This window comes from Bidens hawaiensis, unplaced genomic scaffold (assembly GCF_021521415.1).
Source record: "Bidens hawaiensis isolate Kalapana, Puna unplaced genomic scaffold, B.hawaiensis_p1.1 tig00001269_1, whole genome shotgun sequence".
Classification (NCBI taxonomy): domain Eukaryota; kingdom Viridiplantae; phylum Streptophyta; class Magnoliopsida; order Asterales; family Asteraceae; genus Bidens; species Bidens hawaiensis.
Window position 1 is genome coordinate 3,139,121 of NW_027491072.1, and position 60,948 is coordinate 3,200,068.

The 60,948-nt window shown below is 37.8% G+C and overlaps 2 protein-coding genes across 2 annotated transcripts; both read left to right on the forward strand.

The window, feature by feature from the left end:
- Positions 1 to 18,218: 18,218 nt before the first annotated feature.
- On the forward strand, positions 18,219 to 19,509 carry LOC143570224 (peroxidase 7-like). The gene is made up of 3 exons (XM_077055928.1): positions 18,219 to 18,550; positions 18,632 to 18,974; positions 19,076 to 19,509. The coding sequence occupies exons 1-3, from the start codon at positions 18,263 to 18,265 to the stop codon at positions 19,477 to 19,479; spliced, it is 1,035 nt and encodes a 344-aa protein (XP_076912043.1). The 5' UTR covers positions 18,219 to 18,262; the 3' UTR covers positions 19,480 to 19,509.
- Positions 19,510 to 39,955: 20,446 nt separating this feature from the next.
- LOC143569813 (uncharacterized) lies at positions 39,956 to 41,278 on the forward strand. The gene is made up of 2 exons (XM_077055634.1): positions 39,956 to 40,402; positions 41,075 to 41,278. Exons 1-2 carry the CDS (start codon positions 39,956 to 39,958, stop codon positions 41,276 to 41,278), a joined length of 651 nt encoding a protein of 216 aa, XP_076911749.1.
- Positions 41,279 to 60,948: the final 19,670 nt, after the last annotated feature.

Genomic DNA, 60,948 nt, shown 5'->3' on the forward strand with positions numbered 1-60,948 from the left:
TTGTTTTATTTGTTAATAGAGGTTTCTCATGCATTTGACCCGAATTCACGGGTATGGGTCTCACCAAACCTAGATAGCTCTTAAACGGGTTATAACATCTCATTAAATTAAAATTTAATCTTACCAAATATTTGATATGAAAATCCATAAAATAGGTATATACTAAAATTTAATATCCGATTTTTTTTAAATATATTATTTATAATTAAGAAACAATTTTATAGTAAGAAAATAAGCGGGTCACAGGTCACCGAATCCATATCGCTTTTCAACGGATTATAACATATCATTTATTTGTGAAACTTTTTCATCATCAAACCGTAATTACATTATTAAATTTCTTACAATAAAATAAAATAAAATTCAAAAATAAATATTAAAAAACTAAAAATGTAAAACATCTCCCATAATATGGAGGATAAAACCTAGTAATAACAATAATAATAACAATTCCACATTACAAGATTCAGCGAAACGTGAATTCAAAAATTAAGTTAGAATGAAAAATATCTTTTTAGCTTAAGTTTTTTTCCTATTTTTCTTAAAACAAAAAAAAATTTGGATTTTAATAATCCTAATATTTTTTTTTTGCAGTTTATCAATTATGATATTCTTTTATAAAAAAAAAATTGCCACAAATCCCATGTTTTACCCTATTTTTTTCTCATTCAACACCCGTTAAAAAAAACTTAACTCTGTTATATGTATGTTTTCCTAATTTTCAAACTAATGTTTTAGGCCTTTAGATCGTAAAATGATATGAATTAATTAATGTAAAACTTCCTTGAAACGATAAGAAAAGGTGGGAGTGGTGGCAAGAAATTTCTTTTAGATGAGATTATTATTGGTTAACTGTAAAAAATTATTGAATTATTAAAAATCAAATTTTCTATTTTTTTGACGGACTGTTTTATTCCTTTTATCCAACTTCTGTTCATTTTTGTTCCTCATTTCGAACCTACAGAGAAGATGGAAACAATTCAAACTAGAGTTTGCTCCATCAAAACAAGTGTTTCATAAAATCATGAAATATAGATGCCTTATATGGTGAAAATTAAATGTTGAAAATTCTATAAATGTGCCCAGGGATGCAACTAGCAACCAGATTATGATTAAGCATGTAACCGAATGTCATGGAGCTAATAATTATGTAGCTACACCAAAGTATGTCATGCCATGTTCTTCGACATCATGGGGCGTATTATCGGGTAGCTACACCAAATATGTCATATTCTTGGATGTCATGGGACGATATTTAAGGTAACTCAAACAAAGTATCACAAAAGCATGTTCCCATTTATCACAAAGCGTTTTATATGATAGCTCAACAAAAGTATAGCATGTCGTGTTGCCGATCTTCATATACTGAATTTTAGGGGAACTCAACCAAAAGAATTTCATAACCTATTGTGAGGTGCCTAGTGATTTGAAGAACACTACTCAGGTATGCTGAAACATTTGGGTTTACTAGCTACTAGTGCATCTTATCTGGTAGAGCCTCAGCGATTAAGGAATTTAATGCAGTGAAGGTACTTACACCTCTTTATGTACCCCTACCTAAGAGTTGCAGCCACTAACAGATAAGCACATGACATGTACTAACGAATTAAAGACCAGAGACAATCCTCGACCGAAACCACTTCTGGCCCATTACACCTAAATAAGCCCGACTTTGCCCATATGAAATCCAGTCTTCAATACTTGGCCATTAAGGAGTTCCTCCTCTCCTATAAAAGGAAGCATCCACCTCTAATACATGCATCTGATCCATCCCCATCGCTAACATCTTCTTGGATTTCTCTCTACCTTGATAGTCTTACCATGCCTACTTGTTTAGGACCCTTTATCGAACGAGGGAAGGTCGAGCTCTATTCCACCTTCATCCCTAAACTCCGTCCTTAACCCTTTACTTTACTAAACTAGGGATGATTGGACTCGGGTTCCACCTTCATCCTTAAGCTTTGTCCTTAACCTTTTACCTTACCGAACTAGGGGAGGTTGGACACTCGGACCCTATTCCATCTTCATCCCTAAGCTTCATCCTTAACCCTTTACCCTGTGGAACCAAGGAAGGTCGGATCATATTCCACCTTTGTCCATAAGTTTCATCCTTAACCATTTACCTTACCAGACTAGGGAAAGTCAGACACTATTCCACCTTAACCTTCTCCAGTTTAGGAGCCCTTTACATAGCCTAACCTTCTTCGGGTTAGAAGTTCTATTTACATCATCTTAACCTTCCTGATACTGGGGGTTCCATTTACATCATCTTAACCTTTCCCAGATTGAGAATTCCTTTTACATCATTTTAACCTTCCCCGGATTAGGGATTCCCTTTACATCATCTTATCCTTCTCCAAGTAGGGGTTCCCATCACTACATAAGCCACACCATCTTCCCCGACTTCTCTATTGCTCATACGTATTGTTATATATATATATATATGGGGACTCAAAGATAAGCTCGTATCATCGACTTTGGTTTAACTAGATGGGGACTCAAATTAGATATGGGAAACCTTGGCGACAAAGATTACGCAAGTGATGAAGGAGACTTTTGGGGTCACAACAGGAAAGGCAAGTTGTCATAAGGAGTTTTGGCGGTGGAATAAGATAGTGCAAGACAAGATCAGGGATAAACAAGGAAGTTTTAGGGAGCTTATGAGGTGCACAGATGAGAGGGAACGAGTCGGATTGAGGGAGATGTACAAAAGGGCCAAGAAATAGACGAAAAAGGTAGTGTTAAAAGCAAAGAACACAGCCTATAAACGGATGTATGAACGTTTGGAAACAAAGGAGGGGGAACACGATACGTTTAAGATTGCAAAGCTAGGGAGCACAGAAGGCAAGATCTAGGCGGCGTGAAGTTTATAAAAGGTGAGGATGGGCGTGTATTAGTCAAGGATCATGACATCAGGTTGAGATGGCAAACCTACTTTTACAACCTTTTCAACAGTGGCAGTGCTCACCAACAACAAAATGGCAACACAATTGTATATCTACGGAATAATTGCTATGATCGACGTATCACTCAAGAAGAGGTGAGGAATGCATTTAAGAAGATGGGAAAGGCTAAGGAAGTTGGCCCAGACAACATACCAATCGAGGTGTGGAAGTGTTTGGGAGAGGAAGGAGTTATATGGTTAACTACTTTGTTTAACGCTATTTTAAAAACCGTTAACATGCCGGATCAAGGGAGACGTAGTGTCGTAGTCCGTATTTATAAGAAGAAAGGAGACGCACAATGTTGTGGTAATTACAGAGGTATCACGCTACTAAGCCACACTATGAAGCTATGGGAAAGAGTTATTGAGGCTAGACTTAGATGGGAAACTCAGGTATCAGTGAATCAATTTGGTTTTATGCCCGGACGGTCAACTACAGAGGCGATACACATCCTAAGAAGATTAACTGAAAAGTATAGAGAGAGAAAGCGTAACCTACATATGGTGTTCATTGACCTAGAAAAGGTGTACGATAGTGTTCCACGCCGATTTCTCTGGGATAGCCTTGAGGGTAGAGGGGTTTCTGGGAAATACATAGAGATAATTAAGGATATGCATTCCAAGTCTGAAACAAGTGTTTGTGCGCCTGTGGGTGATACTGACTTCTTCCCCATGGAGGTAGGCCTTCATCAGGGTTCATCGTTAAGCCCGTTTCTTTTCGCAGTAGTCCTAGACGAGTTGTCAAAGTCAATCCAGGAGCCTATTCCTTGGTGCATGCTCTTCGTAGATGATATTGTTTTGATTGCCGAGAGTAAACAAGATCTCAACATGAGACTAGAGGAGTGGCGAGCTGCTTTAGAGAGTAAAGGTTTAAAGATTAGTCGGTCAAAGACCGAGTATCTTTATTGTGACTTTGGTGGGGTAAACGATGATGAGGACGTCCAAATCACCATTGAAGGCCAAGAGGTTCCGCTGTCAACCAAGTTCCAATACTTAGGATCGTTTGTACAAAATGATAGGGGCATAGATAGTGATGTAGTCCATCGTGTCCAGAAAGGATGGTGTAGATGGAGAGCTGCCACAGGGGTATTGTGTGACAGGAGGTTCCCAATTAAATTAAAGGGAAAGTTTTATAAGGTTGCGGTTAGACCTGCGATGCTATACGGAACAGATTGTTGGGCCATCAAAAAGACACATGCGCGTAAGTTTGAGGTAGTAGAGATGAGGATGCTAAGGTGGATGTGTGGCCACACAAGGTTAGACCGAATAAGAAACGAGGTGTTTTGAGATAGACTAGAGGTAGCTAGTATATCAGATAAAAAAAGAGAGGGCAGATTGAGATGGCTTGGACATGTAAAAAGAAGACAACAAACGACTCCCGTTAGATCAGTGGAAACTATCTTTGTAGAAGGGAGAAGGAGTAGAGGTAGACCCAAACTGACTTGGGATGAGAGAATTAGGTATGATTTGCTAGATTAGCACCTCTCTGAGGACATGGTTCAGGATAGGACTTCCTGGAGACGTAGAATTAAGGTTAGGAACTTGTAGGAGGAGGGGTTATCTCTTGTTATAACTTGTATTATATTATTTTCATTATTAGTATTTTCATTTTCTATTTATTTTTATTATTTTTATCATCATTACTATTATTATTAATATTAATATTATTATTATTATTATTATTATTGTTGTTGTTGTTGTTATTATTATTATTATTATTATTATTATTTAGTCTATCTATTATAGAGGTTGTCTAAATATACCACTAGTTTATTGTCTCTAGTATAGTATTTATATACTACTATTTTCTTTTATTTTATATCATTGTAACATTTGAGCCAAAACAAGATACACCTCAGTACGTATTTACCGATTAAGCAAATAAACGCCTTTTGCGTAACAAACGAACGATTAACCGAACGGGTCGGGTTATGACCCAGATATCTCGGGGGGCCATCTATAAGTGATATACGTTTAATACAAGCTAAAACATTAGAAATATGACCTTAGTTTGATAGCAAACAAGTTAAACGAAAATATGCTCGTTTAACTACCCGCTATAGATTTAAACGCGAATGATAGTTACAAACCAAGCATTGTATCATCCGATAAGCCGAAAAAGACTTACCAAACACTTATTTGAATTGTTTTAAGCGATCCGTGAAAATATTTTTGATTTTTACAAATATATAGTATGTTTTTATAATTTTACACAAAACTAGCCGAAAAACACTTGTTTTCGCGCTGTTAACGCACCCGATAAGTTTTTCGCGCCAAAAACCAAACCCGAACTAAATTTGGACCGGGCTTCTTGTATTTGGGCTTGAGAAACCAGATTAATGGGTCAAAACAGCCCAGAGGGGAGGCCCATGGACTTTCGATCGGACAGCCCACCCCCACCCCCCATTCTTTTATAAAACTTGTTTGGGAAGCTTGTTTATCCAATTTGGTTTATAAAAACTGAGGTCCAAGAAGTTGCAAGCTGAAATTCAAGAAAACCTTCAAACCCTAAGGTAAAGAGCTTAAATAAGTAGCTTTTGAACTTGTTTAAACTTGTTTAATACCATAAAAACATGTCTTGGTTACTAAAAATCATTCCTAACCGTGTAAAAATCCTAAAAATGGTCCATAAACATGTTTTGATCATACACATGGTAAGGAACCTGTTTTGATAGTTTTTTTGGCCATAAACACGGATTAAAGGGTTGAAACGGCGTTTTTACGCTTCAAAAGTTCGTTTTTGTGCACTAGCCGAAACCCTAAGTTAAGGGCTGTTATGTTGATGAAATATTTATTGGTTTGTGATATAGGACTTGTACCTAGCTTGCTTTGAAGCACAAGAACCTGAAAACTTCATTAAAAAGTCGGAAACGAGCCAAACCCGCTAAGGTAATGCCGAAACACTCGCTTACGGGCTATTTAGGTTAAGGTTGTGATGTGCACATTGTTAGGCCTTGAAATTTTTCTGGGACATCAGGGATCATGTCAATGAGTCCCTGTTTATATTTTGTAATTTTTCGACCATCCGAGAATATTTGGCGAATTTATTACCGAATTGGGACGTTTATTTGGGAAAAATAGCTAAAGTACTTCAAAAATTATGAAAATTTTCTGGGAACCCAGATTTGATGTATTTTGATCACATATGATATTTGGGATCATTTGGAGAAGTTTAAAGGTGTTTTGTTTATTTGCGTTCGTGTGAATTTTTATAGCCGAATTTTGGCTGAAAAGAATATCGCACTACCTTTTTACATTCTGGAATTGATACAGGTTGATTTGGGACATGATTTGAGCATTTAGGAATTTTTGTGGAATTTTTGGAAATTGTTTGGGGTAAACGAACGATTTTCAGGCAAAATATAGCTGATAAAATGAATTTTTATAAATTAATAAATCAGTAAATAAATTCTAGAAATATTTTTATTAAAATCTACATATTTTAATTGATAAGTGGTTAAATTTTCATAATTTAATGATTAACGTTTAATTAATTATGCTAATTTGAATATTAGCGGACGTTTTTCATTTTTCATTCGGTCCTTACTTCCCAAAGCAAAGGTTTTTTTAGGTTTACTTTGGAAAGGCGCTAAACAGGCCTATAGGTTCGCCTTTCTATTTATAATAGAAGAAGTCTAATAGAATGTCCTTTCTTCCTAGATGCTTTTCATAGCTATCCGATGATCCTGTAACTACCGCTGCCGATGCCGAAGTGCTTCCTTCATCGTCTCAAGTAGGGGATTAGGCCCTGCTTCCAAGGCTGATAGGATTCCACTCAACTCATCAGTCTTAGGCCATAATTTGTAGTTTATGTTTTTTTTTACCTTTGGTAGTCACGGGAGACATTCTGCATCCTGTCATAGCCTGGTGTGACGCGGGGAACCCCTCCCCCCCGCTTAGTCCACCAGGGCGGCCCCTTCCTCTTCCTCAAGAAGAGACGCTGCCAATCCCGGAGCCTGCCCCCATCATTATCCCACAATTGCCGCACATTCAACATAGCGTTCGGACTCATGTGCCTTCCAGAACCAGGGGTCTTCGAGCCTGCTGCGTACGATTAGCCAGCCTTGCGGCGGCAAAAGGATTCTAAGCATAACCAAATGATTGTTTAGCCAATGATGGATTCCGAGCCACGGAATGAATCGAGGAACTAAGGACGTTTCCAATACCGATAGCAGCTCCCGCTGAAGCAATTGTAGCAGCTCCGGCCCCTATTAGTTTTGCACCTTCTAACATCTCGAGTTGATCACAGTTTTTATAAAAAACGACAAGTTCGCGACTAATGAACCTGCGAAAATATCAAAGTACCAAGAGTGATCAAAAATCATATTTTTGAACTAATTAAGTAAAAACGAACTTTTCTATGAAAAACCTGGACAATCCGGATGGATTGTGCGCGTTCCTTCTTAAATCAAACTGAATAAACGGAAACGGGCCCCGTGGCTAATCCGGGACCCCAGTATGTGATCTTTCTTTATACCTTAATCATGTTATTAACCAATACATTTACCCAAGCTTATTTTCCCATAACTGTTTTCTGAGCGCTGTGAACGAGCAACTTGGCCCCGCTGGGAAAACGGGAATCTGAGCCAAGTTCGGTTTTAAGTATTAAATATTGAACAACATCACAACCTAAGCCTGTTGCCACTTTCTGGGCGTTCCAGCTACACCCAGATTAGTTATACAGCCCAGATTAGTATTGAGATTATAATAATATTAAAATATTAATATTATTATAATATTGATTATAGGAACTACTGATAGCGGACCGAACAAACCACTAGCTGATACAGTACTGAATATCTACTAAACTGTGAGTTTCATGACCCCACTTTTAAACTGTTTTACGAACTTTTTGAGTGAAAAGCATGTTTGCTTATATCTATATACTTATCTGAAACATGTGATGATGTGAATTATCTAAGTGCTAACACACGAAAGTCCCCACGATCACAGTGATTAACTTAGAGCCGGTGGCTTGTGAATGGTACTATTGGTTTGACAAACCCAGGCGGGGACAACACGGTTGCTGAGACATTATCCAGTTTGCACATGTCCATATATATATTTTTTTTACGAACCAGCTATGTAGTGTTAGACATAGCTACCGGGGCATGTTATGGGCGGAAAGGGGCCACAGTGGTTGATTGAGCGTGGGAAATGGAGGCACGCAGCACGAACAGTCTAGGCTTCACTGTAGCTTAGCATAATTACATCACATACATCATTTACATGCATACATACTTATTTCATCATTACAAGTGTTAACTTGTGAATACTCATTACTGTTTTCTTGAAACTCGTGAAACTCACCAACTCTAGTAGTTGACCCGTTTTAAACTGATTTTCAGGTGTACCTAAATCGCAATGATTGGGTGATCTGTCACTTGCCTGATGTGTGTGGTTGATGCTATGTGAATAGAAGTAAAGGCGTTAGTAGTAAGAACGTTTAGTTAACGAACTAGTTTTGTTTGTACCACCTAGACTGTAAAACAATGATAGAACGAAGAAATGTAATATAATGTAAATTAGTTTGTAATGTTTCTTTATAAACAATGTGTTGATACCAGAGGTGTATGTTACATTCCCGTGTTACGCTTCCGCATTGTGCTAGTCGGGGTATGACAATCATTTTTTTTATCCACTTATTTTTGAGCTGGGGGTCTCACTGGAAGTAAACTCTCTATCCTTAGGGACAGAGGTAAGGGGTGTCTACATCCGACCCTCCCCATATGTCACACCCCGACTAGCACAATGCGGAAGCGTAAAACGGGAATGTAACAGTTGATTGTATAGTGTATACACGTAAATATACAACACAAAAAAATGGGCGGTTATTCAGCTCTGATACCAACTTCTGTCACACCCCGACTAGCACAATGCGGAAGCGTAAAATGGGAATGTAACAGACACATTTGGTATCAACACATTGTTTGTAAAGAAACATCACAAATTAATTTACAATATTTTACAATTCATTGTTCTATCATTGTTTTACAGACTAGGCGATACAAACAAAACTAGTTCGTTAACTATACGGTCTTACTACTATCGCCCTTGCTTCTATTCACATAGCATCAACCACACATCTTGGGCAAGTAACAGATCACCAAATCATTCCGATTTAGGTACACCTCTAAAGAAGTTTAAAACGGGTCAACTACTAGAGTTGGTGAGTTTCACGAGTTTCAAGAAAACAATAATGAGTATTCACAAGTTAACACTTGTAATCATGAAATAAGTATGTATGTATGTATGTATGTATGTAAATGATGTAATTATGCTAAGCTATAGTGAAGCCTTGACTATATGTGCTGCGTTCATCCATTTCCCACGCTTAATCAACCACTGTGGCCCCTTTCCGCGCACAACATGCCCCAAGTAGCTATGTCTAACACTACATAGCGTGTTGTATAATTATGGTTATGTGCAAACGGGGTAAAGTCTCAGCAATACATGCCGGCTCCGTTTGGGTTTGTCAAACCAATAGTACTATTCACAAGCCACCGGCTCGAAGTTAATCACTGTGTTAGTGGGGACTTTCGTGTGTTAGCACTTAGATAATTCACATCAATACATGTTTCAGGTATGTATATGTAATCAAACATGCTTTTCACCCCAAAAGTTCGTAAAACTGTTTAAAGAGTGGGGTCATGAAACTCACGGTTTAGTAGATAATCAGTACTGTATCAGCTCGTGGTTTGTTCGGTCTGCTATCAGTAGTTCCTATAATCAATATTATAATAATATTAATATTTTAATATTATTATAATCTCAATACTAAACTGGGCTGTATAACTAATCAGAGTGTAGCTGGAATGCCCAGAGATTGGCAATAGGCTTAGGTTGTGATGTTGTTTAATGTCTAATACTTAAAACTGAACTTGGCTCAGATTCCCGTTTTCCCGGCCGGGCCAAGTTGTTCGTTTACGCGTTCAGAAAATAGTTATGGAAAAAAATCTTGGGTAAATGTATTGGTTAATAAAATGATTAAGTTATAAAGAAGGATCACATACTGGGGTCCTGGATTAGCCACGGGGCCCGTTTCCGTTTATTCAGTTTGATTTGAGAAGAAACGCGCACAATCCACCCTGATTGTCCAGGTTTCTCATAGAAAAGTTCGTTTTTACCTAATTAGTCCAAAAATATGATTTTTGATCACTCTTTGTGTCTTGACATTCCCGCAGATTCGTTAATCGCGAACTTGCCGGTTTTTATAGAAACTGAATTTGTTTAATATTCAAATTAGCATAATTAATTAACCATTAATCATTAAATTATGAAAATTTAGCCACTTATCAATTAAAATATGCAGATTTTTATAAAAATTGTTCTGGAATTATTTACTAATTTATAAAAATTCATTTTATCAGCTATATTTCGCCTGAAAATCGTCCGTTTACCCCAAACAATTTCCAAAAATTCCACAAAAATTCCTGAATACTTAAATCATGTCCCGAAACAACCTGTATCAATTCCAGAATGTAAAAAGTTCGTGCAATATTTTTTTCGGCCCAAATTCGGCTATAAAAATTCACACGAACGCATATACACAAAACACCTTTAGACTTATCCAAATGATCCTAAAATTCATATGTGATCAAAATACATCAAATATGAGTTTCCAGAAAAAATTCATAATTTTTGAAGTATTTTAGCTATTTTTCTCAAATAAACGTCCCAATTCGGTAATAAATTCGCCAAATATTCTCGGATGGTAGAAAAATTACCAAATTTAAACAGGGACTCAATGACATGGTCCCTGATATCTCTGAAAAATTTAAAGGCCTAATAATATGTACATCACAAGCTTAACCTAAACAGCCCGTAAGCGAGTGTTTCGGCATTACCTTAGCGGTTTTGGTTCGTTTCCGCCTTTCTAATCAACTTTTCAAGCTCTTGTGCTCCTATGTAGGATAGGTATAGGTCCTATATCACAAACCAAGCAGGTTTCATCAATAGAAAAACCCTTTAACTTAGGGTTTCGGCTAGTGCACAAAAACGAACTTTTGAACCGTAAAAACGCCGTTTCAACCATTTAATCCGTGTTTATGGCCAAAAAAATTATCAAAACAGGTTCCTTACCATGTGTATGATCAAAACATATTTATGGACCATTTTTAGGATTTTTACATGGTTAGGAATGATTTTTAGCAATTAAGACATGATTTTATGGTATTAATCAAGGTTAGACAAGTTTAAAAGCTACTTATTTAAGTTGTTACCTTAGGGTTTAGGAAGATTTTTGGAAAAGTGACTTGCAGCTACTTGGACTCCAGTTTTTTATCAAGTGAAATGAATGAAAAGCTTAGGTAACAAGTTTTATAAAAAAAATGGGGGTGGGTTTACTAGGCCGATCGGAATTCCTTATGGGCCCATTTTGGGCTGTTTTGGCCAAATTTTTTGATTTCTCAAGCCCAAATACGAAAATCCCAGTCCAAATTTAGTTCGGGTTCAGTTTTTGGCGCGAAAAACTTATCGGGTGCGTTAAACAGTGCGAAAACGTGTGTTTTTCGGCTAGTTTTGAGTAAAATTATAAAACATACTATATGTTTGTAAAAATCAAAAATATTTTCACTGATCGCTTAAAACATTTCAAATAAGTGTTTAGTAAGTCTTTTTCGGCTTATCGGATGATACAATGCTTGGTTTGTAACTATCTTTCGCGTTTAAATCTATAGCGGGTAGTTAAACGAGCATATTTTCGTTTAATTTGTTTGCTATCAAACTAAGACCATATTTCTAATATTTTAGCATATATAGATCGTATATCACTTATAGATGGCCCCCGGAGATATCTGGGTCATAACCCGACCCGTTCGATTAATCGTTCGTTTGTTACGCAAAAGGCGTTTATTTGCTTAATCGGTAAATACGTACTGAGGTGTACCTTGTTTTGGCTCAAATGTCACACTAGACCTTACAGATAGCTTTAGTTATTTGTGGGATATGCTGGGTATGATTGTTGTTGTTGTTTACAACCATACTAATGTTGAGCATCGGAGGGTGGTTACCGAGGCACTCCTCGGGACTCCCTCTAATGAGTTTCTTTCTATGGCAGGTTCATCCAGAGCTTGGGAATGGGTTGACCAGCTCATACATTTGGAAGGTCCAAACCCGAATGATGGGTACCTCTACACGAATCTTATTAATAAGTGGGATATAATGACCAGTAAACAGTCACTCCCCTAAGGGGTACTCGAAGGTACCTTTGTGGACAACCTGGTGATAGTATGAAATTTTCTATGTTTTCTTGTTCATACCTTAAAGTATCAACACTTGCTGAACTAATATATTATTTCTTTATGTAAGATTTCCGCTCCGTAATAATCATAGGCGGTTGTACTACTATATTGGCAATTGCTAGACCATCTGTCGTTGCACACCCATCTTATATTATATTAAACTACACTATGTATTTGAAGATACTATTTTTATAGGGAAAATCTCATATAATAGTAACCTACTTTTAAAAGTGTTTTAATTAGGTCACTGATGCATATTTTCTTCAAATCGAGTCACTAAATCTTCAGATCAAGTCTCACTGATTTTTTGTGCGTCAAGAAAGAAATGGAAGATAAGTCGTGGGGGCCGGAATTTGCAATATATGTATCTAAATTTAAAAAATTTTAAAAAATGTTAATTATATTAAAATTTAAAAATAAAAAATATTTGAACTTAAATGGAGCTACCGAACCCACTTTTAGATCAATTTATGGTAGTGGACAGCAATCTTTTGGACTGCTTTGTTCAAAACTTTTAAATCGATGCACATCCGCCAACTGCCTTTAGTTTTGGCAATCATGGCGGGATTTGCAACCCAAGTCTGGTACTAAATTTGGTGGAGTAATCACTCAGCGTAGTAGGGAAAGTGATTACTCCCAGCGGGTGCATGACTTCATAACCAAATCCTGAAACTAGGGCGTGTATTGGTTGTAACAAAGCTTTGTCCTCATTGTCTAGTTGATCAAAACATCGTTCATACATGATGACTGATGTGCTCCCTGTGTCAAAATACACATATTGGGATCGGTAATAACCGATTAACACCGTAATCACCAACGTATTTTTAATGCAAGGGCCTCCCTTTAACCTTAGAAAAACGACTGGCTCCGCCTTCCAATCCTCGTTATCAGTTTCAGACCTCTTGTACCCTCGATTCTTACCACCTTGGATCATGTGCACATTCAAATCCTTGATTTGCCTCTTCGGTGGACCATTATCAACGTGGGTGGGTTGATTACACGTTCTTTGCCTAACATTTCAGCAAATGTTTCAATTTCCATGACTTTATCGCCTCTTTAATTTCATGTTTCAAACTAATACAATCGTCTGTGTAATGACCAATGTCATCATGAAACATACAATGCTTGTTAGGATTTAAATTCTTTCTCCCAGTCATGGGTTAAGGTTTTTCGAAGTCGACATTCTCGGTAGTCAAAATCACAGATGGAGTTTTTGTCAGAGGAGTCCATTTATGGTCATCACGTCCACGACCTTGATCTTTATTTTTGTGTCCAACCAACGCGCGCGCGACAGGCCTGCGAGAAGGTTCTGCGGGAGGCTGATTCGTGACCAAATGGAGGAATGTTCTTGTTTGCCAGCTTGAGCATTCTTAAATTCTGTCTTAGATGTTTGTTTTGGACTATTCGCACTAGAACTTTTTTTGTTGTAGCAAACACCTTGGCTGCAGTCATTATAGCATCCCATGACTTGGGCATTCCATCATGGCCACTCAAACATCTTATAAGGTCTTTACATCGGACGTTTTGTCTAAAAGCGCCCCTTATCATATCTTCGCTAATCCCGATAATATTTAACCCTTCTTTGTTAAATCATGCGATAAAATCTTCACTCGACTCGTAATCGCACTTGAAAAACACTTAAATTTTCTTAGGGGATCTCATGTGTGTTTCTTTTGTTGACTAAAATGTGGTGAGAATTTCGCCACAAGATCATTCCAACTCTGAATTTATCCATCTGGCAACTTCTCGAACCACTTGCGGATGGCTCCTGTCAACGTGAGGGCAAACTTGTGGGATCAGTAAGGTTAAGTCCATCCACTTACTCCTCCAACCGCTGTGAAATTAAGGAGATGATTGCTAGGATCTCTCGTCCCATCATACTTGCCCAAATTACTGGAAATTTTCTCATTTATTGGGAAGGGAGCGGTAGCAATCCGACGGGATAAATTTAGATTTCTCAGCAAACGCCGTGGGTCGATATGGTTTCGTGAAATCTACTTTAGCATCATTGCAATATTCAGTGTGTTTGACCACCACCACCCGCTGGCGGCTTGTTCCTTCCTTACCATAATTTCGGCTATCGTCACTTGGATAACCGTCATTCTCATCTCGATATGTGTCATCATGGTATACGCGAGAGGCATGACTCAAGTCAAACGTGTGTTTGATGGAAAAACTCTGCTCGACACGACGACCTCTGTCACGACCCCTACCTTCCAAATGTTCCCCCGAGTTTGTCGCGGTCCTAACACTAACGCCAAGTTGACTATGACATATTGTCGGCGGGGGAGACGGAAATGGAGAAAGTGATTCTTCGTATGATAACGTCCTTGGTGGTATTCGTCCACTATTCAGCATACATTCGTACTCTTCAGCGATTTGTCCCTGCTCTCGACGTAACCATTCCTCAGGAGTTTGCGTCCTCCTTCCAGATTTGAACTGACGACGGCGAGCCATCGTTTCTTCTCCCCTGCGACAGGGAGATTCTCCAAATCTGACTTCCAGATCTGAAGTTCGTTGATGTCAATGAGTTTCTACCTTTACTTGCCTATCGTCATTAGGAGTGGGACCTCAAAAATGGTCGTTCGTTTCGTCATATTCAGATATTGCTGGATTTGACTCATTTCAACCAAAAACAACCAATGAAAATTGTTCTAGTCAAAACACGGATGGAGACAATGAAGAAACGCTGGTCCCTCCGTAGTAGGATTAGATCTATATTTCCATTGGGTGAAGAACAAAGGATAAAATTAGGTTTAAACAAGTCAGGAATCGAGCTAGATCCTAGTTTTTTTCCTACAAAACAAATCACCGTGAGCTCGTTATGAGAAGGACAATCTCGTAACCACCCTTTGGCGTGAGAATCAGTAACTTTTCTTTTATAGAGAGAAAGTCTTAGAATAATAATGTGATTGATGTATTATCGGAGTTATGAATGAATACCTCATGATGATTGAGGGGGTATTTATAGCCGGGGGTGAGAGAAGGTGATTGACTAAGTTGTTACTATCTAAGAGATGCTTCCATTCTCCTGAAGAAACACGTGGGCCATTCTGATAGGAAGTAACAGCCTGGCCATATGCTAGGCCGTTGGGGAATGTCAAGTTTTCTCCTCTTAATTGATTAGACCATCACATGCCTTGTGTCAAGGAGGTAAATGCCATTGCCAAGGAATCTTTTGGTTATCAACTGTTTCGCCTTGTAAATGTGAAGTCACCCTTCCTTTTGCCATCGGCATCTTCAGCGAGCTTCTAGAAGGATTACCTTGTAAATGTATGATTTTTCGCCTTCAGATGTGTCCTGCAGCCTGCCAAGACCTATGTCCTTTTTCTCGCGGATGGCTTCCGCGGTTTCTAAAAAATGTTTGGACTTTCTATTTCTTGACAGATGACTCCCGCGGGTAGTATATGAGTGACCTGTGAAAACGTTAATTGGGCTAAGGGTTCGTTTGAACCTTTTTCCTAACCCTAAGTCTATATCTTTCCACTGATTTACTGGAAAGGGAAAATCTATAGCTAAAGCATGCAACACTCCTAAAGAAGATTATCCACCGGATTATTTGGATCCAAAACAGGAACAACTGGACGATATTGTGATATGCCACATATATAAAAAAATTTATTAAGTATTTAATAATATTAATTTGAAATATCTGAACTAGGAACATCTTTCTTAAGTTCGATTGATAAACTAACATAAATGTATACCAGCTTTGCAAATTATCTTTGTTGTCACAGCATCGTATGGGTGTTTTCTACTAGTTATAATAAAAAAAATGCAGCGTAAAAATTTGAGAGAGAGAGAGAGAGGACGGACAAAAATGTATATGCCTTAACGTTGAAAAATAGACAGTGTTAAAAATTTTGACGGCATTGATAAGACGGGTGAAACATGAAGGACCCAATTACATTAAAAAAGTGTAAATAAATAAAATAATGAAAAAAGAAAAATTAAATAAAAAAAGTAATTTTGAATGTAATTAGCAAAAGTAACTCAACCTCATTAACTAATTTTAGTGGTTTACTCAATTTTCTATATACTAAAAGAACGAAAAATGTAATTTACTTGAAATATACACATGCCTATAAAATATATTTTTTATATTACTACGTTCAACCAATTAAGTTATTGGAATGATCAAATGAATTTCGAACTTTAACATTAAAAACCATGTTTTAAGATCAAATACATTTTATTATTAATATGAAAACGGTGATAACCGATTTTTTGTTATTACTAGGTTTGTTTTTATAATTGTTTGTTGTTATTTTTTTGGTTTGTATTTGCTGATTTCTGATTATGAGACGTTTTAAGTATTTGTTGATTTATATTTTATTGTTATTATTAGGTTTTTTTCTTATGTATTTTATTGCTGGTGTTGATTATTTTGTTGTTATTATTATGTTTTTTTCTTTGTTATTTTAAAACAATACTTATGTAGATTAGTATTATAGTTGATATTGTTTCCTATGTTCTTATTTTTGGTATATTAGTATCATTTTCTGTGTTGTCATATTAAGATTATTTTGTACATGAACCTTCCCCACCATTACGTTCTATGTAATCTGGGCACCACACAAAAATTTGTAACGTTAGACGCTAACCGGACACGTAATGACGCTATTGGAAAGAGGTGTAGGGCCTACTTATTTCTAAACCTACCATATTATTTTAAATGATTTTTATATATAAAAGAAAATTAAATAATACTTGGTGTGTTTGTTAGACAAAGCCCCTCAACTACAAAGTTACGAAACAAAGACGAAACTATACCTTGGCGGAGCCACATTCTTTACACCAGGTTCGGCCGAACCCGCTGTTTTTTCGAATTTATATATAACTTATGGTATCGAATTAACGAACGAACCCATTATTTATCGGCGAGCCAACCCAGTATTATTTAAAAGAACATTCAACGTATGATATTGAATTAACGACCGAACACTTAATTTTCGACGAGCGAACCCAACATATTTTTTAAAAAACATTCAAACACATTGATTATGAAAAATTTAGTTAATTTTTTTAGCAATATATATTTTTCATAAATATAAAAAGCTTTAAAAAGCTATCAAATTATTAACAAACATTATAAATTAGCCAATAATAACCCATATAGATTATTAAAAAAAAACCCAAAACTATTCATAAAATGGGAAAATAAACCCAACCCAATTAACATTCTTAATTAAACATAATACTTAAATAAAAACTAAATACAAAAAGAACGTCGATTATTTTCTGTTTCTATCGTCTTCGACTATTCGCCTGTTCACCTCGAGGCTTCAACGAATACCTCACCGTCGAACTTCAACCAGACAACAACAATCGGTCAACTCTTTTTATTTATTGCTTCAAGACTTTAAGGCTTCAATTGATTATATGAACATTTGTTATATTGAACATAAGTTATTTTTCAAAGTCGCGACCATTTTCAAAACAAAAAACGCGTACGGAACAATAATAATATGCAATATCTTTTTATATTTGATATTACTTGGTATTTTATTGAATGATGACGATATACTTTTGTTATGATAACGATATTGTATTTTATTTATTTGACCGAATGACCAACCCGATCCATCTAGGTTCAAAAACTCCTACGCCAGAAAAAAAGATCAAACATTAAAAAATCTTAAACCCATTAGAAAAAAATCCTGACTCCGTCACCGTTACCGAAAAGAAAATATGTTGACAGTTGACCTGTCCCAAATCGTATAAATATAAATATAATAGTCGCTAATTCTTTACTGTTTTGATGACAAAGAAATCACTAGATTTCAGAAAACTTAAATCTGTACAATAAGAAACGAAATAAAATAATCATAAATCGACGTGCGGAAGTCGTACTTGGATTGCAAGTTTGAAACTTTAAAACAATAAAACAAGGGTTATACACATATATAATAAAATAATCAAAGATTTTCATGCTAGCACGTTGATGAGAGAACAGAGATTATGCGTTTCACGAACATAATACACATATAATAATATAAATATATAAATGTATGTATGTCTATATATATAACACAAATCACTTCATCATCCATTGAACTTAAGAGATCGAGTAACCATGAAGAATAGTGCTAGCATGACCATCACTATCGTCTCACTCGTGTCGATCTTGTTTTTCATGTCGGTTTCGGCCTCAAACGATCCAGGGTTACTAGATTCTCTCAAAGTACCCAACTTGTTAGATTCTGCTTCATCCTTTGAGGAGGATCTTTCCTACTCTTTATATCATAAAAGTTGTAAAGACGTTGAAGGAATCATCTACCGGAAAGTCAAGGAATGGGTTAAAAAGGACCCGACTCTCGCACCTAGTCTCATCAGATTACATTTTCACGATTGTGCCGTTAGGGTATGCAATCCATCCTGTATGCCACTTATAGTTATACTTTGGCTTTTTGTTTGCATGCATATATTATTTGTGTTTTTGTAGGGATGTGATGGTTCAATACTTTTAGACCATAATGGGAGTGAAAGGTACGGGAATGTAAGCAAGTCGTTAAGAGGGTTCCAAGTGATCGATGATATCAAGGCGGATCTTGAGAAGAAATGCCCTAAAACAGTCTCGTGTGCTGACATATTGACCACCGCAGCTAGAGATGCCACGGTTTTAGCTGGCGGGCCCTTTTGGTCGATACCGTTTGGAAGGAAAGATGGTCGTGTTTCCCTTGCGAAGGAAGCTGCTAGCGTCCCCATGGGCCGTGAAAGTGTTACCCAACTTATTGAGTTCTTTCAGTCCAAGGGTTTAAATGTTCTTGACTTGGTTGTTCTCTCAGGTATTATATTATCGGAGTTTTAGAGTTTTAGGTTTAGGATTTTCTGTTGTAACAAATCTAGTTCTTAAACATCATTAACATAGAAATACTTTAATTTCTAGGTGCGCACACGATAGGAAGGAGTACATGCGAGTCGGTGCAATATCGATTGTATGACTACAAAGGAACAAAGAAACCCGATCCATCTATCAATCCTCTATATTTAAACTACTTGAGGAGAAAGTGTAGATGGGCGTCAGAAAATGTGTATCTTGATGCCATAACCCCGAAAGCATTTGATGTACAATATTACCGTAATCTTAAGAAGAAGATGGGGCTCTTGTCGACCGATCAGTTGCTCTACTCCGATTCAAGGACTAAACCTATCACAGACGCGCTGTCTTACCAATCTTCACTCTTTTCCAACCAGTTTAGTGTTTCCATGGTGAAGCTTGCGAATATTCTTGATGTCAAGTCTCAAGATAATGGTGAAATACGCACCAACTGCAATCGTGTGAACTATTGACAAGCTTGAAACAACACCAACATGCATTTAATGCGAAAGATATAAGAGGATCTTTATTTGATGTGAAACTTTTAATTATTTTGATTATTCGTGTTTTATCATTTACATTTCTTCGTAATGAAAGTTAATTAAATCTGTTTTGATATCTTGTAACTTCTAATTGGTAAGTGGAATTTCTAATTCTTTTTACTAATGACATTAAAAAATGATTAAAATGGCCATTCTAATAACGGTCGGACCGATCATTTAAATCTATCGTACGACGGTTTATGAAACCATAAACAGTTATAGGCATAATTTTGTTATATCGGTGTGTTCCTTAAGATATCACACCAATTATATATTCATATAGTTATGATTTTGGTTAATATAAATTCTTATGTTCATAAAAGAAATCCATAAACATGCTTTTACAAAGTCTTAAGAATCTCTTAACATTTTATTAATTATCACCTATTTAAAGTATTGTTGATACATGCTTTATCGGCTCGATCTTAGTTTAGTTGATTTTGGTCTTTTGTTAATGTATAGGGACTAGATTGTCATTAATGTAAAGCTCATTCACTAAGAAATGTTTAGCTAATGAGACAATTTTGATATGCCCATACACTAGGGATGTTAGCATAAAGGAAGTTAATATTAAGGCCTTTCGCTAGGAGTTGTGTAGTGAATGGCGAAGCGAAAGGGTCCCATTCGCTAAGCATATTTAGCGGGGTGGGACAAGGCATATTGTCACACCCCGTCTAGAAATTTGCGGAAGCGTGAAACGGTAATGTAACAGACACTTCTAGTATCAACCATATTGTTTATAAAGAAACATTACGAACTAATTTACAATATATTACATCGTTCTAACTTCTTTACAAACTAGGTGATACAGATCAAAAACCAGTTCATTACACTGCTTTACTCCACACTAGTACAGTTGCATCTATTCACATAGCATCGATCACAATCCAAAGACATAGCACATAATCATTCTACTCCAATTTTGGTATACCTGAAAATTATGTTAAAACGGGTCAACTACGAATAGTTGGTGAGTTTTATAAGTTTCAACAAAATCAGTTATGTGTAGCACAACAATCCTAGTTTGTAGTATGCACATATGTATGTATGCACGTTTGTATGTTTGTGATGTAATTATGCTCAGCTACAGTGAAACCTTGACTGTTTGTTAGTGCTACGTGCCTCCATTTCCCACGTGTACCACTGTGGCCCCCGTTCCGCCTACTACATGCCCTGAGTAGCTATATCTAACACTACATAGAATATATGTATCAATATATAGTCATATATAATTGTAGTAAATTCTTGGCATTCATGCAATACTCAATTTAGTTTGTTCAATTGCAGTAGAACCTTGGCATTCGCGCCATACTCAATGTAGTTTGTTCTATTGTAGTAGAACCTTGGCATACGTGCCATACTCAATTTAATTTATCAATCAATAATATTACTCACATTCCACCAGCTCGTAATCAATCATTGTGTTTGTGGGGACTTTTCGTGTATTAGCACTTAAATAAATTCACATCATGAAGTGTTTCAGACATATAGATGTATATAAACATGCTTTACACCCTAACTGTTCGTAAAACAGCTTAGAAAGAGGGGTCATGAAACTTACCTTATAGTAGTGTACTCAGCACAATATCGGTTTATAACTTGTATAGCTCGTTATAACTCGATTCCTATAATTGGTATTATATATTTAATATTTTAATATTAATATAGCCTCCATACAGAATCGAGCTGTATATCTGATATGGGTATAGCTGTCATGCCTAGAACATGTCAATAGTCTTAGATTGTGATGTTGTTCAATACTTAATGTTCAAAATCGAACTTGGCTCAGTTTCAACGTTTCACGTGCTGAGCAAAGTTGGTCGTTTACGCGTTTCAAAAATAGGTAAGATCACACAAACTTGAGTAAACGTGTCAGTTGATACAATAATTCAATTTATAAAGAAAAATCGGAGTTTAGATATCTGGATTCGCAGCGGGGTTCGTTTCTGTTTTATACAGTTTTGTTTGGAGAAAAACGCGCACAATTCATCCGAATTGTCCGAATTTCTCACAGAATGAACGGTTTTACTCAATTAACCCAAAAATATGATATTTGACTACTCTTGATGTTCTGATATCCCAGCAGGTTCGTTAATCACAAAGTTGTCGGTTTTTATTAGAATTATATTTGTTTAGCTTACAAATTAGCACAACTGATTATCTGATTATCGTTAGATTATAAAAATTTATACACTCACTAATTAATATATTTATATTTTTATAAAAATATTTTTGAAAATATTCACTCATTTCTTAATTTATAAAAATTCATTTTATATGTTATTTTTAACCGATAAATCGGCCGTTTAAACTAAACGATTTCTGAAAAATCTGATATATTTTTTGAGTGATCAAATTGGCTTCCAAAATTCCCTGTAAAAATTCCAGAACTCAACTATTTTGCTAAATTACCTTTTTGAGCCATAAACGTTCGTTAAAACTCGAATAAACGCGAATTCAGAAATCGTAGCTAGGGTTCTCCAAAATTTATATGTGATCTTGTGATGCATTATCTGATTTTCCACAAAATTTCATAATTTTTCAAGCAGTTTAACTATTTTTCCCAAATAAACCCTAACTAACGGTTATAAAATCGCCAAATATTCTCATATTATCGAAAAATTCCCAAATTTAGACAAAGACTCATTTATATGATCCATGATTTCCCTGGAAAATTTCATAGGCTAACAACAAGTACGTCACAATCTAATCCTAAACAACCCATAAACGAGTGTTTCAGATTATACCTTTGTGTTTTTCAATCGATAAGCCGTTTTTTCGCCTTTCCGGTTTGTTGGCTATCTAGCTAGTGTATCTACAAGCTATATATCACAAAACCAAGCATAGAACATTAGTCACCCAACCTAAGGTTTGGCTTAGGGTTTTAAATCACGTTTTTACGATTTAAATCGAGTTTTTGAACCGTAAAAACGCTTTTTAAACTTCCTAGTCCATGTTTTGGCCAAAAAAGTGTTTGATTATGATTTCTAACCATGTTTAACATCAAAGTATGTTTTTGGATAATTTTGAACAGTTTTACATGGTTAGATATGGTTTTCATCAATCAAGGATTAATCTTATGTGTATAAACATGTTTAATCATGCTTAAAACTCATCAAGTTGATTTTACATTAGGGTTTTGGTTTGGAAGAGAAAAGAATAGATGGTAGTAGTTTCAAACAAGATATTTTTGGTCTTTAGGATGTGTATACATGTTTTTATAAACCAAAATATCAAAGGGGGTTGGGTCCCCTACTGCAGCCGCCACTTGTGTGGTCCTCTTGGGCCCCATATTTGATATATTATGCCTCGTTTTGTGTGCTATATGCGAAATCCCGAGTCCAAATTTATTTTGGGTTTTATTTTTGGTAAGAAATTAGATCGGGTGCGACAAACAGCGCGAAAACGAGAGTTTTTGAGCCATATTTTTGCAAATTAAGAAAACGTACCATTTGGTTGTAAAAATCCAAAATATTTTCACGAGTTCCTTAAAACATCTCGAATAAGTGTTTTGAGGTGACCCGGATATCTCTGGGGGGGGGCGATCTATAAGTGATATACGTATATTAGAAGCTAAAATATTGATATTATGGCCAAAGTATATAGAAAACCAGTTAAACGAAAAAATTTGTGTTTAACAATACGCTGTGACTTTAAACACGAACACTAGTACCAAAAGAAGCATTGTATCATCGGTCAAGCCGAAAAAGACTAACAAAACACTTATGCAAGATGTTTTAGGCAACTTGTGAAAATATTTTGGATTTTTACAACCAAATGGTACGTTTTTATTAATTTACAAAAAATATGGCCGAAAAACACTCGTTTTCTTGTTGCTCGTCACACCCGATCTAATTTTCTTGCCAAAAACGAAACCGAAAGAAATTTAGACTCGGGATTTTTCTGTACGGGTACGCAAAGCGAGGTATATAGCCAAATGAGGGCCCAAAGGGACCCCCATGTTAGAGGCCGCCATATAGGGAAACCCCCACCTTATGTTTTTTTTTACTTCTTAAGAATTCTAAACATTTTCAACTCAAAATAACTTTGCAAAGAAATCTGCTCCAGCTTCTAACTCTTTCTTCCAACTCAAAACCTAAGGTAAAAATTTAATTTTGATGAGTTTGGAGCTTGATTAAACATGTTTACATATATAAGATTATAGTTTGATTAGTAAAAATCATATCTAACCATGTAAAAACCTTCAAAATGATCCAAAAACATCATTTGATCTTAAACATGGTTAGAAATCTGAATCAAATACTTTTTTGGTCAACAACACGGATTAGGAGGTTTAAATCGCGTTTTTACGGTTCAAAAACTCGATTTGTAACATTAATCGAAACCCTACGTTTTAGGGCTGGATGATTAATGTTATATGCTTGGTTTTGTGATACATGGCCTGTAGATACACTAGCTAGACAACCAAGAACCCAGAAAGGCAAGAAAAGAGCTAAACACCCAGAAACCGCAAAGGTATTAACCGAAACACTCGTTTAGGGGCTGTTTGGGCTTCGAATCTTATCTTAAATGACCAACAATTCTTCATTGACTTACTCATGGTAGAGTTAGGAAGTTTTGATGTAATAGTAGGTATGGACTGGCTATCTAAGTATAAGGCAGAAAACGTTTGTAATGACAAGGTAGTTAAAATTCCCCTTTCAGATGATGAAGTTTTCACGGTACAGGGAGAAAAGTCTGGTATTATATTACCCCTCGCGTCTCATCTCAAGGTATTAAAAATGTTTGAGCCAAAGGTGTACGGTATATTTTTCAAATGTAACCATTAAGAACTCCAATGAAAAACGTATAGAAGATATCCCTGTAGTGCGTGAATACTCATATGTTTTTCCTGATGAACTATCTGGATTACCACTGACCCGACTAGTAGAATTTTATATTGACCTGATCCTAGTAGCGACACCCATTGCTAAGGCACCTTATCGACTAGCACCTTTTGAAATGCAAGAATTATCTAGCCAATTGCAAGAATTATTAGATAAGGGTTTTATGCGTCGTAGTTATTCTCCTTGGGGAGCACCGGTGTTATTTGTGAAGAAGAAGGATGGAAGTTTTCGGATGTGTATTGATTATCGGGAATTAAACAAAGTGACTATCAAAAACCGATATCCCCTCCCACGAATAGACGATTTATTTGATCAACTCCAAGGGGAAATTCATTTCACCAAAAATCGATCTCAGATCCGGCTATCACCAAGTAAAGTTCCAAGAGGAAGATGTTTCTAAAACAACATTTCGAACACGATATGGTCATTATGAATTCTTAGTTATGCCTTTCGGGCTAACTAATGCACCAGCAGTTTTCATGGCTTATGAACCTAGTTTCTAAGCCGTACCTTGATAAATTCGTTATAGTGTTTATTGACGATATCTTGGTATATTCGAAAAGCAAGGAGGAACACGAGCAACATTTACAAATAATTTTGGAGTTGTTAAGCCAGGAGAAACTGTATGCCAAGTTGTCCAAGTGTGAATTTTGGCTACAGGAAGTGCAATTCTTATGGCACATTGTTAACCGACAAGGGATTCACGTAGACCCGAGCAAAATAGAAGCCACTAAAAATTGGCAGGCACCAAAGTCACCGAAAGAAATCCGCCAATTTTTTGGATTAGCGAGATATTACCGGCGTTTTATTGAAAACTTTTCCAGTATAGCCCCACCTTTAACTGTTGATACATGTTTTGTACGTCTCGGTCTTTATATGTTTATTATTATATTATGTTTTAATGTAAAGGGCATTTTGGTAATTGTATGTTACTGCCCATTCGCTCTATTGTAAGTTACATTCGTTACCCCGTAACGAATGTAACACATTCGTATTAATTGTAAGCTCACTCGTTAACCAAGTTTAACGAATGAGATAAAGAATGTAGGGCCATTCGCTATAGGTTAATGTATTAATGAATGAGGTTGTTCATTCGTTAGGTTAATGTAACGAATGACACATTCGTTAAGTTATATCTTAACGAATGTGGTCATCACTACATATACCCTGTAACTTATAGTTTAATGCAACAGTTCTTATCATTATCTCTCTAGTGTCGTTACTCTGTCCGATTGTGCTCTCAATACACACAGTACACACAGTTAAAGTAATCTAGCCTAATCATATACATAATCAACAAATGAATTGATGTCATCATAATATCTAGATCTGAACAGGCTCGTTCAAGTGGTATCAGAGCCGCCTGATCTGATCTTCGTGTTCATTCGTTGCTAATCATATTCATTCATCATGTGTTAAGTCAATTTGATGATGAATTGATCTAAGTCGGCGTTCGTTTAAGTCCGGTAATACATAGGATTCCGTTTAATTGTAATTGGATTGTTCTAAGTGTAATTTTAAGTGTTATTTAGGTAATTGGAACTAGAAATGGAGTTTTGAGATTGATTTGAGTTCGAATTGAGTTTGGATTGAGATGATTTGAATGTTATACGGATTGGATTTATACGGACTGGTTAATTGGATTGGTTCAGTGGTTGTTTGTGATTGCGGACTAGGGCGATAAGATTCGGATTTGAATTCCTAAAAGCCTGATGTTGTTTGATTAAAGTCGGACAAGTTTGGACTGAGTTTTGGATCTTTTGAATGTTTGAAGATATAAGTTCTGATTCGTTAAAGGTCGAATACTGATTCGTTAAGATGGTTGAAGATTGATTCGTTAATCTAACTGATCATTCGTTCAGTTCATATTCGTTAAACCTTACATTCGCCAATACACATTCGTTAACCACATTCGCTATACATTCACCAGTCACATTAGCTAAACCTCATATTCGCACTTCACATTCGTTATTCACAATCGTTACAATTCACATTAGCTTGAATCTTTAACGAATATCTTTCATTCGTTAATCGTCACATTTGTTATTGGTCTGATTCGTTTGAACAGTAACCATAACTTCTAAGAGTTGACAAGTTTAGTCCTCTAATTTTCAAAATTGTTATCTCATGGCTCTTCAGAATGCTTCGTACTATGCATTAGCATTCCAGAATGCTTTAATGCAACAAATGCTGACAATGAACAACGAGATTGGTAGTCATAACAAGTGTCCTAAACTTTTGAAGCTATCAGATTTTGCTCGGTGGGAACCGAGGTTTCGTGCTCATTTGGGGTCGGTACATCCAAGTAGTGTACAGTTTCTCGATGATGTTTATGCAGCACCTCTTGTAGGTAGTGACACTCTAGGTTGGACTCCAAAGGAATTTAAGCACTATAAAGCACAAGAACTGAAAGATTTTGAAAGTGAGACAAAAGCTTATTTGACTCTCACAATGGCTTTGCCCGAGCAAATCTTTCACCAGCATAGCACTATTAAGATTTGTGCATCTCTATTCACAACTCTAAAGAGAAGAAGCTTGAGAATAACGTTCGAGAGTAAGACGACTCTTGTAAAATTTCAGTTTAGAAATTTTATTTTAATGAAGAATGACACTGTGGAGGAGATGATTAATCGGTTTAGTTATCTTGTTGTGGAAATGTCAAGTGTGTATCTTGAGCCGACTGAAGCCGACAAAATTTATACTCTGAAAAATGCATTGCCCTCATCATATTCTACTTTCCTTTTTGTGTTAAAAGAGAATGGTTTCTTTCGTAACACAGAGCTCACTGTCGTGCAATTTATTAACAAGATAGAGGAAAGAGAATTTGATTTGAAGTGCCAGAACTCATTGAAGGATAATCAAAATTAGAATCCTTCTCTTTATAGTGGTGCTTTGCCGGCAAATAACTCATCAAGCTCAGTTCCAATCACAGCATTTTTCACTCAAGCACAAGAAGAATCAGCTAACGTAAATGGTTCGCCTAACGTATGTTTCATGGTAACTGGTGCAAATTCTAGGTCAAATGCAAATGCTACAAGTTCGTTGACTAAAGTAAATCTTCAAGAAGCTGAACAGCAATTTGCGTTTGTGTGTGCATTCATGACTTCATATGAACAACTGGTTGGTAGTAAGATTGCAACAAGTGAATTGACTGATGAAGTCTATGACCAGATTGATCCCGATGACCTTGAGCTGATGGATCTCAAGTGGAACATGGCAATGGTTGTCAGAAAGGTTAAAAGGTTTATGCAAAGAACGGGAAAAGACCTTCCTACTTTAACAAGCGAGTTGGGTTTAATAAACTGAAGGTCAAGTGTTACAATTGCGGTGACTTTGGCCACTTTGCCAAGGAGTGTGATAAACCAAGAAAGGAGTATTCGGGTCCACGTAATGCTGAGAGAACTCCGGGAAAGAATTCATCGGGAAGTGATCAAAGTAAGAAGAGTTCATCAGAGGGTGACAAGAATAAGTCGTCCAACCCTCAAGCTCTCGTCATAAATGAAGGTGTAGACTGGTCTCAACGTTTATTGGGAAATCAAGCCAACCTTGCTGTTGTTGAACCTGTTGAGAAGTTTGAAAATGAAAGCAGCGATAATATATCTGAAGAAAGTTACACCTCAGATTCGGAAAATGATTCTGATCAGAGTTCATATTTGCAAACCGAATCTTTTGCCTGCATGGCAAAAATTGAAGAGGTATGTCCTAAAGTTTCAATTAATGTATCTGAATCTTCAGCTGTTGCGACTAAGTGTGCTGAATGTGCTGAACTCAAAACCAAACTTGAATCAGCTTTAAATCAGAACACTACTCTCACAAAAGATCATTTTATGATCAATGAATGCTATCGACAGAAATCCAAATTACTGGAACAATCTACAATAAAAATTAAAAATTTGTCTAAAGCAATCATGATCTCAAAGCTGAAGTTCAATGTAAGATAATTGTTGTTGAACAACATTTCAAAGAGATCATCCAACTCTGAACCTGCATTTCAAACCTTGAAAATGAAGTTTTAAAACTGAAAAACAAACTTGGAAAATTTCGAGATTCCTCGTTTCTTTTAAAAGAGATTATTGAAGTTAATAATTCTCACAAGAAAAACGGGAAAGCGGGTTTAGGGTACGTAGAGATTCCTCCTCCTTTTACAGGAGATTATTGTAGCATTCCTGATGTGAAACAATGTCCAGAAATGCCTACTGTTGAATCTGTTAATGTTGAACAAACCAAACCAACTCTAGAACCGATTCACATTAAAAGTAAATCAGTGTTTACCACAAATGAATTGGACGGTTCTATTGAGGAGTTTTCTGAACTAGATGAGATTGTCAAAAACAAAAATATACCTGCTGACAATCACATCTTGTGTGAACCCGAAGAGTTTGAACAAGCAGTGTACGGTTCAAAGCCTTCGGGTGATTCATCAAAAACTCCTAAGGTATCTCCTAAAGTATCTAAATAAATAAACCTTCGGTGTCTGATGAGGAGTTGATGAGGTTCATCAATCCTCAACCTAAATCTTCGGATAAGAAAGTTCCTCTGAATCTTCTAAACCCTGAAATGATTGAAAGTGTCTTTCAAGACGACACGTCAAAAGTTACTGAGCTTGAACAAAGATTTATCAAATCAAAATTTAAGAATGTTCAAGAAAATACAAATGGTAACAAGTTTAAACCTATAAAATTTGTAAAATCATCCGGTAGGGAGGATTCATCGAATTCTACCAATCTGAAATTTTATCAAAATAAAAAGGGATTCAAACGTGAAGTTCCAATGAAAGTAACTTTTGAAAAGTCTAAGATTGATATTCCTCAACCTGTGCATGAAAACAAACCAAGCGTTTCACCACAAAAATCGTTAGACACACGTTTATGCTTTAAATGTGGTGAACCGGGTCATGTTTCAAAGAAGTGTCAAGCAAAGGTTGACGATAAGGTCATCATCAACTCGAAAGACTGAAATGAATCAAAATATGAAAGAAAATCAAATTGATCAGTGTGTCATAGTGTATTCAAATGTCAATCCGAAGAAAATCGTTCGGGTTGAATCATTTAATGTTTCAAACAAATTCGTTGACCGTGCTCAACCAATTTGCAAAAACACCGATTCGGGAATAATACATGACGGTTACTTTAAGAAGAAAACTAACAAAATTGTCACCTATTCTCAAGTACCGAATGCTAGTGTTAATTTAACTTTATCTCCGAAAGTATCAAAGGGAGAGCCCAAGACTGAGGCTTGGGCTGCCTTTTTGAACCAATCATTTTTCCTATTTGGGCAGAGTTCATCCAGGTCCGTGTCTAGTCACAAGTGGATATTGGATAGTGGGTGTTCTCAACATATTACCGGTAACCTGGATCTTCTTAATAACATCAAAGATATTCAGGGTGGTTATGTAGCTTTTGCGGGTAATAACGGTAGGATGATTACTAAGGAAGGAGAAATTTCAAACGGGAAAGTGACGTTTGAAAAGGTTAATTATTGTGAAAAAGTGGATCATAATCTGTTGAGCGTGTCACAGATTTGTGATAAGAAGTATACCATTATTTTCACAAACAAAGAGTGCTAATCCTTCCTTAAGGATTCACTCTAATCATCCGCAGGAACATATAATTGGTGATGTGAACGACGGGGTTCGTACAAGACACCAATTAGCTAATGTATGTGATGATAAGGTTGACTGTAACTTATCTCCTACTGAGGATTCGATTATATGTGCTTATGCGGATTTGCACTCTTCGGGTATTCTTAGTATTGCATGATACACCTGCTTCCTATCACAGATTGAACCGACAAGTGTCACGATGGCACTCAAGGAACCGTCTTGGGTTGAAGCTATGCAAGAGGAGCTGCAACAGTTTGTTCGACTGGGTGTATGGGACTTAATTGACAAGCCCGACCGTGTTAAAAAGGCTATATCGACAAAATGGGTTTTTAAGTGCAAAAAGGACGACGGCGGGGTAATTGTGAGAAAAGAGGCACGGTTGGTCGTGTTAGGTTACATTCAATAGGAAGACGTTAATTACACCGAAGTATATGCTTCTGTGGCACGACTGGAGGCTATACGTATTTTTCTTGCCTATGTAGCCTACAAGAATTTTAAGGCTTATCAAATGGATGTGAAATCATCGTTCTTAAACGGAGCTATTCATGAGGAAGTATACGTGATGCAGCCTCCTGGTTTCGAGGATCCAGACTTTCCAGAGCGTGTTTATTGATTAAACAAGGCCCTTTATGGTTTACACCAGGCCCCGAGAGCCTGGTACAGCACGTTGGCTGACCATTTGATTGAAAGTGGATTCAAGAAGGGAACTATGGACTGTACTTTGTTTTACAAGAACGTTGGTGATGATATGCTCCTCGTTCAAATCTATGTGGACGACATTATTTTCGGTTCGAAAAACGACAGCCTGTGCAAAGATTTCGAGAAGACGATGCAAACCAAATTCGAGATGAGTTCGATGGGAGAGATGAGCTTCTTCTTAGAATTGCAAGTTCACCAGTCTGATACCGGGATCTTTATCCATCAAACCAAATACGTGAACGATGTCTTGAGCCGATTCAAGATATCAGATGGCAAGATTCCTTCGACACCTCTTCTCGTGGATCACAATTTATCACCAGACGAATTGGAGGATATCGTAGATCTAACCCTGTATCGAGCAATGATCGGATCTCTTATGTATTTGACTGCATCTCGACCTGATATCATGTTTGCTGTTTGTTTGTATGCCAGGTACCAATCGAGTCCCCAAGTGACTCATCTGGCGGCAGTAAAGCACATCTTACATTATCTGAGGGGAAATCCCGACATCGGGTTGTGGTACCCCAAGGACAATAAGTTTGATCTCACCACTTTAACTGATTCGGGCTATGGAGGATGCAAGATCAATTTCAAGTCTACAACAACGGGTTGTCAGTTCTTAGGAAACCGGTTTGTTTCCTGGCAGTGTCAGAGGCAGACGACGGTCTCAACTTCAACAGCCGAAGCAGAGTATGTGGCGGCCTCGAGTTGCTGCTCGCAGGTTCTCTGGATCCAGCAACATTTGCGGGATTACGGTTTGACGTTTCTTACTACACCTATTTTTATTGACAATTCGGGCGCTATTTCTATCACCAAAAATCCGGGTCATCATTCAAAAACCAAACACATTGAAATCCGTTATCACTTTATACGTGGTTGCTTTGAAAAGAAATTAATTTCTATTGATAAAATTCACAAGGATTTTCAAAAGGCTGACCTTTATACCAAAGCGTTTAATAAAACACGTTTTCAATATTTGCTGGGTATAAATGGGTTAACCAAGCGTTTAATAAAGCTTGGTTAAATCATTTTATTTTAAATTTTCTTGTTTTAGTTCAATTTTTGGTGTTTTTAGGGGGAGAAAACATAAAATCCAAAAATATTGTGATTTCGGTTTGTATAGAGAAAATTAAAAACTTCAAAAACATTCAAATATTGAAAAAATTCCAAAACATTGAAAAATGCTTCTCAAAATGAGTTTTGAAACAAAAAGGAAAAATGATAGTACATTGGTCATTTGCTCCTAAGTCCAGTAAAAAGTAAGTAATAAAAGACTGTGTGCTTAATTGCATTGATGTATTGGTAGGTCTTTTGACAAACAAGTACGGGCTAGTAAGTGATATAAACATAAATTGCTAAACACTCAGGGAGATTAGTTCTATAAAAAGTTTTGATAATGATGGCAGAAATATAATAATCCTGTCATACTCAAGCCTTCTAATCAATTCGAAAACAATTTTAAGAAAAAGTGTCTAGTTGGTGGTTAATGCTTCAACGATGTATGGTCTTATGGCCTTAAATCCTGTATTGATGGGATGCTTTAAGGTTCCTGACTCCATTGGGTCTTTATGCGGTTTTATATCTGGTATTCATTTCGATGAATATTAAAAATGCTTGTTAAAGCGAACCCGCAGTGTAACTGCTTAAGTCTCTAAACTTGATCACTAAATGTACTTCATGTACAAAATGAATTACAGACTTGATCAAACCACGCTGTGAGTCATACATTGTCCCCTTGCTCGCGTCTTATTACCATTAAGAAACGGACCACAAGGGACACAATGTCTGTAAACCAACAGATGTAATCATGCATACTCATCCATGTGAACGGACCTTAGGGTATTGCTTGATAACGGGGGTATATCTTGTAGTGGGAATTACGGACTATGATTACTTAAATATAATCATTTTTACATCAAATTGGTTCTAAGGTTTAAGTCAAGTTAGGGTGATTTGGAGAAAATCAAATTACGCTTGAATCAAGATTTGAACTAATTCTTTCAGATATTTGTGCTTAATCGAACCAATTAAAAATATCACCAAATGTTCTGAAAAATTTGTTCAAAGATTTAGGTGGACAACAATACCAATAATCGACTTAACACCAGTCATAATAAAAGCTGAAATAAAACTGTGACAGACGGAAATTTTGGTCAATATGATTCCCTGCTCACAAAAATATGTACTGCTTTAATAGTTTAGTTTTTCTGTTTTTTTTTTGTTTTTTGTTTGAAAAATATTTCAAAACTCAAAAAGATTTTATTTCTGCTTTATTTTTGATTTACCGAGCTTGCGAATAAATTCAAAAACAAAAAGAAAAGAATTGCTACCCCGAAATTTAAGTTAATCGTGCTTAATGTATGTTCAACTGTTATCAGTTGAGTTTTAACGTAAAAATCTGCTTAAGTTAAACCTTACCGATCCTTGGATTGATCGGGTATTTTAAGGTAAACAATTAAAGCCCTAAGTGGATTTAATTGATTATTTAAATCATTAAAAACCCTAATTGGTTTTTAATATTATTTAAATCCTTAATGAGATCTTTATCTCATTCGTTAAGGATCTTTGGTGCTTCGTTAATTGGTTTAACGAATGTAAAGCCATTCGTTATTTAAACATAACGAATGAGTCTCTCATTCGTTATATTGACATTCGCTTCCGTTGTGCATAACGAATGGAGGACATTCGTTTAAACATTTAACGAATTGAATGATTTTAATGAATCATTCTTTAAGATTTTAATGAATGACTCTTATATTCATTATAAAGTTAACAAATAAGAGACTTAATGTAATATTCGTTTAAGTTTAACGAATGGAAACCTTATTCGTTTAAAATCTTGACGAATCAGGTATAATAATTTAACGAATGAGGCCATTTGTTAGTTCAAAATTGAACGAATGACCTCGGAAAGTGTGAAATTATTGGGTTTATAATCCCAAGGTTAGACGAATGGCTGTTCATCCGCCATTTCCTATTTCACTATCAACCTAAATGAAACTCTGTCAAAATTTTCCAGAAATCTAATACATGCATATTATCCAGATTAAGTAACATCTTCTTTTTGTACAGGTATAGACGGTCTCAATGATATGAGAATCAAGTGATTTCATCGGAGTTTTAGGGTTTAATCGATGCATGAGTTCATTGAATATTAACTGAATCGTTAAACTTTCACATAACGTATATTAGGTTCAATTTTAGGACAGATAATTCTTGTTAAGTGTATTAAACTGATTTCCGATCAGTGTCGTTGTGGTTAATTGTTGAATGTGACAGAAGATCAAACGTTTCTGAAATATTCATCGTTGTTTTTAACTTTCATAAGTCAAAATTAATTGGAAAATTGACTCCTGTTAGTTGACGGGTGGATTGTAGCACCACCCTTAAGTGTAGTATTTCTCGTTAAAACGTGTGCGTTTATGTTTAATTCACGAATTTGGATTACTATACTTTCTCGTGCGTTTGTAGGTACAAGGGCTAAAAATGGCGATTCAAGTGAGATATGGTGGAGAGGACCAAAGAACTCGAGAGTTGGTGATGGAAGTCAACAAGTCAAAGAAGAAACAAGGAATTTGGAGCTGAGGCTACCGTAGCTTACGGTAGCCACCGTAAGCTACGGTAGGGTTCCAGCGTAGCGGCCTAGCGTAAACAGATTGAGGATGGCGTAGTGGCTTTCAAAGCCACCGGCTACGGTGGCCACCGTAGCTTACGGTGGACCCTGACGCAGAAATTGTAACTACCATTTAAGGCCGTTTTGGGTATCTTTTTCATTGTTTTTTATTAGAGACACTTGGGGAGGCGATTGGGAGGAGCTATAACTCAATTTTGAGTTGTTTAAACATTGGAGACTTGTTTTTGATTCATATGCACATTGTAATCGAAGGGATGATGACCCGAATCATGCTCGACTAATTTCCTTTGTGTTTTCCCTCGGATTGTAAGGTTTCATATTGTTTGTTGATTGAATGTTTATGCAATTGTTGAGATGGTAATTTAGTATTATTGATTTCATAATTATGCTGTCTATGTATTGATTGATAAGTTGTTAGTTGTTTAATTCGTGTTCTAAACCGTCAGTTCTTGGTGCTATAGGCAATCGGGATTAATCCGGTGAAATTCGGGATTGGATAATCTAATTGATTTTGAGTGATAACCTTGCAATTGTTAATCCAAGTACTTAGTCCTCAATTATCACAATCATTTGCATATTCATGAATTATGTTTTATAGTTCGTCTCAGACTAAACGTTTACATTAACATTCATTGAAACCTGAAACCGAGGGAAAGCATATCCTCTCATCTTTGATTAAAAAACAGTGTTAGGTGTTTTAGTTAATTTTCGTTAATCAAACAAAACAATTAAAACTTTAAAAATTTCATTTTATGCATTTAGTTTAAATTTAGTTAATCTATAAAACTACTTGGTAACACATATTCCACAAACTCTTCGTGTTCGACACCCGTTTACCACTATCTAATTAGTTGTATTTGTTTTCTTTTTGCGCGAGTCTTCGACCTCGTGTCAAATTTTGGCACCGTTGCCGGGGAGTAGTGCACAACGTGTGTTATATTTGTAGTTTTTATTTAAATTGTTATTGTCAGTTTTACGCGGGTTGTGTTAGTGTGCAGGTACTTACAGGTATATGCAAACAAGACGCTCTCAGTCTTCATCACCGTTAGCGTTTGATCCTGAAATCGAGAGAACCTTTCATCAGAATCGGATTCTGCAAAAGGAAAACAAGGTTATTGGGTCGCCAAGCACAAAAATTCAAACAACTGACACCTCAATCATGGCTTCGGAACAAACTGTCCCGCCAATGCCACCACCCATAAATTCTGAAAATCAATCATCCACTGAACCCATTACTACCACAACCTCTACAAATGTACCAACTTCAACCGTGTTTAGTTTTCAATCATCACCTAACCTTCCACCCTTGACCACTTTCATGCCTATGCAAGGACAATCATCAAACTCACCACAACACTCATCTTTCCAATCTTAACAAAATCCACGTTATCAACAACCATACACATTTACCCAAGACCCACCCATAACTCATATTCCATCGGGTCAAAGATCGGGGTCGTAATTGTTTGGTGGGCCACGGTATGGTGATGGCAATGAAGGATATGAAGATTTTGAAGAAGGTTATTCAAGTGGGGTTGATGGGAGTCAGTTGAGGATTCAAGGGCAGTTTGGGTATGGATCCGACTTTCAACCGCAACAACAAGTGAAACAATGGGGTGGACCACATGTCAATCAAATACAGCAACCACAACCATTGCAACAAGTTCCATAACAACCGCAATTTCAACAACCTCAATTTCAACAACCAAATCCCCAACCGCAAGTTCAACAAAATATGCAACAAAGGCCCGTTTACCGACAAATGGGTCAACCAAGAGTACCCTTGGGGGTACCAAGAAGACATGCAAGGGAAATGGTTAGGGGAATAGAGGCTCATTTTCGACCAATCATCACCAATAACCCATCTCCGGTGGTTATTCCTCAAAACCAAAATGGAAGAACGTTTGAGATGAGAACTAATGCACTCCAAAGTTTACCAAAGTACAAGGGTCTTGCAACGGAAGAACCCTATTTTCACTTGGAGGCATATGATTCGATTTGCAATACAATCGGGGGTCAAGGTTTTTCACCGGATGAGGTGAAATTGGTGTTGTTTCAATTTTTGTTGGAGGATAAGGCAAAGAGATGGTTCTACATATTGCCATCATCATCAATTTACACTTGGGCCGAGATGCAACAGAGGTTTTTGGAAGAGTTTTCTACGGCCCAAAAGACTAATGATACGAGACGAAGTTTGAGGTCTTTCCAACAACAATCGGGAAAAATGTTTCATGAAGCATTCGAGAGGTTTAACATGATGATCAAGAATTGTCCTCATCATGGTATCGCTCTTTGGGAGTTGTTGAATGCTTTTCAGGAAGGGTTAAATGCGGAAGATGAACGGGATTTGATGTCAGTCACAAATGGTACTTTTGGTACCAATTATGAACAAGATGATTGGGCATTCTTGGAACAAATGTCGGTCACATCGAAGAGAAAGGCTCAAACTGCAAGAAGAGCAAGACTGGCAATTGGAAGACCACAAGTTCATGCCGTGGAAGATGTGGGGGTACAAACTACTAATCAAAGAATTGATGTTTGTAAAAATTGTAACGAGTTGGGTCATGTGGCTGATGTGTGTACGGTAGGTCAAGCACAAGTTGAGGAGGTAAATGCACTTCAAGGCCAAGGGGTGGGAATCGAAATTTCAACATGAACTCAAACACTTACCACCCCGGGTTGAGAAATCATCCAAATTTCCGTTATGGAAATCAAGCAACTCAACTTAATCCGAATTTCCAAGGGACTTCTCAAACCACCTTTATCCCTCATCAACAATACTTCAACCAAGGCAATCAAAATCAATTTCAAGGAACGGGTGGTAATCAAGGTGGGTCTTCGGGCCAAAGTTCATCAAGTGGGAATGAAGTGATGGACATGCTTAAGATGATGCAACAAGAGATGCAAAAGAGGAATCAGTTGGATGAAGCTCGTATACAAAAGGATGAAATGCGTGACAAAGCCATCCAATCATTGACAACTCAAATGGGCAAACTTGCAACCGAGGTATCTAACTTGAAGAAGAACAAAGGTCAACTCCCGAGCGACACCAAGGTGAACCCTACTCACAATACATCTCACAATGTGCCGATTAATCAGGTAAGTGTTTTAAGAAGTGGTAAAGAATTTAAAATCAATACCACACCGGAATTAATTGAAGGTGTGGTAGAGGATGTGACGGGGGTAGAAAGTGAAGATGAACAAGCTTCACTCATTCAACCCCCTAAACCATCAACGTTTTCAAACAAAGATGGGGGTCAAAATGAACTTTTAAAAGATAAAAGCAAGGAAGTGGGAGAGGTTCCAATTCCATTTCCTTCAGCCTTGATTGATCCGGGTAAGAAAAAAGTGATTTTAAAATGGGGTCCTCAAAAAGAGGAAATGTGGGAAGTGTTTAAACAGGTTAAAGTGAATTTACCTTTACTTGAAGAAATAAAACAAGTACCCGCTTATGCAAAATTTTTAAAAGAATTACGCACTTAAAAGAGGCAACAAAAAGTGCCTAAGCGGGTAGACTTAACCGAGCGGGTAAGTGCGGTTTTAAAAGGAGACCTCCCTCCTAAGCTTCAAGATCCGGGAACACCCGTAATTAACATTCAAGTGGGTGATTTTCAAATGTCTAGGGTGTTATTGGATCTTGGGGCCGGAGTGAGTATTCTCCCGGGGGGTTTATATGACCAATACGACTTTGGTCCTTTGAAACGTGTGAAGACCACGGTTGTATTGGCCGATTTATCTCATAAACTTCCCCGTGGAATCGTACGGGATGTAATTGTGAAGGTAGAGGATTTTTATTATCCTGTGGATTTTTTGGTGTTGGATTATTCAACAGGTGACTCAAGTCAACAACAAAATGTTATCTTGGGTCGACCATTTTTGAACACGGCCCATGCAATCATTGATTGTAGATATGATACCGTTGACATGGCTTTTGGCAACCGGAAAATGCGTTTAAATGTTTTTACTAATGTTGCTAATTCTTTGAGTGGTGAAGAATGTTTTTTGGCAGATGTGGTGGATCATTGCCATCCTCATGAATATGATGAGGATTGTGTAGAGGCTTGTCTTTGTGATGATTCTGAACAGGTACACATTTGTGCTTTGCGGATGGAAGAACAAAAACAGAATGTGCTAGCTCTACAAGAGGGAAGACCACCGTGGACACAACAATGGGAGAGTTTGCCAAAGGGAATCAATTCAGATACAAAACCATCTTTGGAGTGTCCACCAAAGGTGGAGTTGAAGGAGCTCCCAAGTCACTTGAAGTATGTGTTTTTAGGGGAGAATGAAACCCTCCTGGCTATCATTGCTTCGAATTGAGCAAGAGCAAGAGCGGGCATTAGTGAAGGTGTTGGAAGCACATAAAGAAGCTATTGGATGGACGCTTGCAGATTTAAAAGGTATTAGTTCTTCTATTGTTATGCATAAAATAATTACAGATGAGGAGGTTAAACCAACAAGGGAGACTCTAGGCGATTGAACCCGAATTTACGGGAAGTGGTGAAAAAAGAGGTAATCAAGTGGTTGGATGCAGGAATTATTTATCCTATTTCAGACAACTCATGGGTGAGCCCAACACAGGTAGTGCCCAAGAAAGCCGGCATCCAGGTAATAAAAGATGATAATGGTGAACAAATCGCCACCCGACCGGTAACCGAGTGGCGAGTATGCATTGATTATAGAAAATTGAATACTACCACCTCAAAAGACCATTTTCCATTACCATTCATTGATCAAATAATTGAAAAACTTTCGGGTCAAAAATATTATTGTTTTTTGGATGGGTACTCAGGTTATAATCAAATTGCAATTCATCCCGATGACCAACACAAAACCACTTTTACTTGTCCATATGGCACCTTTGCTTTTAGACGGATGCCATTTGGATTGTGTAATGCCCCGGCTACTTTTCAAAGATGCATGATGAGCATATTTTCAGACATGGTCGGGGATTCACTTGAGGTCTTTATGGATGACTTTTCTATTTTTGGTTCAACTTTTGAGTCTTGTCTCAATGATTTAGAAAAATTTTTAAAATGTTGTGTTGAGACAAACTTGGTGTTAAGTTGGGAGAAAAGTCATTTCATGGGTATTGTTTTGGGTCATGTGGTCTCAAGTAGGGGGGTGGAAGTTGATCAAGCAAAAATTAGAGTAATATCATCTTTGCCACCCCCGAAAAATGTCAAAGGAGTGAGATCATTTTTGGGACATGCTGGGTTCTATAGGAGATTTACTAAAGGTTTTAGTGCAATTTCAAAACCTTTATGTAATCTTCTGTTGGAGGATGTTCCCTTTGATTTTACTAATGAGTGTTTGCAAGCGTTTGACAGTTTGAAGGAGAAGTTAGTGCAAGCACCAATCCTACAATCACCGGATTGGTCAAAGCCGTTCGAGATTATATGTGATGCTAGTGATAGCACAGTGGGAGCGGTTTTGGGTCAAAGAGTGGACAAAAAGCTGGTGGTGATCTATTATGCAAGCAAAACTTTATCCGAGGCACAATTGAATTTCACCACCACCGAAAAGGAGTTGCTTGCGGTGGTGTATGCCTTAGATAAGTTTCGCTCGTATATTTTGGGAAGTAAAGTTGTGGTGTATTTGGATCATAGTGCGGTGCGTTATTTGATGGAAAAGAAAGATGCGAAGCCGCGTTTGATTCGTTGGGTGTTGTTACAAGAATTTGACCTCGAAATTCGTGACAAGAAGGGTTGTGAGAATGTAGTTGCGGATCATTTGTCGCGAATTACCCTTGAGGGTGTTGATGATCTGAAAGAAATAAACGAGAAATTTCCGGATGAACAGTTGCTTGTGGTTTCAACCGCCCCGTGGTATGCTCATTATGTCAACTATTTGGCCACGGGAGCGATTCCAGAATTTTGGTTAACGAAGAGAGGGCAACAATTCGTAGCTCAAGTTAAACAATACATTTTGGATGAACTGGACCTCTTCAAGATTGGAGCAGACCAAGTAGTGAGAAGCTGTGTACCCGAGAATGAAGTACAAGAGATTTTGAAACATGCCCATTCATCGGCGTGTGGTGGCCATTTTAGTGGTTCTAAAACAGGGTACAAGGTACTTATGAGTGGATTCTATTGTCCAACAATTTTTAAAGATGCCAATGAATATGCTAGGCATTGTTTAAATTGTCAAAGAATGGGGGGTATATCGAAGAGAAACAAAATGCCTCTACAACCTATTTTGGTTGTTGACATTTTTGATGTATGGGGCATAAACTTCATGGGCCCGTTTCCAAACTCATGTGGGTATCTCTATATTCTTGTTGCGGTTGATTATGTGTCAAAGTGGGTAGAAGCGGTTGCAACAAGAACTAATGATCATTCCGTGGTGTGCAAGTTTGTTCAATCCAACATCTTCTCAAGATTCGGGATTCCCCGAGTTATCATAAGTGATGGTGGGTCGCATTTTAAGAATTTTGCATTTGGCAAATTGTTGAAACGTTGTGGTGTGAATCACCGAAGTGTAACGCCTTACCATCATCAAACAAGTGGCCAAGTTGAAGTGTCGAATCGACAAATCAAAGAAATTTTAATGAAGACGGTGCGGGTTGATCGAAAAGATTGGTCTATTAAGTTGGAGGATGCGTTGTGGGCCTATCGCACGGCTTACAAGACACCGATCGGTACCACCCCTTATCGGTTGGTGTACGGGAAGGGTTGTCATTTGCCGTTGGAGTTGGCTCACCGAGCATTATGGGTAATTAAAAATGTGAATTTGGATTACAAGGAAGCTGGTGAGTTAAGAAAGTTGAAATTGAACGAATTGGAAGAAATCTGGGATGAGGCATATGAACGTGCATCGAATTACAAGGAGAAATTGAAGAGGGTGCATGATGCCAAGATAAGGAAACGGACATTTGAGGTTGGGCAAAAAGTGTGGCTTTATAATTCAAGACTCAAACTGTTTCCCGGGAAACTCAAAAGAAAATAGATGGGCCCGTATGTGATCACAAGAATTGGGAGGTTTGGTGATGTGGAGATTGAATACATGCAAAGTCAAGTTAAACAAGTTGTGAATGGACATCGCCTCAAACCTTATTTGGAAGGAAGGGATTTGAACATGATTGCCAAAAATAAGGTGAGTTTTCTTCTAAGCTCACCGGATGGCTCCATTTCGTAAAGGAAAGGCTCAGGTATGTTGTATAAGGTAAATAGTTTTTGTTAAACATTTATTTTTAAAATTATCTTTCTCATGCGAGTGTGTTCGAACCAAGTGTGGGGAAGTTCTTAGGAATTTCTTCACTGTGTTGAGGACAACTCGGGTTTTTCATGGGGGGGTAGGGTAATTTTTAGTTTTTAGTGGTTTGTAAATAATTTTAGTTAATTTTTAATGATTATTGATTTCTTATATATATATTGCATCAGGTGCCACGATAAGCTACGGTAGCCACCGTAGCTTACGGTGGACTCTGAATGTCAACAACGGGTTCTGCAATATATACGAAAAAAAATTCCGAAAATCGTAAAAAATTCTCATCCATATCTTTTACTTACTTTCTCCTTCTTCACATTCATTCACCATCTTCATCTTACATTCCTCCCTATCAAACCCTAATCCCCAATTCATAACTTCTTCAAATCTTAACCAAAATCAATGATTTTCGGGTTTAAATTGATTAGATTTTCGCAAGGAATCACATTCTTTGCTTAGTTTTCATCAATCTTAACTTTTTGAGGTTCGATTTTGGACGTTTTTGGTCTGAAAATTTTGAACAACAAGTGGGTTTTACAAGTGATTAGTGACTAGAGTGATTAGAAGGTTTAATTTAGCTTAAAGGTATGTTTCTCTTCACTCTATTGCTAAAAACCTCATTAGTTAAGATTACATGTTGTACATTGCTTACACTTGCTTGTTAAATGTGAGAAAGTTTGATGATAGTTTGAAATTGTGTTGTGGTTGTGAATATGGTATGGAAAATTAAAGTTTGAAAAAAGTTGAAAATGGAATGTAAGGCCCCGAACCCGGTGGCCCTACTTTAGCGTCGGATTTACTCATAAACACAGTTCTTCAAATCAGAGTTTTTTTTTTACCTTTCGCGGAATATAAAACATCAATCATTTGTTACAAAACATTAAATCTTTTCTTTGATACCATAACACAAAACTTTATTTTTAAAACATCTTTACTTCTTTCTTCAGATGCCAGCCGTTCAATCCATGCCGTGTGTCATCCTCATGCTAACTCTATAATCAGCTCACCTGCGTGCATACTAAAAGTCAGCTACGCTGAGTGAGTTCTAGTTAATCAGGCAACATACAATTTATTCCCATATATTTCTTCCCGTATCCGAAGACACATATTACTACCTTACCCTCGTATAAATATCCATAGGAGGATCGTCACGTAATATCTATTAAAAGAACCATTACCATTACCATACTATATATAATTTCCATAGGAGGAACACTCTGTATACTTTCCATAGAAGGAACACTTTACTATCCATAGAAGGAACACTATACTTTCCATAGAAGGAACACTATACTTTCCATAGAAGGAACACTATCTATAAGTTATTATTTAATATCCATGTAAGGAGCTATTCACTTCCCTTGACGATACGTGCAATATCCGAAGATCGTTCACGTACCGACAAGCTTTCATTCATAATGTTCGTACATCATCCTTACAGTACATACAATATTAATATCTTTATTTATATCCCGACAGTACGTGCAATATCGAATATTAGTAGGGTTCGGTTCCCTAGTTCTCGAATATTAGTAGGGTTCGATTCCCTCTTCGTTACCATACAACCATACATCATACCTCGAGTATTAGTAGGGCTCGGTACCCTTTTCGTAACCATACAGCCATACATCATACCTCGAGTATTATTAGGGCTCGGTACCCTTTTCGTAACCATACAACCATACATTATCATTTCTTTCTTCTATTATCTCTATCATGTTCATACACATAAACATACATAACATACTTACCTTATACATAGCGTTACAACCTGACAGTACGTGCAATATCCGAAGATCGTTCACGTACCATCAAGCAATCATTCATACATTTCACATTATCCACATAAGGCATACACTTATCTCTTAGGATAAGTGTATTAACAAACATATTGAGTATGCACACAGCCCCGAAAACATAACAAGGAATGGGGCTAGAAACTCACCTGAACTCTGCTTCTTTTTCTGATAGCTGTAAATCCCTTCTTTAACTGAGCTCGGCTGACTGTACAAGTTACACGTATCAATACTCGCATGATCTAATCTGGTGGCCTAGTATTAGCTTACTTTAACTTATCACTTTTAATTTATTTTCTAATCGAACTTGGCTTTAGGCGAAGATAAACCTCAGGCGAACTTGGCTTTAGGCGAAGTTAAACCTTAGGCGAACTTGGCTTTAGGCGAAGTTAAACCTTAGGCGAACTTGGCTTTAGGCGAAGTTAAACCTCAGGCGAACTTGGCTTTAGGCGAAGTTAAACCTTAGGCGAACTTAGCTTTACAGCGAAGTTGTCATCAGGCGAACTTGGCTTCAGGCGAAGTTGTCATCAGGCGAACTTGGCCTCAGGCGAAGTTACCAGTTAGGCGAACTTAACTTTACAGCGAAGTTGCCATCAGGCGAACTTAGCTTGCAGGCGAAGTTCATCAGGCGAACTTAGCTTGCAGGCGAAGTTCATCGCTTTGAAGGCGAAATTGCCCAGATGCAGGCGAAGTCGCCCAGACAGCCGCTGTTCGGTTTCTTTCCAGCATTTCGAGCGATTTTAACACCCTTTCTATGGTTCAATATCACCCACTACGCTTCCCGACCATTTTCGGTCGCTTATACACTAAAAAGCTTGGATCTTTAAACTTCAAAGATCAAGAATCATACCTTTTTGAGCTTGTTTGGATCTTGTAAGGCCCCGAACCCGGTAGCCCTACTTTAGCGTCGGATTTACTCATAAACACAGTCCTTCAAATCAGAGTTTATTAAAACTTTTCGCGGAATATAAAACATCAATCATTTGTTACAAAACATTAAATCTTTTCTTTGATACCATAACACAAAACTTTATATTCAAAACATCTTTACTTCTTTCTTCAGATGCCAGCCGTTCAATCCATGCCATGTGTCATCCTCATGCTAGCTCTGTAATCAGCTCACCTGCGTGCATACTAAAAGTCAGCTACGCTGAGTGAGTTCTAGTTAATCAGGCAACATACAATTTATTCCCATATATTACTTCCCGTATCCGAAGACACATATTACTACCTTAACCTTGTATAAATATCCATAGGAGGATCGTCACGTAATATTTATTAAAAGAACCATTACCATTACCCTACCATATATAATTTCCATAGGAGGAACACTATACTATCCATAGAAGGAACACTTTACTATCCATAAAAGGAACACTATACCTTCCATAAAAGGAACACTATACCTTCCATAAAAGGAACACTATACTTTATTATTTAATATCCATGTAAGGAGCTAGTCACTTCCCATGATGATACGTGCAATATCCGAAGATCGTTCACGTACCGTCAAGCAATCATTCACATATTTCACATTATCCATATAAGGCATACACTTATCTCTTAGGATAAGTGTATTAACAAACATATTGAGTATGCACACAGCCCCGAAAACGTAACACATAAATGGGGCTAGAAACTCACCTGAATTCTGCTTCTTTTTCTGATAGCTGTAAATCCCTTCTCTATCTGAGCTCGGCTGACTGTACAAGTTACACGTATCAATACTCGTCTGATCTAATCTGGTGGCCTAGTCTTAGCTTACTTTAACTTATCGCTTTTTAATTTATTTTCTAATCAAACTTAGCTCTAGGCGAAGTTAACCTTAGGCGAACTTAGCTGTAGGCGAAGTTACCAGCTAGGCGAACTTAGCTTTACAGCGAAGTTGCCATCAGGCGAACTTGGCTTCAGGCGAAGTTGTCATCAGGCGAACTTGGCCTCAGGGGAAGTTACCAGTTAGGCGAACTTAACTTTACAGCGAAGTTGCCATTAGGCGAACTTAGCTTGCACGCGAAGTTCATCAGGCGAACTTAGCTTGCAGGCGAAGTTAATCGCGTTGAAGGCGAAGTTGCCCAGATGCAGGCGAAGTAACCCAGACAGCCGCTGTTCGGTTTCTTTCCAGCATTTTGAGCGTTTTTAACACCCTTGCTATATCACCCACTACGCTTCCCGACCATCTTCGGTCGCTTATACATTAAAAAGCTTGGATCTTTAAACCTTAAAGGTCAAGAATCATACCTTTTTGAGCTTGTTTGGATCTTGTTTAACTTGTTAACACAACTAATCGCTCTCTCTCGGACCTGCCCGATTCTTCCCCTGGCTCAGCCGGTTCCGGCGAAGTTAGTGGGTATGTGTGTGTTAGGGAGTTTGGTGAAATATGAAAGATATTTTGGGGTTTAGGGGATATTTATATCCCTGAAATCCCATGGACCTAAGGCCCATTCTTATTTAACCCATCTCTATTAATCCAAATCCATAACCAACGTCCATTACCCGACACTAGCCCGACCCATACCAACTCCTATTCTTTTATTTATTTCCTGATAACCCGAGTAAACTTTCCCTCTATTATTAAGTAATATAATTAATATTATCTTGAAATTTCGGGATGTTACAAGTCTTCCCTCCTTAAAGAGGTTTCGTCCCCGAAACCTAACTTATTCCCTGTAAAAGGAAAACTTCTTATATTTACACGCTTTATTGAATCGCCTTCGTTTTCTGAGTTACCCTTCTTACTTCCGACTTTGCAGTTATCGAATGGTGGTCACGTGTATTAGCTATTTAAGGTAGCTTGTCCATGAGGCCCTCAATGTACCAAGTCTCGTTTCGATCTTTAAGAGGCTTTGTCTTATATCATATTAATGCTAAAGCCTAAGTCGACACTCTATCACAACACGTCAATTTATCATGACTAACATGCATTTAGACAATTCGTACCATAATTAATAAACACCAGTCTAAATTTCAACATAAAACAACACGCATCGAGTCATCAATAAGTTATACATAGATTTAATACTTATGGCTAGCATCTAGCCTTCTTGAATGTCTTCTCTAAGCATACGGAGGAATCTGTTAAACCTCAAGCACTCTTCTCTCCTTCATGTCCTCCCTTTGGCTTCTTGCAATCCCTTGCTAGGTGCCCACGTCCTCCACAGTTGTGACTAGAGATGGGCAAAAAAACCGGTTGGTGAACCGGTTCAACGGTTTAAACCGAAAACCGGTTTTTACAAAAACCGGTTATTTAAAAACCGGTTTGACCGGTTTAGTAACCGCCGGTTCGTATATCGGTTACAAGTTCTAGAGAAAAAACCGGTTACTGAACCGGTTATGGAAAAAACCGGTTAATTTTAAAACCGGTTATTATGAAAAAAACCGGTTATTAACCGGTTATTTTAAAAAAAAAACCGGTTAATTAAAAAACCGGTTATTAACCGGTTCTAACCGGTTTCTAAACCGGTCCTAACCGGTTAGACCGGTCCGAGTTTTGCACCAAAAAAACCGGTTAATAAACCGGTCCGGTTATTTAAAAACCGGTTTTTTTCCAGGCCAAGAAAAATCGGTCCGGTTATTAACCGAACCGGTTTTTTTAAAAAAACCGATTTGTGCACCTCTAGTTGTGACACCTATGGTAATCATTACATTCCCAAGAGGAATGTCCTGCTCTTCCACACCTGTAGCAAACACCTAATCCCTTTCTGCACTCTCCGGGGTGTCTCTTCCCACATTTTTCACAAGCAGTGAACCCCTCTTGCCTTGCCTTCTTTTTGCGTGGATCCACCTCATTGGCTTCCTCTGGTTCTGGGGTTGGGTTCTTTTTCTTCGGTTCCATCTTCTCCCTTTCACAGTTGGCAAGGTCCTCATAAATCATCTCGGCCAATTCCACGGCCGAGTCAAATGTTGCGGGCTTACTAGACTTAACCAAAGTGCGAACATTCCGTGGAAGTCCCCTTACGTAACACTTGATCCTTTTAGCTTCGGTGTTCACCATGTCAGGTACCAACCTAGACATGCGGTTGAATTCAGTAGTATACTCCCGTTGTGTCATCCCTCCCGCTTTCAAATTCAGAAACTTCATCTCCACTCTTTCAACTTCTGTATCAGCGCAGAACCTCTTCATAACCATGTCCTTTAGGTCATTCCAACTCATCACCTTGATCTCTTCACGGGTCTTCCTCTGCTCCACACTCTCCCACCAATACATAGCCTCATCTTCAAAAGATTGAGTGGCATAACCGACAGCTTGGTCAGGACGGCACTCGCTAATGCGGATAACCTTATCCATGGCGGTTATCCACTGAAGAGTAGCGATTGCGTCTCCTAAACCAGTCAGCTTAGGCGGGTCACAACCTTTGAAGGACTTATAGTTGCAACCGCCTCGGCCCCTCTTCCTATCATCATCTTTCACAGACTTTGCCTCACTTGAGTCACCCCTTTCCCTCTCGTCATCCTTTCTATTATTACCACCTGCTCCTTCAACAGTTCGCTCACGGCTTCCAGCAGATCCTTCGGGATTCAGGTTCTTCACAGCAGCAACTACAGCTTGAACTGCAGGGCTAAGTTGAACTTCTTCGTTGTTGTTCTGGTCTCCTCCAGCGGCGCTCCCTTCATCTTCGGTGTGGGATGCTTCTTCTACCGAGGGTTGCCGGACAAGACGAGGCCTGCCACGACGTCCAGTGCGACCCCCAGTTCCCACAACTTCTCCAGCTCCAGCCATCAGTATTCTTAAAGGGACAACACAAACATCATCACTCAAGGAACTATTTAGTACAAGGATAGCAAGGCTAACAGGTAATAACAGTGGCCAGCTGTGACTAGCTGATCACGTTACTTTCCGTGTCCTATTCGCTTCCCTTTATGAGTCTATCTGTGCTGGTTCTACTTAAGCAGTTAGTCAAATCAAACAATCAATTACTTCTATCCTTATCGTTCACGTATCTTTTCTTTCTCATTAACATATATCATTTAATCATACACCTTACCTTTACTGATTTTTTTGCTTGAGCGACACATGGCATTCTTGAACTGGCATCTTCTTTCTTTTCTTACTTAAATCCCATTCTCTGTTCGAGTCTAAGCATGTAGGATGCTTAAATCTCTCGAACTTATGCTTTGATACCAACTTGTAAGGCCCCGAACCCGGTAGCCCTACTTTAGCGTCGGATTTACTCATAAACACAGTCCTTCAAATCAGAGTTTATTAAAACTTTTCGCGGAATATAAAACATCAATCATTTGTTACAAAACATTAAATCTTTTCTTTGATACCATAACACAAAACTTTATATTCAAAACATCTTTACTTCTTTCTTCAGATGCCAGCCGTTCAATCCATGCCATGCGTCATCCTCATGCTAGCTCTGTAATCAGCTCACCTGCGTGCATACTAAAAGTCAGCTACGCTGAGTGAGTTCTAGTTAATCAGGCAACATACAATTTATTCCCATATATTACTTCCCGTATCCGAAGACACATATTACTACCTTAACCTTGTATAAATATCCATAGGAGGATCGTCACGTAATATTTATTAAAAGAACCATTACCATTACCCTACCATATATAATTTCCATAGGAGGAACACTATACTATCCATAGAAGGAACACTTTACTATCCATAAACGGAACACTATACCTTCCATAAAAGGAACATTATACCTTCCATAAAAGGAACACTATACCTTCCATAAAAGGAACACTATACTTTATTATTTAATATCCATGTAAGGAGCTAGTCACTTCCCTTGACGATACGTGCAATATCCGAAGATCGTTCACGTACCGTCAAGCAATCATTCATATATTTCACATTATCCATATAAGGCATACACTTATCTCTTAGGATAAGTGTATTAACAAACATATTGAGTATGCACACAGCCCCGAAAACGTAACACATAAATGGGGCTAGAAACTCACCTGAATTCTGCTTCTTTTTCTGATAGCTGTAAATCCCTTCTCTATCTGAGCTCGGCTGACTGTACAAGTTACACGTATCAATACTCGTCTGATCTAATCTGGTGGCCTAGTATTAGCTTACTTTAACTTATCGCTTTTTAATTTATTTTCTAATCAAACTTAGCTCTAGGCGAAGTTAACCTTAGGCGAACTTAGCTGTAGGCGAAGTTACCAGCTAGGCGAACTTAGCTTTACAGCGAAGTTGCCATCAGGCGAACTTGGCTTCAGGCGAAGTTGTCATCAGGCGAACTTGGCCTCAGGCGAAGTTACCAGTTAGGCGAACTTAACTTTACAGCGAAGTTGCCATTAGGCGAACTTAGCTTGCACGCGAAGTTCATCAGGCGAACTTAGCTTGCAGGCGAAGTTCATCGCGTTGAAGGCGAAGTTGACCAGATGCAGGCGAAGTTACCCAGACAGCCGCTGTTCGGTTTCTTTCCAGCATTTTGAGCATTTTTAACACCCTTGCTATGGTTCAATATCACCCACTACGCTTCCCGACCATCTTCGGTCGCTTATACACTAAAAAGCTTGGATCTTTAAACCTTAAAGGTCAAGAATCATACCTTTTTGAGCTTGTTTGGATCTTGTTTAGCTTGTTAACACAACTAATCGCTCTCTCTCGGACCTGCCCGATTCTTCCCTTGGCTCAGCCGGTTCCGGCGAAGTTAGTGGGTATGTGTGTGTTAGGGAGTTTGGTGAAATATGAAAGATATTTTGGGGTTTAGGGGATATTTATATCCCTGAAATCCCATGGACCTAAGGCCCATTCTTATTTAACCCATCTCTATTAATCCAAATCCATAACCAACGTCCATTACCCGACACTAGCCCGACCCATACCAACTCCTATTCTTTTATTTATTTCCTGATAACCCGAGTAAACTTTCCCTCTATTATTAAGTAATATAATTAATATTATCTTGAAATTTCGGGATGTTACAGATCTCGTTTAACTTGTTAACACAACTATTCGCTCTCTCTCTCTCTCTCTGATCTCGGTCTTCTCTCGTCCGGGCTGCCGGCGAAGTTGGTTGTGTGTGTGTGTTTTTGGAGTGTGTTTGGATAATGATAGAAATGAAGATATTTTGGGGTGCTAGGGTATTTATATCCCTGAAATCCCATGGACCTAAGGCCCATTCTCATTTAACCCATCTCTATTAATCCAAGTCCATAACCCACATCCATTACCCAACACTAGCCCGACCCATACCAACTCCTATTCTATTATTTATTTCCTGATAACCCGAGTAAACTTTCCCTCTATTAGTAAATAATTTAATTAATATCACTTTGAAATTTCGGGATGTTACAAGTCTACCCTCCTTAAAAGAGGTTTCGTCCTCGAAACCTGCTTAATCCTTGTAAAAGGAATACTTCCTGTATTCACATTCTTTCTTGAACCGACTTAGCTCCCTAACTTACCGGTTTATCCTTTGTCTTACAATCAACGAGTGATGTTAATTAATTTTAGCTTCCTAGGTAGCCTGTCCATGAAGTCCTTGGTGATACACTTTCTTATCCAGACTTTGCAAGTGCATATCGCTTCCACAAGCTTTTAAATAGAAACATTGCACTTACTATCATTACACTTAGCACTGAATGATCATTCCGTCCCATTACAACCTTTAGCAAATATACTGGTTTGCAATACGTTCAAAACATATTAATTCCAAAAAAAGAAACCTCTTCAGTTTCTTCTTAATGGTTACTTCTTAGAAATCCCTTTGTCTATTCCTTGAGAGAGAACACTTCTTGCAATTCTTAAGCGCATCCATTGCATAACTTGTTGGAGAACTCCTTAAGTCACCACTTATACCTTCTTTCATTTTTAGCTCTGCATCAACATGTAAGGTTCATGAGTTATAGCTGTCCAAGGTAGCTTGATCATGAAGTCCATGATGATACACCTCCCTCTTTCTTGACTAATCAAGCCTCGCATTGTCCTATGAATCCATTGTTGTTTGCCGTTGCATATCAGGCTGCCTGACCTATCGTAACCAATTACTAAATGTTGCTTGAGCATTCGTCTATCTAAACGGTATCACGAGAAACCCGTAGTATTCATATCGCGTTTGAAATGTTGTCTTAGGGATGTCTGCCTCTTTCACTTTCAACTGATGATAGCCTGCTCTGAGGTCTATTTACGAGGACCAACTCGCACCTTGCATTTGATCAAACAAATTATCCATTTGTGGCAATATATATTCTTCACAGTAAGCTTGTTCAACTCATAGAAATCTATACACATCCTCATACTTTCATCTTTTTTTTTTTTTTTTTTCATCGGAATGACGTTAAGCCTTGAACTTTCCTTAATATCATAAACCGTCACTGTACCGTCATCCAAAGACTTAAACATTATCAACTCATTCTTACCTTCTATACGAGCTTTAAGCTCAAACGTCAAATCCAGTCCCAAACGACATCGAACTCTCTTAAGGTCAATCATAAAGAGTAGCAAGGAACTCACATCCTTCTAATTCTACCTTACAATTCTTAACCATCCTCATATTTTAACGAAAGTATCGCTATTGGTCTCTTCCATATGGTCTCAGGTACACAACTAGATTCTTCTTAGCGTCTTCTTTCATATTCACTACACTATGTAGCCTCATCCTTTCATGCATGTTTACTCAGGATATCTTGACAATCACCGTCCTTCTCAATCACCTCCGCTTCCTCATCATTCGCTTCGTTACTCCCGATCCCAGCAAGTTCCTTTATGGAGTTAACCATTGCAGACATACTACATTTCTTGACTCATTCTAGTTGGCTTATCTCCGTTTCTTTCATGTTGCCTCCACTTGGACTTCCCAGTTCGAGCTGCATTTGATGCTTCAGAGAACATTTTTGGCATTGTAGTGCGATACAATTTTAGCAACTCCATTAATATTTTACTACAAGCTCCAAGTGTGGTCCTTCTTCAATACTTCCTAAAGTTGAAGTCCTGCTGCTTTCGTACATCGCTTTGTCACCCTCTTCAAAAAGGGTGTCTGGTTGGAACGTATTTTACCACAGCGTCCAGTACGACCTCCTTTGTATCGGTCATCTATCTTATCTCTAAGGAAACACAAACGTTATCTCTCTAGGAATTATTTAGCACATGATTCGTAAGGTAAATAGTTAATGACAGTGGCCAAGTGTAATTAACTCATAACATTACTCCTCAGGTTCTACATATTTCCCTTTGTGATTTCACTTGTGCTAGTTTCTACTTCACACTCAACCATAATCATACATATAACCTACATTCTTATCCTTAGCAATTAAGCTAGCATACACACGTTCCTTTTTTTAGCAATTTAGCTAACATTCAAACATTCTTTCTATAGCAATTAAGCTAACTTCCTTACACATTCTTAAGTTATACATGAAATTAATCATATACTTTTGCCTTTACCGAGCTTGCTTGTGTGACACATGGCTATCTTGAACTGGCATCTTCTTTCATTTCTTACTTTAATCCCATTCTCTGTTCGAGTCTAAGCATGTAGGATGCTTAAATCTCTCGAACTTTGCTCTGATACCAACTTGTAAGGCCCCGAACCCGGTGGCCCTACTTTAGCGTCGGATTTACTCATAAACACAGTTCTTCAAATCAGAGTTTTTTTTTTTACCTTTCGCGGAATATAAAACATCAATCATTTGTTACAAAACATTAAATCTTTTCTTTGATACCATAACACAAAACTTTATTTTTAAAACATCTTTACTTCTTTCTTCAGATGCCAGTCGTTCAATCCATGCCGTGTGTCATCCTCATGCTAACTCTATAATCAGCTCACCTGCGTGTATACTAAAAGTCAGCTACGCTGAGTGAGTTCTAGTTAATCAGGCAACATACAATTTATTCCCATATATTTCTTCCCGTATCCGAAGACACATATTACTACCTTACCCTCGTATAAATATCCATAGGAGGATCGTCACGTAATATCTATTAAAAGAACCATTACCATTACCATACTATATATAATTTCCATAGGAGGAACACTCTGTATACTTTCCATAGAAGGAACACTTTACTATCCATAGAAGGAACACTATACTTTCCATAGAAGGAACACTATACTTTCCATAGAAGGAACACTATCTATAAGTTATTATTTAATATCCATGTAAGGAGCTATTCACTTCCCTTGACGATACGTGCAATATCCGAAGATCGTTCACGTACCGACAAGCTTTCATTCATAATGTTCATACATCATCCTTACATTACATACAATATTAATATCTTTATTTATATCCCGACAGTACGTGCAATATCGAATATTAGTAGGGTTCGGTTCCCTAGTTCTCGAATAATAGTATGGTTCGATTCCCTCTTCGTTACCATACAACCATACATCATACCTCGAGTATTAGTAGGGCTCGGTACCCTTTTCGTGACCATACAGCCATACATCATACCTCGAGTATTATTAGGGCTCGGTACCTTTTTCGTAACCATACAACCATACATTATCATTTCTTTCTTCTATTATCTCTATCATGTTCATACACATAAACATACATAACATACTTACCTTATACATAGCGTTACAACCTGACAGTACGTGCAATATCCGAAGATCGTTCACGTACCATCAAGCAATCATTCATACATTTCACATTATCCACATAAGGCATACACTTATCTCTTAGGATAAGTGTATTAACAAACATATTGAGTATGCACACAGCCCCGAAAACATAACAAGGAATGGGGCTAGAAACTCACCTGAACTCTGCTTCTTTTTCTGATAGCTGTAAATCCCTTCTTTAACTGAGCTCGGCTGACTGTACAAGTTACACGTATCAATACTCGCATGATCTAATCTGGTGGCCTAGTATTAGCTTACTTTAACTTATCACTTTTAATTTATTTTCTAATCGAACTTGGCTTTAGGCGAAGATAAACCTCAGGCGAACTTGGCTTTAGGCGAAGTTAAACCTTAGGCGAACTTGGCTTTAGGCGAAGTTAAACCTTAGGCGAACTTGGCTTTAGGCGAAGTTAAACCTCAGGCGAACTTGGCTTTAGGCGAAGTTAAACCTTAGGCGAACTTAGCTTTACAGCGAAGTTGTCATCAGGCGAACTTGGCTTCAGGCGAAGTTGTCATCAGGCGAACTTGACCTCAGGCGAAGTTACCAGTTTGGCGAACTTAACTTTACAGCGAAGTTGCCATCAGGCGAACTTAGCTTGCAGGCGAAGTTCATCAGGCGAACTTAGCTTGTAGGCGAAGTTCATCGCTTTGAAGGCGAAATTGCCCAGATGCAGGCGAAGTTGCCCAGACAGCCACTGTTCGGTTTCTTTCCAGCATTTTGAGCGATTTCAACACCCTTTCTATGGTTCAATATCACCCACTACGCTTCCCGACCATTTTCGGTCGCTTATACACTAAAAAGCTTGGATCTTTAAACTTCAAAGATCAAGAATCATACCTTTTTGAGCTTGTTTGGATCTCGTTTAACTTGTTAACACAACTAATCGCTCTCTCTCTCTCTCTCTCTGATCTCGGTCTTCTCTCGTCCGGGCCGCCGGCGAAGTTGGTGGTGTGTGTGTGTTTTTGGAGTGTGATTTGATAATGATAGAAATGAAGATATTTTAGGGTGCTAGGGTATTTATATCCCTGAAATCCCATGGACCTAAGGCCCATTCTCATTTAACCCATCTCTATTAATCCAAGTCCATAACCCACATCCATTACCCAACACTAGCCCAACCCATACCAACTCCTATTCTATTATTTATTTCCTGATAACCCGAGTAAACTTTCCCTCTATTAGTAAGTAATATAATTAATATCACTTTGAAATTTCGGGATGTTACATGGAATATGTTCTATGTTTAAACGAAATGCTGTCAAAATTTTGTGAAAAATGGCTTATGAATTTCATATATTCACAACCGTAGAAACAAGCAAGTGTGGGAATGTATATGGAGATGAATACTAACTTGGTTAATGTTTGTCATTGTTAGATGGGACGTTCTGCAAAAGATAAAGGAAAAGGGATTGCGGGTTCATCTGGCACTTCTGCTGCCGGACGTTCTGCAAAATTAAAGTTTGACAAAAGTTGAAAATGGAATATGTTCTATGTTTAAACGAAATGCTGTCAAAATTTTGTGAAAAATGGCTTATGAATTTCATATATTCACAACCGTAGAAACAAGCAAGTGTGGGAATGTATATAGAGATGAATACTAACTTGGTTAATGTTTGTCATTGTTAGATGGGACGTTCTGCAAAAGATAAAGGAAAAGGGATTGCGGGTTCATCTAGCACTTCTGCTGCCGAACAAGCAAAAAAAGCGGAGGTTAGAACAACAATAAGAACAGAAAGAAGAGGTAGAGTATGTTAAACCAGATTGGACTCACAGACCACTAACAGATCATGATTTGAGATGGCAACCAGAGTTATTTCATGAGAAACTGAATACTTTAACAAAGAAGTACGACACTTTTATTTGTGAGAAAGTGGTCCCGGAGCGCGAGTTTGGTCCGTTTGATGTTTTTGATCGATTCAAGGCATTGGGTTGGGAAGCAGCCCTCAAGTGTTATGATAGAAATGAGAAGTATGTTTTCATTGATGAAATTGAAGAATGGATGGCAATGTTGAGATGTCCTTTATTTAATAAACCCTCGGGGATGAAGCTCATAGGAACTGTTAACAACATTGAGGTCACTATGTCATTTGAAACATTGAGGAAAATTGCACGATTTGATAGTAAGCCTCAAAGCAACTACGTGTATCCAGATTTGAATGACATGTACTATCAACCCGACAGATATCCAACTTGGAGAATGATGTTGGAAGCATTGTTTTTACCCGGCACTTATGATGGGAAGTTATTGAGGAAGAATTTAAAGATTGAGACAAAGATGTTGCTCATCATTTGTTTACACAATGTCATGCCAAGAAAAGGGGATATGCAAGAAGTTCGGTACCCCGATGTCCCGATTTTATACTCTTCGATGCATGGAGGACCACTTGTTTCGTTCCGGTACCTAGTACTTAACAATATTTGGATAAGCCGAAACAATGTGAGTAGGAAGATTATTCCACATTGTCGGTTGATTACCGCGTTGTAGATGCGGTTTGGTGTTATTGGAGATAACGATATTGGAGTTGGGAAGAAACACAATCCGTTTGATGTGACAAAGTTGGGGGTTGGTTGGGAGAACCGAGCAAGTGACAGGTACCATATGTTGAAAAGCGAGGGACAGAGATGGAGGGCATTGAAGGTTGATGAGACCTTTGCAACCGGGAGAACAAGATGAAAGTGAGAGTGATGATAAAGAGGAAGAGAGTGGAGAGGATGATTATGATGATGAACCGGGTGAGCGGGTTGCGATGGAAAGCGAAGGAGTAGGTGGTAGTTCAAGTACGCAAGGACGGGGACGGGGAAGTGCCTTACCATTTGATTATTCTAGGCAAACATTTGACCCAAATTGGGTACACAATGGCAGCATGCAGGATGTGATAATCAACAATAGGCCAGCACACTTCTATAATTGGGCCGAGACTACTCAAACATTATTTTATCACCAAACTTTCATGGGCGCGAGCATGGAACGGGCCCAAAAGCAAATGTATAATCGCCAAGAAGTGTGGAACCGGACCCACGCTTATGCTGAGCAAAGAGAAATTAATCATCGGTATGAGGATGACCGTTAAAGGAGACTGCATGAAGCATGGCATTCTGGTCAACCTGTGGTGGCTGACCCACCGGTCGTTGACTACACCACATTGCCACCATATGACGGTATGGTGAATTATCCCATGCCGCCATTGCACCATTCCGAATGGGTGAACCCGCATCAAGCTCAAGGAGAAGGTCAAGCTGGGGGAGAGGATCAGGGCGCGTTTGGTTTCGGCGAATTCACGGACGTGATGACGTCCATCTTTGGACCACCGCAACCACGTTACTATTGAGCTGCATCGGCAGAAAATCAAGTGTCCTCTTGTATATTTTTGTATTATATTTTTTGTTTATGTTGGGTCTTGGGAGGTTGGGTGGAGTAATGACAAGTTGGAATTTAAGGGTCGTGCTTGTGGTGGTGTTTTTGTTATCCTAAATACCCTACATTGAGGACAATGTGTCTCAAGTGTAGGAAGGAGGGATGAAAATTAAAAAAAAAATTGAAAGAGAAACACCGAAAAAGTGGTAAGATTGTCGGGGCAAAGTTTTGGTCCCCTTTCATGGTCATAATTCCCCAAAAATCAAGTTTGCTTAGTTATATTAAAAGTGTGGTCGAGTAGTATTTTAGGCAAGGTTAGCATGCTTTCGGTTTATCCAATCACATAACATGCCACAGTCACTTGGGTATTGGGAAAATGAAGTGCGGTGACGGAATGGTTATTCTCCGTTAGAACTTGTGCCATCAATGCATTTCAAGACCTTAGCTTGGCATAAATGCAAAAGTGATTGAGGCACTTAGGTTAAAACCTTGTCTCGGATGAGTGTGAGTGTGGGATTCGGGGGTTGGGCCTCATAAATTACATACATGAGCGTGGATAATGAGAGGGGCGGGGGGTTGGTTCCTTTAGAAAACTTTATTGGACCTATTCTTTTTATTTGATCAAACCCCGATGTAACTGTGGGACGATCCGGTTTAGTAGGTTGTTCTTTGTAATTGTAGTTGTTTTGTTAGTAATAAATAAAGAGTAGTAGTTAATTGTTTATGCAAGTTATTATTTCATAAAAAAATTGAAAAAAAAAAGAAGAAGAAAAGAAAAAAAGAGGAAAAGTCGAGACAATGTTCAAAGCCTTGTGGTTCGAGTTTGTTACGAAAGCTGTTATGTAGATAGTAGTATGTTTTATTGTTTAGTTTAGCTTTGATGTAACAAGCCTGGTCGGATCATTTGAGCCACTTTCAATATCCCCATTCCATACCTTTACCCCTAGCCTCATTACAACCTGTTTAAGACCTCTTTATTTGCTTTTATGTTAAAGCACGATTAGGTGGAGATTTGACGATGGTACAAGCGTATGCAAGGAGAATTGAGTATGATTGTGATATTTGGAATGGTCACCGATAAGTGACTTAATGAGTGACGGTGTGTTATGTGTGAGTAAAGACCGAAAGCATGTTAAGGTTGACTAGAATTTTATTTTTTAAAATATAATATCAAGTAAGCTAGTGCAAACTTTTGATTATGTGGGAATAGGGTATGACTCGGGACCTTGATCGAGCCGGGCTTGTGGTTTGTGTGGAGGTGGTGTTCTAAAAACAATTGGTTTGATGAGTTGCTTGAGGGCAAGCAACATTGAAGTGTGGGAATGTGACGGGTGGATTGTAACACCACCCTTAAGTGTAGTATTTCTTGTTAAAACGTGTGCGTTTATGTTTAATTCACGAATTTGGATTACTACACTTTGTCGTGCGTTTGTAGGTACAAGGGCTAAAAATGGCGTTTCAAGTGAGCTATGATGGAGAGGACCAAAGAACTCGAGAGTTGGTGATGGAAGTCAACAAATCAAAGAAGAAACAAGGAATTTGGAGCTGAGGCTACCGTACCGTAGCTTACGGTAGCCACCGTAAGCTACGGTAGGGTTCCAGCGTAGCGGCCTAGCGTAAACAGATTGAGGCTAGCGTAGTGGCTTTCAAAGCCACCGTAAGCTACGGTGGCCACCGTAGCTTACGGTGGACCCTGACGCAGAAATTGTAACTGCCATTTAAGGTCGTTTTGGGATGACTTTTGGGTATCTTTTTCATTGTTTTTGATTAGAGACACTTGGGGAGGCGATTGGGAGGAGCTATAACTCAATTTTGAGTTGTTTAAACATTGGAGACTTGTTTTTGATTCATATGCACATTGTAATCGAAGGGATGATGACCCGAATCATGCTCGGCTAATTTCCTTTGCGTTTTCCCTCGGATTGTAAGGTTTCATATTGTTTGTTGATTGAATGTTTATGCAATTGTTGATATGGTAATTTAGTATTATTGATTTCATAATTATGATGTCTATGTATTGATTGATAAGTTTTTAGTTTGTTTGATTCGTGTTCTAAACCGTCAGTTTTTGGTGCTATAGGCAATCGGGATTAATCGGGTGGAATTCGGGGTTGGATAATCTAATTGATTTTGAGTGATAACCTTGCAATTGTTAATCCAAGTACTTAGTCCTCAATTATCACAATCATTTGCATATTCATGAATTATGTTTTATAGTTCGTCTCAGACTAAACGTTTACATTAACATTCATTGAAACCTGAAACCGAGGGAATGCATATCCTCTCGTCTTTGATTAAAAAACAGTGTTAAGTGTTTTAGTTAATTTTCTTTAATCAAACAAAACAATCAAAACTGTAAAATTTCATTTTATGCATTTAGTTTAAATTTAGTTAAACTATAAAACTACTTGGTAACACATATTCCACAAACTCTTCGTGTTCGACACCCATTTACCACTATCTAATTAGTTGTATTTGGTTTATTTTTGCGCGAGTCTTCGACCTCGTGTCATTAGTCAAAGTGGTTAATTAAATCAGATTCATTATTGTTATAACGAATGATAGTCAGATTCGTTAACTTGTTAATGAATGACTATATGATTCGTTAAAGTAGGGAATGGAAGATTCCTACTAATAGCGAATAAGAATAACGAATCTGATTTGATTCGTTAAAGGATTAATAATAAAATTCTTTAGTTTAACGAATGAATTAATGTAAGAGTATGATTCGTTATTATAACGAATGAAAGACATTTCACGTATAACGAATGTCTCATTCGTTTAAACCATGATAACGAATGAGATGGACTTTTGAATATTTTACTAATATTTTGTTGTGTTTTTAACAGTAATGGCAGACGAGAACATTCAAAACCATGTTCCCGAGCAAAATCTAGAATCTAATCTTGAGCAACAACCTGAGGAACAAGCTCTAGTGGTATTATCTTGGAATAAAAGCCATAACATTTGTGCTTTTCTAGAGACGGAATTCGAAGACTCACCGATCTTTGGAGGCATGATTTGTTTCTTATTACGCTCCAGGATGTATAAGGAAATCTCTACACATACTGTGGTTTATCAAAGCATTATTCGATCTTTTTGGGATACCTCTAGATTTAACGGGACTGAGAATCAGATAGAGGCGGTAATTAAGGATAAACGAGTAGTGATCGATGTGGGGGTTATTCGAGATTTATTGGGTTTTTGTGATACAGTGGATGATCGATGCGAGTTTGATCGGAGTTTGATCCATGGGTTGTTTGGATGGGTTAAGTATAATGGTGATTTAGGTAAATCAATGTACAATAAAGCAAACTTGTGTGAACAATACAAGTATTTGCTTCACGTGTTGATACATTGTCTCGGTGGACGCAAAGGTGGTTTCGATGAATGTCGTGTGATGCTACAATCTGCCTTCTTTGCTTTGGTGTTAAATAAACCATTCAATTTCTCTGAATAGGTTTATTATCACTTAAAGGAGAATCTCACCAGCCGTCACAAGTTTCTGATGTATCCGAGGTTCTTACAGATGATGATTAATGACTTACGGCTGCTTTGATTAAAGATCCTAGTGATGTGTTGAAGTTAGATCATATGGGTGCAGAAACAATGAGACGTTTACGATCTTACCGAGGTCAAAGTCTTCAAGATCGACCAAAGTTTAAGCGATTGATCGGCCACCTTGCAAACATTGATTATGTTGCACCACCTAA

Coding starts and splice junctions, on each gene's coding strand:
- LOC143569813 (XM_077055634.1), top strand. CDS start 39,956: ATGGAAAAGAAAGATGCGAAGCCGCGTTTGATTCGTTGGGTGTTGTTA. Junction 40,403..41,074: donor GTTCTAAAACAGGGTACAAG/GTACTTATGAGT, acceptor TTGGATTACAAG/GAAGCTGGTGAGTTAAGAAA.
- LOC143570224 (XM_077055928.1), top strand. CDS start 18,263: ATGAAGAATAGTGCTAGCATGACCATCACTATCGTCTCACTCGTGTCG. Junction 18,551..18,631: donor TTCACGATTGTGCCGTTAGG/GTATGCAATCCA, acceptor GTGTTTTTGTAG/GGATGTGATGGTTCAATACT. Junction 18,975..19,075: donor TGACTTGGTTGTTCTCTCAG/GTATTATATTAT, acceptor TTTAATTTCTAG/GTGCGCACACGATAGGAAGG.